Source organism: Anas platyrhynchos, chromosome Z (assembly GCF_047663525.1).
Source record: "Anas platyrhynchos isolate ZD024472 breed Pekin duck chromosome Z, IASCAAS_PekinDuck_T2T, whole genome shotgun sequence".
Taxonomy (NCBI): domain Eukaryota; kingdom Metazoa; phylum Chordata; class Aves; order Anseriformes; family Anatidae; genus Anas; species Anas platyrhynchos.
Window position 1 is genome coordinate 58,869,025 of NC_092621.1, and position 72,089 is coordinate 58,941,113.

Genomic DNA, 72,089 nt, shown 5'->3' on the forward strand with positions numbered 1-72,089 from the left:
TTATATATTTTTTTGATAATAAACACTGAACTTCTGATTTAGATGCTTTCACAAAATCACTGATTCATCTGTAGAAGTTGGTATTACCTTCATGAACGCACCATGTCTGAACATTTTTTAATGATTTTTTGATAGAGAAACAGAGATAAAAATTGTTAGGAAAATAATGTCAGGTCTGACATAACATTTCTAGTTAAACATCAAGAAAGAAAGGGGGATAAAAGAAGGAGTAAGGGGCTCAGTTGCAAAATAGTGAACAGACTATTCACTGACTATGGTCAGTTCTTGTCTTAATTACTTGGTTAGTTCATTCTTCAAGATTCCTGCAGTGTGCATGACTAGGAACTGGCCTCTTGCACCCGGTTTAAAGTGTCCCAGACTTTAAAGTGTCCCAGACTCAGTATCAAGAATTAAGCAATCTAAAAGAAGACCAACCAACCAACCAAAAAAACTCTGCAAAATGACAAAGCTGTCTGTTTTCACTTAAGGTGGCAACCTCTCTTGTTTGTTTCACATAAAACCACCTGATACTAGGGACCTGACCCATACCCATCAGCATTTAAATTCTTCTCCTTGTTTGAGTACAGGTGTACAGGAATGTTTTGTGCCTGTAAGATTTAGAAACTATAGGCTCCAAAGAAAAGCAGGCTAGGGAGAGAGACTTGCCATTTAAATTATTATTATTATTATTATTATTATTATTTTGTGTGTGTCCAATTTATGCCAGGAGGTAAGACAGTTTAGGTAAATTGCTGGGGTTGCGTAAGCTGCTTAAGTGATAAGCAGAGAACACAATGACTTCACTGATGATTACATACCAGACATTTCTTTGCAGTTCTTGGGGTTGCATTTCTAATTTAACTGATAATATCAGATTGTCCGTAAAGTAAGAATTTCAGCAGCCTGGGAGAAAGAGAGTCTCCCAGGAAGAGAGTATCTGGGAGTCAAAGATAAAGCTACCTACACACTGCAGTGAAACCTGTTTTTACAAAACTTTGTCTATGAAGCCAGTGTCATGTAAATCACCTTTCAGACTCCTTTATCCTCCTTTTTCCTTTAATTTTCATCTATTTTCTGTCCACACAACCACCCTGCCCTGCTGCTTCCAGTACAACATGCAGTTGCATGGCTCTATGATGCTAAGGTTTTGTCCAAGCCATTAACCTGCCCCCATGTAAAAAAAATAAAAATAATAAAAAAATCCATCCATATACAGTGTCCTGCTAGCCTCCTGCTTCAGGAAAACTTCCTACACTGCAGAGGATTAGCTTAACAACTTCCTCCAAAACATATTCAAAGTGCTACTTGAGAAAACTACTTAAAAAAAAAAATGCAAGTAACCATCAGATAGTTTTTGTAGGGCCTCTTCAATTCTCCATGCTTTTTTCCCTCATTCTCATTCCTGTTAATCTCTCTACTTCACCGATCATACACATCTCAGTGGGACAGTTTTTGTTCTGCCTTGTGATCATGATTTACCTTCTGTGGACCTGCCCTTGACTCTAAGGTTCTGTCCAAAGATGTTGTCCTGGTTTTGGTCAGGATAGAGTTAGTTTTCTTCATAGTAACTGGCATGTTTCTGTGTTTTGAATTTAGGATGAAAATAGCGTTGATAACACACTGGTGTTTTAATTGTTGCAGAGCAGCGCTTACACTAACTCAGGGACTCCTGCTTCTCACACTGCTCTTCCAGTGAGAAGACTGGGGATGCACAAGAAGCTGGGAGAGGGACACAGCAAGGACACTTAACCTAATCTGACCAAACTGCCTCCATATCATACAATGTGATGCTCAACAAAAAGACTGGGGGGAATTAGTCAGGAGGGGTGCCATCACTTTGGGACTAGCTAGGCATCAGTTCACTGGTGAGCAACTGTATTGTGCATCACTATTTTTTTTCCTCCTCTACCTATCTCTATCATTATTAAAAAGCTTTTCTTTCAACCCATGAGCTCTTAAACTTTCATATTTTTCAATTCTTCCCCCATCCCCCTGAGCAGAAGGAAAGCAAATGGCTATGTGGTGCTTATGTGCCTGCTGGGTTGAACCACAACAAATGAATGCTACACCCTCTGCCCTGTATCTTCTATTTTCTACTGGCTACTTAGCCTGAGACTACTCCTCTCCTGTGGAAGGCTATAGATGAAGCAATTCAGCCAAGAGCAGAATTCACATTTGAGGCTTCTGTACTCAGATGAGGATGTATTAGAGCTAACCCTTCTTAGAGAAATCATAAAATTGTTTTAAAGTGACAAAAAAAAAAAGCGTTTTAAAGTGTTTAAAAACCAAACCAAACCAAACCAAACCAAACCAAAACAAAACAAAAAAACCTGCTATCTTCTATAAAACATTTAAGATGTAAAGTACAAGCAAAGTACACTTGGACACGATTCAGACTGATAAGCTAGTTCATATATCATCATGGAAGCTGGGACTTCCACTGGAAGATCACCAAATTTGAGCAAATATTTACAGACAATCAAATCCATCTCACTGTGCAAACTTCAAATTATTGATAGTCCACATATTTTATTTTATATTTTATTTTATTTATTTTATTTTATTATTTTATTTTTATTTTATTTTATTTTATTTTATTTTATTTTATTTTATTTTATTTTATTTTATTTTATTTTATTTTATTATTTTATTTTATTTTATTTTATTTTATTTTATTTTATTTTATTTTATTTTATTTTATTTTATTTTATTAATTTATTTATTTTATTTATTTTATTTTAAATTTTTGCATAGCATGATCCCACATTAGTAGAGCAAGTTCACTTGCTGCAGAATCCAACCCCAAGTGATTAAAAGACAAACTGCTATTTCTTCAGCCACCTGGAAAATTTCAGAGCCCTCACAAAATTAAAACAGATCTACAGGCTTTCTCCTGGCTTTGGACTGTGATAGATTGCTTTGAGAAAGACAGGGAACATAATATAGGTTATGATATTTTCTGTATAGACAGATGAGAAACAAAGAGTGCTGCTTTAGGACATAAAACAAAAGGAAGGATTACTATTTTCCCTAGCTATAAAATTCCTGGGTTCAAATCCAGACTGTGAAGTTTTCTGCCGGTAGACATGTGAAACTGTTCAGTATTGTAATCTCTAAATAAAGATAGGACAATATATGTTGTATCTTACATATACAACATATTGTATCTTATACAGTGTAAGACGATATATGGCAACATATATGCAGATATGTATAAAACATGTTCTTTATATATTGATATATGTACTCGTGTATACATGCAGATACAAACACATGTATATTTCTCACTTACAGATGATATACTGCTTCATTATTTCAAAGAACATCATTCTTCTAGTCCTCTTGAAATCTGTCAGTACTTCAGAAATTTTTGCACTCTGATGATACCCGTGCAGCTCTTACAGGCATTGAGTCCGAATATATTGTCCACAGACACTGTGTCTACTTAAAGATTATAAATTCTGAAAGAATATTTTAACTTTCTTTCTGCCACTGGATCAGAATTTTTAAATTATTAAACATAAAGGAATTTAACTTTTCTTACATGGAAAACATGGAATTTCTAATATAAAGTTGTGTTCCACATTTTTGACTATTTTTGTGATTCTGTTGGTCAATTATTTTTCCTACTTTCATCTCTGCTCTCACACTTTCTGTGTTTTACTTAACAATATTTATTTCTGAAATAAATCTACATAGCTTGTCTATTCAGATTGTCATTGAAGTTTTTCTACTTGGCTTTCATAAAACTAGAAAGAATGTGAAAACAGAAGATTGAATCTGTGCCACAGATTAAGCTCTTTTTCAACATGTAGATGTCCTGAAGCAGTGCCTTACACAAGAGCTGGAAGATATTGAGATTTGATGGTTTTCTAATGGACTCAGAAGAAACCATCAAACCTTGGCCTGGAATCAGATTATTCCAAAGCCATTCCAGGCAGAACTGTATGGAAGTCTATGGTGCAGTAGCTATGCTCAGATTAGGCAATTAGTAACCTGAGCTAGCTTGTATAAACTTAGTTTGAGTTTGCACTACAATGAAGTCCTAGAGTCATAGGCTGGGCCAGTAAGAACATTATGAAGTTCAACAAGGCCAAGTGCAAGGTCCTGTATCTTGCCCGAGGGAATGCCAAGCACAAATACAGGCTGGGCAGAGAACTGACTGAGAGCAGCTCTGAGAAGGAGCTGGGGGTGCTGGTTGATAAGAAGGTCAACATGAGCCAACAGTGTGTGCATGTAGTCCAGAAGCCCAGAAGTATCCTGGGCTGCAACAAAAAAAGCATGGCCAGCAGGTTGAGGAAGGTGATTCTCCCCCTCTACTCTGCTTTCATGAGATTCCCACCTAGAGCACTGTTTTCAGCTTTGGGGGCCTCCAGCACAAGAAGAATATGGTCATATTCCCCTGCTTGAAGAAGCTTGGCTTAGAGGTTATTTAGGCAAGCTAGACACCCACAGCCCTATTGCCCTTGATGGAATGCACCCAAGGGTGCTTAGGGAGTTGGCAGATGTGATTACTGGGCTTATTTCCATCATCTATCAGTGGTCATGGGCATCCGGAGAGGTTCTGAATGACGAGAGATTATTAATGTGATGCCCATCTATAATAAGGATTGTAAGGAGGACCCGGGAAACTACAGGCCTGTCAGCCTGACCTTTGTGCCAGGAAAGGTGCTGGAATAGGTCATCTTGAATGCAATCACAGAGTATCTTTGGGACAACTGGGGGCAAGATCAGCATGGGTTCATGAAAGGCAAGTCCTGCCTGATCTAACTCATCTTGTTCTATGACTGAGTGTGGTGGATTTACCTTGTTAGGCAGCTGAACTCCACTGCAACTGCTCTCTCACTCCCCTTCCTCAGAAGAGGAGGGGAAGAAGAAAAGGGAAGAAACTACTCACTGTTTGAGATAAGGATAATTTAATTAAAGGAAGAATTATTATTAAGGTAAAATTATTATTAATTAAATATTTTAACTAAAGAGAAAAGGGAAATGGGAAAGGGAAAAAACAAAACAAAAGCAAAACAAAACAAAAACAAAACAAAACCAAGCAAAGGCCAGAAATGCAGAGGAAATTAATTACTCTCTACTTCCCACCGATGAGCAATGCTTGACCATGTCCTTCAAGCAGGGCCTCAACACACGTTGCCATTGTTCAGGAGAACAGACATTTTTACAATGAGAACCCATCCCTCCCCTCTTATTCCTTTTTCCACCTTTTATTGCCGAGTATGACATCATATGGCATGGAATATCCCTTTGGTTGGTTTAGGTCAGCTGCCCTGGTGATGTTCCTTCCTCATCTCTTGCCCACCCCCAGCATGCTGCTCTGGGGGGGTTAGAATTCCTTCTGATGTTGTCCCAGCAGTAGACACAACACTGATGTGATACCAATGCTGTTCTAGCTACAGGTGCAGAGCAAAGCACTGTATGGGCTGCTGCAGGGAAAGTTAACCCCATCCCAGCCAGACCTAGTACAGCAGGTGACCCCACTGGTGGATGAGGGAAAGGCTGTTGCTGTAGTCTATCTAGAATTCAGCAAAGGTTTTGACATGGTCTCCCACAATATTCTTCTGGATAAGCTGGAAGACCATGGCTTGGAAAGGTACACTCTTTTCTGGGTTAAAATCTGTCTGGAAGGCCAGGCTCAGAGAGTGGTGGAGACGCAGCGAAACGCAGCTGGTGACTGGTCACCAGTAGTATTCCCCCAGGGTCAGTACTGGGGCCTATCCTCTTTAATATCTTTATTGATGATTTTGATGAAGAAATTGAGTGCATCTTCAGTAAGTTTGCAGATGATGCCAAGTTGGGGGAAAACGTCAATCTGCCAGAGGGTAGGAAGGCCCTAAACAGGGACCTGGACAGGTTGGATCAATGGGCAGAGACCAATGGGATGAAGTTCAACAAAACAAAGTTCTGCGTCCTACAATTTGGTCACTACAACTCTATGCAATGCGACATATTGGGGCAAAGTGGCTGGAAAGCTGGGTATGCTGATTGATGCTCACCTGAACATGAGTCAGCAGCGTGGTCAAGAAGGCCAACGGCATCTTGGCTTGTACAAGGAATAGTGTAGCCAGCAGAACTATGAAGGTGATCATCCCCCTGCTTTCAGCTTTGGCGAGGCAACACATCGAGTACTGTGTTCAGTTTTGGGCCTCTCACTACAAGAAAGACGTGAAGGCCCTGGAGTGTTTCCAGAGATGAGCAAAAAAGCTGGTGGAAGGCCTGGAACACAAGTCTTATGAGGCAGCTAGTGTTTAGTCTGGAGAAGAGGAGGCTCAGGGGAGACCTTATTGCTCTCTACAACTACATCAAAGGAAGATGTGGGGAGCTGGGCGTCAGCCTCTTCGATCAGATAACCAATAGTAGAACTGGAGGGAATGTCCTCAAGTTGTTCCAGGGGAGGTTTAGGTTGGAAATTAGAAGATATTTCTTCTCAGAAAGAGTAGTCAGGCATTGGAACAGGCTGCCAAGGGAGGTGTTGGAGTCATCATCCCTGGGAGTGTTTAAGGAAAGTTTGGATGTGGTGCTTATGAGCATGGTTTAGTGGGTGATATTGGTAGTAGGGGGTGGTTGGGCCAGCTGATCTTGGAGGTCTTTACCAACCTTAATGATTCTGTGATTTTATGATTAGGGTGAGTCCAGTACAGGGTAATGAAGATGATCAGAGGGCTGGATCACCTCTCTTATTAAGACAGGCTGAGGAAGATGGGGTTGTTCACCCTGGAGAAGAGTATGCTGTAGGGAGACCTTATAGTGGCCTTCTAGTATCTAAAGGTGGCCTAAAGGAAAGCTAGAGAGGGACAAATTGACAGGGAGAGTAACGATAGAACAAGGAGTAATGTTTTGAACTAAAAGAGATTAGGAATTTGGAAGAAATTCCTTACTCTGAAAGTGGTGAGGCACTGCAACAGGGTGTTGTGGATGCTCCACTCCCTGGAAGTGTTCAAGGCCATGTTGGATGGGGCTTTGGGCAACATGGTCTAATGGAAGGTGTCCCAACACATGGTTGGTGAGTGGAATGAGATGATGTTGAAGGTCCCTTTTAATCCAAAGCATTCTATAATCCCATGTTTTTGGATACTTCTGTTTTGTGTATTTGATTAATACCTTAGCTTTAAGCTACCTTTGTTTTCTCCATTCACAGTTCTCCCATGAGAGTTTTTTGTCTCTTCAAATTTTGGCTGTTTTTATATCCATAGTGACATGCTAATCTACCCAGATCAGCATACTTATCATCTTGACATGTGTTTTACAAAGTTCCTTACTGTAGCTTATACATTGTTTTCTTCTGCCATTGTCATGCAGTGTTTGTTTTACATAAGGTGAACTCACTGGGTATACTGAATGTGTCTATATGTTTGTCCACCAAAGAATTTGTACACCATTCCTAATGAATTTTTAGATTAACAGTATTAAAATCAGTTAAAAGAAAGTATGACCACAAAATATATTTCTAATATCTCTTTGTGTTATATTTTATAAAAAAAATACTGTCATTGTAAATCTTACTAAGAGTAAAGTGGAAGCTGAATACAAGTCAAGTTCAAAAAATAAATATCACTGCAGGCTGGCTGACTTCGGGTTTTGTTCTTGTGGAAAACCTCATGTAAGTTTCTGAAGTAAAATTTATATGAAGAAACATCCAAATATTTTTTAGATTTTGTTGAACTCAAACTCCCTTCATTAATCTTTGCACCTTTATTTCCCTGAGAAGGGCTATAAATCATTATATTGTATTGCTGCTATTCAAGAAGGATGCTTTACTTTAAGGAATATAATTCATCATAAAATGATGTTGTTCATGCATAACTGTCTCCTGGACCAAAGTAATTCAGTCCCGTAAACAAAAAGAGAAACTCAAGTGAAAAACAACACTAGATTAATTATAGTGATTCTAAAGGACTACCAAATGCCACCTTTAACTCAAATTAGAGAAGTGTTACTTCTTAATACAGAAATTTCTTCTTATCATTGAAAAATATTCTTTAATTTATTTTGGTAAATAAATGTGTTTATCATTATCTTTTCTATTCAAAGCAAAAGATAGTCCCAAAACACGTCTGGGTAGCTAGGCTACTCTCTGATTCAAAAAATGCATTATCAACTGGAAATCTTTGTGATTTTTCTTTGCATTTTTTTTTATTTTTCACTTGACATTGCTAGAGAAATATCCCAAGGATTTGCATTATAGTCTACAGTCTGTATGTGATTTGAGAAATGTTTAATGACTTCAAGAGCATTTAAAAGTTTTTCTCTTTGATTGAATTTCTACATGCATGCAAAAGCTATGTGGTACAATGGAGACTGCAAAAGCTATCTTAAAAAGTCAAACAGTTATAGGCAAGAAGTACATTGTAGAAGCTTCTCTTTCTCCCAATAGTTAATGATATACAGCTGAACTGAAAAGAAGGGTAGGTAAATGTCATTCAAATAGTAGTTTATTAACAAGGTGCTTTCTGGACAATATTTTTCTCAGTCACTTAAGCATAAAGTAAAGCCTGAACTTCATATGAGTTTTTAAGTTTTTAGGCGTGGCTACTCAAGTGTCATGAATCACAGCTATACAGTCAGTAGGGACTGTCTATTTCAATCCTTTCTTTTTCAGACAAATACAACCTTGGAGTTTCTCTTACTGATTCAATGATGCTCTCTAATTGACAATTTAAGATTTGCAAATGCTATGTCTCTGTACCTAATCCCCAAGCCATATTTATGCCTACTGTAAGTCATAGGCAGGCCAAAGACAGTAAGGTCTTAGCTTCAACAGCCTGTGGGAGTTTTTTGGTATATATTACTCTCTTCATAAACAACCTGCTCAAAAAATTTCACTGGCAGTGACACTAAGAAATGTCTTTGTCTGCTGGTGGGCTAAGCAATGTTCTCTCTTTTGTGGAAGAAAAATGACACTGTAAATCAGTCAAATGTATTCAGAGCAAAAACTCACATTCACCACACTAGTACTGAAGAACGGGTCATGATTTCAGAGCTTGGTAATAACTTCATATGCTTTTGTTTGAGCTTAAATTTAGGAACACAAATAACCTAATTTTGGAAGCTAGTTTCTATTATTTTTCATATAAAAACAATTAGTGCAAGTAACTGGTATAATTTTTAGAACATCAATGTCTAAATGTAGCTGTTTCACAGAGCTAGACTATTTTTTTTTATTTTTTATTTTTTTTCCCCACTAGGAATTCATAAAGACTCTGCCACTTATGGTGAACCAGTAGCCAATAAAGATAGTGATTTTACTCCTCAAACCAGCAGGAGAATTTACCCCTGTCATAAGGACCGTGCAGTGCAACATGAAATAATAAACAGCAAGGTATTTTAGAGGTATATTACTGAGATCCCTGTGGCACATCTATCAAAAACGATATTATAGAATAATAAAGAATAAAAACAATCTCCTAATGTACTATGGTGAAGGTGTGTTTATTTATTTATTTATGACCATCTCTACTTTTGGATTGAAGTACAGCCTAGTGTATTTGATCTTTGAATAGTACATAAAAATATTCTATTTCAGACTAGGTCTGCTCGTTTTAACCACCATTTTCAACTACGGCAGGTTAAAAAGTGCTCTTTTGGTGAAGGAACCTCATGAAACATGACACCTGGCAGAAGTGCAGAACAATAGGTTCACTGACATGTTCAAAACAAGTTCTTACAGAAGTGCTTTAACATATTTGGGAAGGATTTATCGCACACAGGTATGGGAGAGTGAGGTTTAGATTGTGCATGTCGAAAGGTCAAGGGGAAGTTGTTTCTTTCCTCATGCTCTGAAACTGTAGTTGTGCTCTGCTACTGCATTTCTTGCTCTTGAACAAAGCACGAATAAGGAATTGCAAGACCTTATTTATAAAACTCAAGTTTCTATATTTAAATTCTATATTTAGATAACGGGATGCTTTTTCATGGAATCCACGGTGCCATAAGAAATCAGGCCATTTAAAGGTCTCTAAATATTCACTGTAGGTGCTCAAATTAACGTATATTCAGGTTTGAACATGTATCTGTGAGTATGAGCATTTTAAATAATTCTGCTGTTTGCAGAGAAATCTTTTCTGAGAGAATTCACTCTTTTAACTTCAAGAAGAAAAAAACAAACAACAATAAAACAGACAACAACAAAGCAGGTACCTGTGTGGAGATAGAAGATCATCCTGCAGATCAGTAGGGGGATGTAAATGATTTTCTTCTCCTCCATGCATGCTCACTTCCTTCTGAAAAGTGAGATGGTCACCACATCCTTCTCTTCTGTTCAAAAGGCATCATGTACTCCCTTGTCTCTATGCACTTTCTTTGCAAAGAATAAACTTATTCCTAGCACTAATTTTATTAATTTTATGACTGTTTTACAAACTTAAGTCACATAAATATCAATTTGTGGGCAACCACATAGCAGGTAAAAAAAAAAAAAAAAAAGAAAATATGTTCTGAGTATTTGCTGTGTCCTTTGTATAAGAAGCAGGGTAGGGGACTCATCAGATTAGTCATTATAACATAGGTGGAATATATATATACTAATCTTCTAGTCTACATTTTTGATGAATGTACATGTGCATCAAGAAAATGCATTCCCCTTCTAAAAACTGTGAAATTAATCCTCTTTGGACATAGCTGTCCTGCTGTCAGACTATGAAATGCTTTTGTTGCTAACTTAATCTAGAAACTAAGCTTTGAGACAGATAACATTAGGTCATATAAATCTCATCTGTGTTTTCTGTAGCTGATGTATCACAAAACTTCACTGTATGAAGTGACCCCAAAGCAACGTTGCATTATGCCTTTCCTGATGCTTCACTGTGCTAAGAGCTCCATTACTGCAGCTGAAAACTCAGTGCTAAAAGTTGTCTTAAGCTCTCTGAATGTGGAAAGTATGGTGAACTAAGAACTAACAATTCTAGCAGAAAATGTTATTTATCGTCCATTTTATACTGTCCACATAACAAATATTGTCATGGCTTTGGAGTATGTAAGGAATATATACTTGAAACAGCACACATTTAGCTACACATATCCCATTAATACCAGCGGGAGTCATGCTGCTAAATCTCAATATACTTTGTGGGAAAAGTACAGCTGATTATCTAATGCTGTACTCTCTCTTGCAGGGTGAGGATCTTTGGTGTTTACAATGTCACTCAAAAAATGGATACATACAACACCACTATATTCCCAGATCCCACCTGTCGTAAAACAGTTTCTGAGAGCAAATAGATATCAGCTATTAGGTGAACAAGAAACAAGTATATTTTTCTTTACTTTGAAAGCAAAACCAAGTCAAACACATTTTGCTTTTTCACTTTTCTTTAGGTACTCAATGCAAACTTCATAGAAAAATTATCTGACAAATATGTTGGACCTCTCTGAGGATGGGCAAGGACTATTGTTACAGTTCTCCAGACAAAAAAAAAAAAAAAAAAAAAAAAAAAAAGCAGAAAAGTGGAAAGACTTGCTGAGAGTTTCCTAGGAAATCATATCAGGAAAAAAAAGGCTTAGAAAACAGTACTTTTGAACAGACACTTTTTGGTCATTGCTCCAAGTGGGGTTGATCCTCATTTATAATTTAAAAAGACACGATCCAACCTTACAGAGACCTAACAGTGATTATGATATTTTTGTTTAGCAGATGCAGCTTTCTCCTTCTGTGAACTGCAGAACAAGATCTTCCATCTGTGATTAATCTGAGAATTAAATGTTAAGGAAAAACAGGTACTGAGGTACTGGATGCTTTTAAGACAGATCACAAGATGCAGTAACCCAAGACATAATCACTGAATGGTGTGAATATGTCAAATTTATTATAATAACAATTTAAAGCTATCAAACAAACAAGCAAATAGTTCTTAATGGTGTTTTTAAGGAAAGATATATATACATATATATATATATGTATACCTTACAATCTGTAGCCACACATAGAATATTAAACTGTAACTGGTGTTGTCAAATCTAGTTATCAGTTCTTCTTGCTTGTCCTTCAGTTGACCTTTTCTGTAATTCCATTACAGAAAATAAATTTCCATCAAGAAATTTCTAATATTCTTACAAATTCATCTGAAACTTACACATAACCTGCCTCCACACAACATCATTTTAGATGAGTAAATTGTAAAAGCTATGCTTACTGTGGATTAGTTAAAGAATACTAATGAAAAACATGAACCAGAAAATAATTGAAAACGAAAATCCATTAAAACTGATCTTATAAAAATATTGCAATAAAGCAAATGCTTTGAAAAGTAAAATATCTTTTAACACCTTTTGTCCACATCTTGCAGATTATTTCAAGAATTGGAATGTAGATTGTATGTAGAATGTAGTTTTACATGGATGTTTGTGTGCATATACTTCTTTATTCCTATAAATAGATAAATCAAAGATAGAGCTTGAAATGCATGTGATTTTGCTAGCAAATATCATCTTGCACGGAATAGTGACATACATTGCCACGTTTTCTTTAAATTTCACTCAACTGTTTGTGAAACATGTTGGTGATTTTGAGTTGTGAATAAAGGACTCATTTCCTGATGATTACAGTCTCTGTGGATAACTAATAAAGACATGGAAATGTGATACTGAAGTCTTTTGTGAAATCAAAACACAGAGGGGAGAATAATGCAAAGTAGTGGTAAGTATGGTGTATTCACCGAGAAATAAAAAAAACAGTGTCTCCAAACTTGTGTTTTCTATGTAAGCAGAATAGGAAAATACAAGGAAAATACTGGATGTTTTATGGACTCAGAGGAAAAATAGGACCTAAATATTGACAGTTTTATATGGGTTTTCTTATTACATTTAGAGATGGAGAGAAGTTTAAAGGAGGCATTTCTCCAGAAATATTCCAGTAGAGGAATTTCTCCAGAAATATTCCAGCAGACTCCAGCTGTAAGACTGTGATGATGTGTCTCATGAATCCTCTTCTGTATCTCAGGATCACTCAGGGTCTCAGGATCCTCTGTTGTCAGAGAATGTAAAAACTTTGGGAAGCTTAGGTGGATGAAATTTAGATCAACTTCAGGCTCTTAAAGTACAAATATTTACATCTGAAATAGTTTTCTGGATTCATTTTAATCTAAATGATGTAGATTATTTTGCTATCATGTATATGGATTGTGGCCAAAATATTTTCATATCCAAATATGGGTCAAACAAGTAATAACTGCAAAAAGTTTGGAAGGAAAACTGGAAGCAACCGGATGAGAACCTCTGCTTCTCAACCTCTCGGCTGAAATGTTGTATCAGGACTAAAACACACTTGTAAATTTTCCAAGTGTGTTCAAAGTCAAAACATGGATTAAATTATTTCATATTGATTAGGAAAAAAATAAAGAAGAGAAATATTTCATGTGTCAATAGCAGTAGTTTTATCACTGTGCACATCAGCCAATGCTTCTCCTTGTGTTTTACAGGGTCACTCACAGCACCATTACCACTAATGTCCTGAGTGTCTCCAGCCACAGTAGCTCCTCTGATTATCTCCCTTGGTAAGCTATTTTACTGTCCAATTGCTCTCACTTTTTCTGATTAATTTGGGACTGAACAGCATGAATTTTCAATTCCAATGACTTGTTTCCAAAGGCGAATAGCTTTGAGGTATCCATGCACTGACAAGAAGTAATACTAATAAAACACTGTATTTTATGAAGAAAACTGCCTTGCAGGAAAAACAAGATTTATTTATTTTTATTTATTTATTTACTTAATTATTTTTCACACTGATGTATTACAAAAAAAATAATATTTTAATTGAAGTTCAAAACATAGTATCAGAAAATTGGAAATTTAACATTGGTACAGCACAAAAACAAGGTTTCTCTTGACTGTGTTATACAGTGCTTGAGATTATTTTATACCTACATCACCTTAATGTCTTCTTACTGTTTTCTGGTCAAAAGTAAGACCAGGATCGAGATCCCCAATCCTGTTGCCATGCAAGTATCTGTGGTCCATGATGCACACAGTTTATGTAAACAGCTACAAAATCTGATAATAATATTATTATATTTATTTATTTATTTTTTGCCACACCAAATGTTAAGTCATACTGCCTACCCCAAAACAGACATTTTTTTTTTCTCTGTTTTTGAGGGGACTGAAATATTTTGAATTTTATTTCATTTTGTTAAATTATTGATTTTTGATGATAATTAAACCTTCCACAGTATGCCTAAAGTCTAGACAAATGAGTCCAAACAGGCCCAAATTTTCATCAAAACACCATTCAGATTTTGTTTGTTTGTTTGTTTTCTGACATGTAAAACTTTTGTCTATCAGTTCTCAGAATATTATTCACTTCTCTGATTCATTTAGAATAGTGATTCAATCACTTTCCAGATAGACTGTCAAAGAATTTCTTGTGCTAAGGTGCCTTCCGCAAAGGTCTGGGTTTCCACAGATGTTCAACCAGTGCTGGACTGCATAGTAACTTTCGATACTTTATGTCTTTCAGCTATCACTTATTATTTTGAGGAATGGTTTTCAACATAAAATAAATAAATAAATAAATAAATAAATAAATAAATAAATAAATCTTTATCTTATTTTTATATGAACCTTGGAGTTTGGCTATTTACTGTTCATATGATACTAATGCTACAAATAGATGACAGAAAAATATTTGAAAAATAAAATAATTGATGAAACATTCAATTCAAATCAAACATTCTCTTTTTTAAAAAAGAGACAAGACTGGAAAACCTTATCTTTTTGAGAATTACAGCAATATAATAATGAAAGGCTTTAAAAGGATTAAGACAGGTGTGTCTTGTAAATTGCAATTTACATGACTTTTGAACTTTTTATTTGTGTAAAACCCTTTAGAATATGCTAAAGTTCCTGTGTAATGTCACTGCTGTCTCATAAATGTGCAGCTCTGGAACAGTGAAAGGTGATGTATACCTCATCCATTTCATCTGGGTAATATTAAGTTTATGATCTTATTGATTAAGCAGCGTTGAGTTGAAAATTATATGTATGCTGGGGCTGTGCAAAGCAAAAGTTCTGTGTCTGGCAAAACAAGGACTTGAAGAAACTCTAAAGCATGGTCTGTGTTAAACATGGGGGAAGGGAAAGCAGGCTGGGGAATAGGGAGTGCTGTGCCCCTGTACATACAATGTTTCTTCACTAGCAACACCTGTTTTGGTGCATGCTCTGAGATGTTTCATGGAAGTTTCCTTCACCATAACCCTTGCTTACTTTCCCTTTGACTCCATATAACTTCTACAGCTTCTTGTGCATTTATACAAGCATCTTATTTCACAGAATCACAGAATCACAGAAATTCTAGGTTGGAAGAGACCTCAAGATCATCGAGTCCAACCTCTGACCTAACACTAACAGTCCTCCACTAAACCATATCCCTAAGCTCTACATCTAAACCTCTTTTAAAGACCTCCAGGGATAGTGACTCCACCACTTCCCTGGGCAGCCCGTTCCAATGCCTCACAACCCTTTCGGTGAAGAAGTTCTTCCAAACATCCAACCTAAAACTCCCCTGGTGCAACTTTAGCCCATTCCCCCTCATCCTGTCACCAGGCATGTGGGACAACAGACCAACCCTCACCTTGCTACTGTCTCCTTTAAGGTACTTATAAAGAGTGATAAGGTCGCCCCTGAGCCTTCCTTTCTCCAGGCTGAACAAGCCCAGCTCCCTCAGCCGCTCCTCGTAGGACTTGTTCCCCAGACCCCTCACCAGCTTCGTCACCCTTCTCTGGACCCGCTCAAGCACCTCGATGTCCTTCTTGTAGCGAGGGGTCCAAAACTGAACACAGTACTCGAGGTGTGGCCTCACCAGAGCTGAGTACAGGGGGACGATCACCTCCCTAGCCCTGCTGGCCACACCGCTTCTTATACAAGCCAGGATGCTGTTGGCCTTCTTGGCCACCTGAGCATACTGCTGGCTCACATTCAGCTGACTAAATTCATTTTTTTATTTTATTTTATTTTATTTTATTTTATTTTATTTTATTTTATTTTATTTTATTTTATTTTATTTTATTTTATTTTATATTTTATGTTATTTTATGTTATTTTATGTTATTTTATTTTATTTTATTTTATTTTATTTTATTTTATTTTATTTTATTTTTAACTGCAAATTGGAAAATATTATAAAAATAAAAAGTAACAAGTTTCTAATTCTAAAGATTCTGATTTTATTATTTCATTAATTAACTGTAGCAAAACATAGGACTCTGTTGCATGAGTGTATTGGGTTTATGCTGCAAGGTTTTGGTAGTGGAGGGCTGCAAGGGTGGCCTCTGTGAGAAAAGTTCAGCAGCTGCCCCATGTCAGATAAGAGCCAGTTTCATCTGACTCCAAAGGGACTTGCTCCTCCCCAGAACCGAGCCAATAAGCAAAGTTGTTTGTGCCTCTGTGAGAGCAGATTTAAGAAAGAAAAAACACATTGCTGCACAATAGGAGCTGGGAGAGTGAGGAGTGAGCAGCAGACCTTCTGCCCCCAGGTGAGTGCAGCAGGAGGGCAGGAGGTGCTGCAGGCAGGCAGCAGCAGCAGTTCCCCTGCAGCATGCACATGGAGAGGCCCCTGGTGGAACAGGCTGTCCCCCTGCAGCCCATGAGTCCCACATGGAGCAGATCTCCATGCTGCAGCCCCCCCATGGGTGGAGGAGCCCCCGGTGGAGCAGGTGGATGTGGCCTGGAGGAGGCTGCGGCCTATGGAGAGCCCCCGCAGGAGCAGGCCCCGGGCCGGAGCTGCAGCCCGTGGAGTGGAGCCCACACAGGAGCAAGGGGTCTAGGGGGAGCTGCCCCCATCCGTGAGGGACCTGTGCTGGAGCAGTTTGCTCCTGGGGGATGGATGGACCCCGTGGTATGGAGCCGTGTGGGAGCAGTGCTTGAAGAGCTGCTGCCTGTGGGCAGCCCCGACAAGCTCAGTTGGGGAAAGACAGCATCCCGTGGGAGGGACCCCACAGGGAGCAGGGTCAGGGAGTGACCGTGAAAGAGTGGCAGAGATGAAGGGACTGACCGCAGCCCCCATTCCCTGTTCCCCTGTGCCACTGGGGGGAGGAGGTGGAAGAGGTTGGGTGAGGAGAAGGTGTTCTTAATTTTCTTTGTTTCTCACCGCTCTAGCTTTTTAGTAGTAGGTAATACTAATCTCCAAATGCTGAATCTGTTTTACCCCTGACAATGATTGTTGAGTGATCTCACTGTCCTTACCTCAGCTGTTTAACCCTTTTCATAATATTTTCTCCTCCTTTCCCTTTGAGAAGGGGGAGTGAGAGAGCTCTTGTGGTGGAGTTTGGCTGCCCAGCTGGCTAAAAGCATCACAATGAGTAATTGAACAATCAATATACTGATGACTGCCATTATGGTCTACTATACAGCCTAAGCAAAAGACAGGCTATGAGATACAGCACAGAAGAATGACATACTCAAGGTTACACAATGTAATATATGGCAGTATTTATACAAAACTGGGATTACTAATGAGGAATTATGATTTCTAATTCACTGTTTTATTAATCCAATGATAACATTTTGTGGTACTGAGAGGAAATTAGTTTTTCTCATGATTTCACACACCTCTTTAGGAAGATCTACACACTGGCAAATGTTTGTTATTCACCATGAATTATGTTATTTAGTAACCTAAGTCAAAATGTGGCTGAAAATATCTCTTATCTCATTAATACACCCTAAAAGAATTGTACATCCTTTATATTTATGACACATCTCTGAGGGAAAAAAATATATATATAAAAAAATTCACTTTTATGTTTGAGCATTTTTGCTCTTGGTTTTATTGGTTAATTTTTAACAAAATTTGCCAAAGATAATCCAAAAACAACAACAACAACAAAAAACACGATACTAAATCTGTGAAAACTGAAACTTAGGTGGCAAGGAGCCTCAAATTTGTGGTTCCACTGAGCGAGAAACTGCAACATGAACTTAGTTTATTATTCAGTGCTAGTGAACAATCAGTGAGGACCTCAGAGCCCTACCCATAGGAAGTACTGTTTTCACTGTTTCAAGCATGGGCTTAATGCAACATGAAGATGGTAGAAAACAGTACACATAACATAACTTCTGTTAGTCAAAAACCTAACTGGTTATTTATTTTATTTTATTTTATTTTATTTTATTTTATTTTATTTTATTTTATTTTATTTTATTTTATTTTATTTTATTTTATTTTATTTTATTTTATTTTATTTTATTTTATTTATTTTATTTTATTTTTATATGTATATAATTTTTTTTTTTTTTTTTAATTTTAAGATATATAATTTTATTTTAAATGAATAATTGTCAACTTTCAGTCAGTGAAAGATAGCTTCATAGCTCATTACTACTGCTTGGCCCATTATCTAAAATTATTATCTTGAATGCTTTAAGTTAATATAACTGTAAAGCTTTGTAGTGGGAAATGTCCAGTGTAATGGAACATGTGGTTGTGAATAGTCTGATAATCTGAATACAGCTGAGAACAATTTCAGTGACATGCTGCAGTGCCTTCTGCTCAGTAATGAATAGGTAGACCCTTAATAGTCTATAGTTATGAGGAATAGGCAGCTAGCACTACAGTTTCTTTTCAGAAATCTTGTACAAGACACAGTGTGATAAAAATCAATTTCTTGTGAAAAATCATTTTGAAACAAGTGGGATCAGAACCTCAGCTTTAACTCAATTGAGGAAAATATGTCCTCTCCTGATGTGAAAGATGTACTAAATTAAGACTGCATAGAATATAAAATTTGTTCTATTATTGGCCCAATCTAGAAATTTTAATTTCCTTTTGGTTTCAATAGCAATGGAACTAATTCCACAGCTTTTCAGGATAATTGGCTCTTTCAAGGTGTTAAAATCTTTCTTTCTCTCTATTTTTCTCTGATGTATGCCAGATGTATTTGACATATTCAGACATTTTCAAACATATTTTTGAAAATATTAACTGACCTTCATCTAATGTCTATTCCTATAATGGCAAAAAGTGCTCCGAAGATTACTAGACACAGAATAAGGCAGCAATACCTTCATTATTGTTCTTTCTATTTGGGAGTTTCACCTTGCAATTTCATTGACTCTTAGAAGGTTTCAGTTGCAGAGGGAACAGTATAATTCATGGGTAATTTGCACTGTATGAGCTCACTCTTTTCAAGAAATTATATTTATAAAAACTGATGATGTTGCCAAAGAATGATTATTTCTACCTGTGAAAATACATACATATAAAAGAAAAGCCTGAACTCCACCTCATCTCGTATTCTCTCTTATTTCACACGACTTATTTCACTTATCTGGGTTATCTGAGATATAAATTTTTACATTTGTCTGGCATTCAAGTTTGATGTTCTTGGGCTGGTAAATAAGTTTATTCTTGAAGTTGAAAATCCATTAATATGCAGTCTTTATGAGTTTATTTTGCTTTCCACTTTTTGGAAAGCCTAGATGCCAATTGGCCACCCCTACTGGAAGGCAGAGTACTCACAGATTCATAGGCTGCAGGTGAAATCATGTGTTTCACACCTGTGAACAATATTTTTGCATGCCTTTTGTTTGCTTTTATAACTTGTGTTCTGACTTTAAACAATTCACCATTCAATTCACTGTTAGTTACGTCCACACTTACTCCCCAGAATTACTCTAAAAAGACATGCAGAAATCTTATTTACTCATGTTGCCTTTAATACAGTTTCTTCTCTGCCTAAACTACCGCCATGAATACAGAAGGAAAAACAAACAAAACAAAGTAATAATAACAACAACAACAAACCAACACTTTCAGAATCCACTACATATCCAGTGACCTTATTCAAAATAGTATCTGGTTCATATTGTCTCAGTCAACCTTGGCACTTGATGCTTTTTTCAATTTCCTGGTCGCTCTTTGGCACTCTTAAGGCAAGTCACTCATTGTCATGAGCTAAATTGGTGAGAAGTAGTAAAGTGCACCACTTTCAACAGATTCTTTAGGCTGGCTTTTTTAATGCAAGTATAATGGGCAAACAGTTCACTGCATCTCTAGCTGCTGGCATATGGCATCCAGGAGGACAAGTCAGCCCATCAGATTAACCATGTAATAGACCCAGAAGCAGCTTTAAAACTGTAAAACAAAATTGCTTATGAAATCTGCCAAAGTACCAGATGCTGCTGTTGGAATAAATATTTTCCAGTGCTTAGCATCTGGCCTCTGACGTTGCCAGCAAAACCTGAAAAAATTGCTAGCCACTATCTACCATTTTTCTTTACATTCATTTCTTCAACTTGAGACTGTTATTATTTGCATTGTTATCACTGTCGTTGAAGTTGCTGTTCTTTCTGTATATATTGTTTTCTATTCATAGTATTTCATAGTAAAATAGACTTTACATTGAAATTATTCTAATTTCATATATTTCAATCCATTTAATCTAGTATGTTATTTTTGATAATAACCAGAAATGTGACCAGTAGTGAGCAAAATCCATTTAAGATAGTTAAAGGAGTAAAGACAATGCCTGACATAGCTATGAATACAATTTAATTAGTTAACAGCGGGACTAACTAGCTCTGACATGAAAAGAAAAAAAAAAATCATGCTACTGTCAAATGTCATGCAAATTGGCTTGGTTTTTGAAACAACACATAAGCCTATATTGTGGCAATTTCATGCCATACAGACACCATAGGCATGTCTGTAATTCTGAAAGCACAAAAGTTTTATAGCTCTTGAAGATATTTTTTTGTTATTATTTTTAGTAAGGCATGTAAATACAGCATACTTTTTTTTTTTTTTTTTTTTTTTTTTTTACCCATTTTAATACTTAATTTTATGTGGGAATGTTAGAAATCTGATCCTTAAAAATATTTTGTGGCAATTAATTTAATAAACTTATATTTTGTGAAATATAGAATCTATTCAACTAATATAAATAACCTAGTATCCGAGTTTATGCTAAGACAAAGCCTCAGTCTTTGCATTTAGTTTTCCAACTAACGTTTCTTTTTTTTTTTCTACTAAAAACTAGTCTTTAAGGAATTTGGGGTTTAATTGTAATATTGGCATGGTTAACAGCAATATATGAAAAATAATATATCCAGATGAAATCCATTGCATTTGTAAAACAGATTGGGATTTGGAGTAATCTGATTTATCTTCTTTCTTACAACATTTTGAATTCAGAATATCTCCACTGACTTCAGCTGAATGAAGAATAGAAGCTAACCTATTTATTAGCTCTATATCTTGCCTTTAAAAACATGATGCATTAAGACATATCATGATTAATTGTTATCAAGCAAATGAATATCAAAATTCTCATATATTATAGTAACATTGTAAGGCATTATGGCAGATGTCATCCAACTGCTCTGCAGCTACATGATCGATGCTATCATTTTTGATTGATGTCTCTGACACTGTGGCATTCAAAACAGAGCAAAACCTCATATGCTTTTGAGAGATGATGAATATAAACTTGCAAAGTGAGAAATTATTATGTGGAGGAACTGAAAATATGCAGTGAAGGTTCCTGCAGCCATTAGGATGTCCTTCATAGAAGGAAAGGAGATAGAATTTTTGGATGTACAGATATGCAAAAAGTAGGTAACATTTCTGTTTAAGAATACATGAAAATGCATTGAATCTATGAAATGCAAATGAATCTATGAAAACGCAGCTTCTTTTTCATTCTTTGACAGCACCAACTAGTGAAAACTAATTTTCACAAGGGGAGTTCTTTCAAAACTTTTTATCCTCTCCTGATAGTCCAGGCGGGCAGTGACGACATTGAAGACAGAAGCCTGAAGGCTATCAAAAGAGACTTTAGGGGGCTGGGACGGTTAGTGGACGGAGCAGGAGTGCAGGTAGTATTTTCGTCCATCCCTACGTTGACAGGGAGGGGTACGGAGAGGACAAGGAAAGCCCACCTGTTAAACACGTGGCTCCGGGGCTGGTGCCTACGCAGAAATCTTGGGTTTTTCGACCATGGGGCAGTTTACTCAGCACCTGGTCTGATGGCTGTAGACGGGTCCCTATCCTCTAGGGGAAAAAGGATCCTGGGCCAGGAGCTGGCGGGGCTCATTGATAGGGCTTTAAACTAGGTAAGAAGGGGGATGGGGCTGAAGCAAGGACTGTTGGGGCTGTGCCAGGGGGAGCAATGGCAAGGCCGGGGGATAAGGTAAAGGCCCAGCTGAAGTGCATCTACACCAATGCACGCAGCATGGGTAACAAACAGGAGGAGCTGGAAGCCATCGTGCAGCGGGCAGGCTACGACTTGGTTGCCATCACGGAAACGTGGTGGGACCAGTCTCATGACTGGAGTGCTGCGATGCCTGGCTATAGGCTCTTCAGAAGGGACAGGCAGCACAGAAGGGGTGGCGGTGTGGCTCTCTATATTAGAGAGTCTTTCGATGTTGTAGAACTCGAGGCTAGGAATGACAAGATTGAGTCCCTTTGGGTTAGGATCGGCAGGGCCAACAAGGCTAGTGTCCTGGTCGGGGTCTGCTATAGACCGCCGAACCAGGATGAGGAGACGGATGAGGAGTTCTACAGGCAGCTGACAGAAGTTGCGAAATCGTCGGCGCTTGTACTCGTGGGGGACTTCAACTTCCCTGACATATCCTGGAAGCACAACACAGCCCAGAGGAAGCAGTCTAGGAGGTTTCTGGAGAGCGTGGAAGATAGCTTCCTGACGCAGCTGATTAGTGAACCTACCAGGGGTGGTGCCCTGCTAGACCTTCTCTTCGCAAACAGAGAAGGACTGGTGGAGGATGTGATTGTCGGGAGCTGTCTTGGGCAGAGTGACCACGAAATGGTGGAGTTCACTATTCTTGGCGGGGCCAGGAAGGGAACCAGTAAAACCACTGTATTGGACTTTCGGAGGGCTGACTTTGGGCTGCTCAGGACACTAGTTGGTGGAGTCCCATGGGAAGCGGTTCTGAAGGGCAGAGGAGTCCAGGAAGGCTGGGCGCTCTTTAAGAGGCAAATCCTAATGGCGCAGGAGCGGTCTATTCCCATGCGCTCAAAGATGAGCCAGCGGGGAAGAAGACCAGCCTGGCTCAACAGAGAATTGTGGCTTGAGCTTAGGAGAAAAAAGAGGGTTTATAATCTTTGGAAAATTGGGCAGGTCACTAAGGAGGACTATAAGGATGTAGCGAGGCTGTGCAGGGACAAGATTAGGAAGGCCAAAGCTCATCTGGAGCTCAATCTGGCTACTGCTGTTAAAGATAACAAAAAACGTTTTTATAAATACATCAACACCAAAAGGAGGACTAGGGAGAATCTCCATCCTTTACTGGATGCGGGGGGAAACTTAGTTACAAGAGATGAGGAAAAGGCGGAGGTGCTTAATGCCTTCTTTGCCTCAGTCTTTAGCGGCAAAACCGGTTGCTCTCTGGATACCCAGTACCCAGAACTGGTGGAAGGGGACGGGGAGCAGGATGTGGCCCTCACCATCCAAGAAGAACTGGTTGGTGACCTGCTACGGCACCTGGATGTCCACAAATCGATGGGGCCGGATGGGATCCACCCAAGGGTACTGAGAGAACTGGCAGAGGAGCTGGCCAAGCCCCTATCCATCATTTATCAGCAGTCCTGGCTATCGGGGGAGGTCCCAGCTGACTGGCGACTAGCAAATGTGACGCCCATCTACAAGAAGGGCCGGAGGGCAGACCCGGGGAACTACAGGCCGGTCAGTTTGACCTCAGTACCAGGGAAGCTCATGGAGCAGATCCTCTTGGGAGTCATCATGCGGCACTTGAAGGGCAAGCAGGCGATCAGGCCCAGTCAGCATGGGTTTATGGAAGGCAGATCCTGCTTGACGAACCTGATCTCCTTCTACGACAAAGTGACGCGCTGGGTGGACGAGGGAAAGGCTGTGGATGTGGTCTACCTTGATTTCAGCAAGGCTTTTGACACCGTCTCCCACAGTATTCTCCTCAAGAAACTGGCTGCTCTTGGCTTGGACTGGCGCACGCTTCGTTGGGTTAGAAACTGGCTGGATAGCCGGGCCCAAAGAGTTGTGGTAAATGGAGCCAAGTCCAGTTGGAGGCCAGTCACTAGTGGCGTCCCCCAGGGCGCGGTGCTGGGGCCGGTCCTCTTTAATATCTTCATCAATGATCTGGATGACGGCACTGAGTGCACCCTCAGTAAGTTTGCAGATGACACCAAGCTAAGTGCGTGTGTTGATCTGCTCGAGGGTAGGAAGGCTCTGCAGGAGGATCTGGATAGGCTGCACCGATGGGCTGAGGTCAACTGTATGAAGTTCAACAAGGCCAAGTGCCGGGTCCTGCACCTGGGGCGCAATAACCCCAAGCAGAACTACAGGCTGGGAGAGGAATGGTTGGAGAGCTGCCAGGCAGAGAAGGACCTGGGAGTGATGGTGGACAGTCGGCTGAATATGAGCCAGCAGTGTGCTCAGGTGGCCAAGAAGGCCAACGGCATCCTGGCTTGTATCAGAAACACTTTGACCAGCAGGGCTAGGGAGGTGATCGCCCCCCTGTACTCGGCTCTGGTGAGGCCGCACCTCGAGTACTGTGTTCAGTTTTGGGCCCCTCGCTACAAGAAGGACATCGAGGTGCTTGAGCGGGTCCAAAGAAGGGCGACGAAGCTGGTGAGGGGTCTGGAGAGCAAGTCCTATGAGGAGCGGCTGAAGGAGCTGGGCTTGTTCAGCCTAGAGAAGAGGAGGCTCAGGGGTGACCTTATTGCTCTGTATAAGTACATTAAGGGAGGCTGTAGCGAGGTGGGGGTTGGCCTGTTCTCCCATGTGCCTGGTGACAGGACGAGGGGGAATGGGCTAAAGTTACGCCAGGGGAGTTTTAGGTTGGATGTTAGGAAGAATTTCTTTACTGAAAGGGTTGTGAGGCACTGGAACGGGCTGCCCAGGGAGGTGGTGGAGTCACCATCCCTGGAAGTCTTCAAAAGACGTTTAGATGTATAGCTTAGGGATATGGTTTAGTGGGGACTGTTAGTGTTAGGTTAGAGGTTGGACTCGATGATCTTGAGGTCTCTTCCAACCTAGAAATTCTGTGATTCTGTGAAAACAAAACAAAACACATTTTTTCACTGTTCTGTATAGACATAGTGCTTATCTCAGGGCAAGTCTGAGAGCAGCTGGTCATAAGCCAACCTGTCATTACAACTAGTATTCAGTCTTTCAGAAAGTCAGAAAACAAACTCTGAAGGAGCATCGTGGTCACCCCAGCTCAATCCAATAATTGAGTGTGCTGGTGAGACCATTCTGGCCTTATAAATAATAACAAACACTTCAGGTATGGGCAGGATATGTAGTACTCTGTAAACTGTTCTTACTCTTTTGTGGTCATCAGGTGACTTGTCAATGTTTAAAACAAACAAGAAAACAAACATTTTTTGAATCACATAGGTAATACATGAGCTGTAGTTGCTGATGTTTTTAGCTGTGCTGTCTCCTCTTTTGCTTGAAGATTCAACAGAGGCAGAAGATAATTCCCCTACCTGCCCTGTAAGCAAAAAGGTGCTTCTCTCTAACAGTCAGATTTAGCTGTGACGTACAATCTCTTTCTTCAGTTGGGTGGAATAAAACAAAATAAAATCTTAGTACAAGAACAATACAAAGTACTCAACAAAATCAACAGTGATTATGGCTCCTGATTACACAGGTGCATTGGAGTAAGATCTGGGGTCAACTTTCACTAACCGTCCACTCAGCAGATGTTTGCTGAGTGCAACTCTTCTTCAGTGCAACTCTTCTTCAGTGTCTGATCTATGAAAGTAAGGAGCAACAAAAAAAAATTGTGACTAAAGAATAAATTTAATCAGAAACCACAGGAGGTGCAAAATGGCCATCTTTGGTGTGAATCAGTTAATATTACTGATTGTCCTGAGTAGTTTTTAATCTGTGTTTTTTGAAGAGGTCATGTGTTTTATGGATTATTGTCAGTAACACTGTAAGTAGGATTCATTATACAAATAGACTGTAAAAGTGTAAGGTAACTATTCTTTATTCTCTTACTGTGCTTCTGTCTTTGAAATTAATACTAGTATATTCAACACAACATAAGTTTAGAAGAAATAAAACTATAGAATTGACTTGAAGGAATAACCTTTTAAGGTGGACACAGTTAATTTCTGGGTTTGTCCAAACATCATCTTTTCCGCTGGGCTATTCATAGTAGCAGCTCTGTGGTGCATCTGTGGTGAAGATTATTCTCTGAAATGTGATCATATCTTCCTCAGGCTCTATAGTGAATTATTGTCTCATTTTGCTCTGCGGTGGTCAAATACTGAGAAACTGCAATGCAAAGCAACTGCAATGAAATTGCAATACATTATAATAATGTACTCATCCAAGAAATTTGCTCCTGGCACCTTAGGCAGTGCAAAATTTTGGTCTTTCCCCCTCATATTCAAAGAGGGAAATAACACATATTCAGATTAGTCACTAGGAAAACAAAATTCCAGGTAAATTACAAATTTTTTATTTCAAAGGATTGAAAAACCTTTCAAACCTGAATTAGACTTATTAGACTTGTCATTACCAATAATCATTAAGATTCAGTCTGTCTTAATCGCCTGATTTTAGCATACTCCAGAGTACGCTTACTTACCTAAGGTGTAGTTTAGTTTAGTTTAGTGTTTTTTTTTTTTTTAATATATATTATTTTTATTTATTTTTTATTTTTATTTTTTATGGTGGATAGGATAAACATCTTTTATCTTGATGACACTCCAGAATTTCAGATGTCCATCCACAGAACAACTCAGGAAGCATTCTGGAGTTCCTTGAAATTGTATATTTTTCTGCAGATAATTTATGAATAAATTAAATGTCTACTGCTTTTAATTCCTTAAAATCAACGTAAAAACCTTGCAAGATATTTTATGCCAGTTTTGACAGGTAGTGATAATGTTTTAGAAGACATGGGATATACTCTAGTGATAGCAGCAAATGGTGACAGATTTAAAGTGTGCTAGAGAAGGGAACTGAACAACTTGGATCATTTAAATTGAAATTTTTCATAACACACTTTTTTTTTAATAACTTACTTTAGAATGATGTCTTGAATTACTTTTATATTCTTATATGTTGTAAGGATGAGAAATTAATATGATGAAACCAGGAAAAATGAACTGTACTCACTCAGGGTTATTGAAGACTGAAGGAATGAGAAACTGACTTACAGAAATGAAAATGTTTCAATTTGTGAGTTTGTTAGATTTATCAGACATTGTTTTTATTGTTTTAATGTTTAGCTTCATAATTTCCACGAATTATGGATTCTTTCTCAGTCTTCATATTCATCCCTAAAATGTCAGATGCGCAGATCAAAAATTTGTATGTTTTGTTTTGTCTAGAAACATATCTAAAACAAGATATTTTTTTCCTCCACTGAAATAGTAAATTATATGTCTTTGTATCAAATTATAATACAAACAAATTCATGTTAATGCAAATAGGAAAATATAACACAGCAATGCTGTGCTTCACTTCAACAAAAAGAATAATTACACATTATCTATATTCATGAAGGCACAGAAAAGAAACTCACAAAGACTGACATACTTCCAGAGCTGAGGACTCTTCTTACTTAATACTTTCTATCTTTTGTTGTTGTAGTTTCTTTGTTTCATTGTTGTTGTAGTTGTTGTTTTCTGGGCAAAACTTCCAATGAAGAAGAGAATATGGTTGTCAGAACTGCATTAAGCACAGGATGAAATACGAGTGGAATCTCTCCCTAACAGACTGTTTTCTGAGAAGGGCTTAACCAATTCCATTCCATCAAGCAGTACAGTTTTAACATGAATACTGAATTACAGGGAAAATAAGAGGAACAGCAACTTCATAGTATCTTTCCTTTCTCCCAGATCTCCAAGGAAGACAAAAAAAAGAGAGTTCAAAACTGGGCAAAATGCCATTATTCTTCACTTTTTTTTTTTTTTTTTTTTCCCTAGTTGAGATTCTCTGTGGTCAAAAAAGAATGTGGAAAGCACTGGAAAATAAGCAAAAGATTAATTATCACTGAAAAGAACTGGCATGTAAGTAGAAGAAGGTGAAAGAGGTGAAGTCTGTCAGTTTCTGGCAGAAGTGGAGAACAGCTGAGAAGCAAGGTCACAGAAGAAGAAGGAAAAACAGCAGTAGGAGAAATTACAAAGTTATGAGAAAGAAGTGTTAAAAATTACCAAAACCAGAAATAATGCACTTAAAAAAAAAAAAAAATAGAGACCAATAAAATCAAGGGTGGAAAAAATGATGAAATGAAAAAAATGAAAACAAAACCAAGCAAATTAATTAAAACAGCCATGTCAGCATTGTTATCTAGTGCCAGAAGTGAAACACAAATGACTACATCCTAAATATGAAAGGCTGGTATGTCTGCTCCTCTGAGAAATGGAAATAATTTAGTTTAAAATATACTTGTATATCAATATATATCATGGAAATATAGAAGCACACACACACAGGTCTATTATTGCACAGAAAAGCAACACTTAGCAAAGTTCTGGGCTTTACATTGTAGTTTTTATCAGAGAAAAACAATGAAACCTTTAGGATGCTAAGTAATGAATTTTCTTCATGTGTTACAGACACTGGGATAGCTCCTGTGGTGGAAGCATATGTCTGGGCTTAAAACTGCTGTTCTGAAATTGCATCCCCTAACATTTTCTAATTAAGAGCTGCTTTTAATAAGTGCTCCACATTTTTCCATTTACATTTCTAAAAGGAAAATTGAGTATTTTTAAGACGAAAAGTTTAAGACCAACTGTACTGTTTGCAAAAAGCGTGTTTAATGACAGGAAAAAAAAAAAAAAAAAGACACTGCTGGCATTGCACTACCTATTCCCTGCATTTCTGCCAAAAACCTTGTTTTGGCTACACTGATCTAATTTCACACTGATTATAACTTTTGTGGCACAATTGACAAGATTTTTTCTTGATTTGCTGTGTTGTAAATAAGAAAAGAATCATACTCTAATTTTGGAAATATTTTCTCCCTGTCTTTTAAATCTTAAAATTCTCAAAGTACCTTTGAGAATTTTTGTTTTTCAATGTCAATTATTTGATGTTTACAATGCCAACATTTTCAGATTCTTAATTTGGTATACAGTATACGATGTTAATATATGTTCACACATTTCATATGGGAAGTAAATAAATAACTTTGCATCCCCTTTTTATTAGTATAATTAATGAGTGAATGGTGGGAATGTGTGACATTAAAGTAAAAAGATATGGACAACGGCTTCCATTCAATATGATTCAGCATACATGAGCAGTGGTAAGGAGAAGAATTGATGAAATCATTTTTGTGTTTGGAGTTATTAATCCTATTTCATTCTTGGATATTATATTTCATGTATTTTTGACTGTTTACTATGCAAAACAAACTACTGAATTATATATTTGTGTTTTATCTATATGCATTTTTTAGTCTTTACAATAATACATATTTATACATTTACATTAATAAACTTACGTTTACAAAATGTATATTATATATATTCAATTCTGTTATGTTTATAAATGTTTATTCAATGCTGTTATGTAATATCTCTCTACAGAATGCTATTCCAGTTTATTATTTAAGTGCTGGGGAGTCTGTTGTGGATGGCAAAACCAGATCAAGATAACAAGATAGGCCAAATCTTAGGGGTGTCTTATTTATGTTGTATTATTTTCAGGAGCAGACTTACTTATTTCAGTTAAATATTTGGAAGGAAGTGGACTGCTTATTTTGAATGGATAGGACTGGAATGAACAGTAAGCCTCTGAAGCCTCTGAACAGTAAACACTGATGTCTACTGACTAAGTGAATTTTTCTGGAGCAGCTTACTGAGTCATGCCAAAGATACATATAGTTATGTAATTTTATTTTCATGTTTATATTTTTATTACATAGGAGATGTTATGGAATCAAAATATTCTACCTGCTGTCCTTTTACCACTGATAGCACCATAGAACATGGAGTATATGCCAGACTAAAGTTGTTAGTTATACAGGCAGTTGGCTATAATTCTTAAACAGCTTTACAGGTCAAGACTAATAATTATATCTGACAAGGCATGCTTATTATTCTTATTTTTTTCTCAGTGAAATTAGTGACAAAATTCTAAAATATTTCCTTTCTTACCTTCCTGCTTATTTCCTCAATATGAATAGCATAGAACATCTTTGCATCCAGTTGATACCTCTTTTGTAAAATAGGTTCCCTTAAGATGCTTGTACGTTGAATAAACAATTTCTGACGGATGGGGTTAATAACATTTTTTTTTTTCTTCCTGAAATAGAAGGAACAGAGAAATGCTGAGAAAAGCTACAAGGATGGAGTGGCTTTGGTACACAGAAGTGCTAGATGTTTTGCATCTCTGTGCATATTTCTTGACATTTTGAGATGACTCTCTGTCCAATCTTTGCAACTCTGGTGAAGTCACAGAAATGTGGATGTTTCCCGAGTATTTACTTTTTCCTCTGTTTCTTCTCACTCATTAGAATCGTTGGTCTTAGGTATAGCTGCAAAATGATAACTGTGAATGAATAAATCCTAATGAGGATCTGCCTGTAAGTTTCAGTACAAAACCCAGGTGTGGGCAATAGGGATCTCTACTTCAGGAGAAAAGGTATGGTCTTAGGAAAATTTATTCAGATTTACTCTTGAACTTCACATCATCTTCCAGAGAAAAGGAATGGAAGAAGGCTTCTTTTTATAGTTCACATCCTCCTGATATATCATTCTGAGTTTGGATAACAGATAGTAACGACTTGCAAAGTGCCACTAGTATTCTGAGTAGAAACTTTATACCAGTAGAGTTCATCAATACAAAGAGTAGAGAAACCAGCTTCTCTTAAGATTTAGGCTATGGAGTTCACATAAAGTTTATTCCTTCAATTATAAACCAAAACTATTAATGTTTCTTTCTGACAAACTAATAAAAAAACAACAACAACAAAAAAACTAGCATGCAAGAAATCGATGAGAAAAAGAGGAAGCATAGCAGCACCATATGGTCTAAAAGCACATCTACATCATCTATTCTAAAGGAAAATAGTGAAACATTGAAGAACAAAACTAAAATAATAGGATCACAGTAAGCTCAAGAAAATAATTTAAATGTCTTTGCCCACCGACTGAGTTAGCGGTATATGAATCAACTCCAGTCTTAAAGCCACCTGATTATATAGGGTTGGCATCATGTTTGAATTAATATTAATGTGAAAGGAAGGTGTATCAGGATTGTTTCAGTCTGATGATAAAATTATAAGACTTATTTATGTATTTATTTATTTATTTTTAAAGCTTCTGTTTACCCCAGTAAATCTCTCAGCTATTCCTAGTGTAACTAAACAATTCTCCCATCTATGCAATATTTAAATATGATTAAGTAAATTCTGATATTTATTTTCTAGTTTATTCCAGTGTAACTTTAAATGTTACCAAAAAGATTTCCTTCCTCTCTCTCTCTGTTTCATCCTCTCCATCCTTCTATATGTGTCATATATATATATTCTGCAGAGATGCTGAAAAGCCCCAGAGAAAGTGAAATAAGGAGTTGCATTTTGACTCTTCAAATTCAAATAAAGATAGAGTCAGGTTATAGGTTAGCTGAAAAACAGGGCAACCTGTCTGAAAGGGCAGCCATGTACTTGCAGCCACACAAGATAATGAGCTTGGTGTCTCATTACAGTTACTCAGCAATCATTTTTTCTCCCAACAGCTGAAGCTACAACTGCATTGGTCACAGTCTACTCCCTATTACGTAAATAAAAATGCCTTAATCTGCGATGTGAGTTTACACTTGTAACTTTGCAAAGAGGAAAGGGAACCAAAGGTTGTACGAAAACACACACAAAAAGAAGTGCACACCCAGACATACCCATAATGAATGTAATGCATATACAGAGCCTTAAGAATCAAATTTAAGTTGACTAAGTTGACTACTACATACTAAAATACTGAATATATATATATATATATATATATATATATATATATATATATATATATATAATAAATAGCAACAAATTTAGAGAAGTCTGTTGGAATGATGTAACAGTTAGTTGTCTCCAATATTTTTTTGGATGATCTCAATGAGAGGTTGCACAACATCTCGATGAGAATCATAAATGATATTAAAGTAGAAGGCCTTACTAGTATCCGTTGGAAACCAAATGCTACAGAATGATTAGAAATATGTAGTGAAAGAGATTTATCTATGAAAAACAAACAAAAAAAAGTTTTTTAATATTTCTGAAGAAATCAATCTGCAAGTGCTTAAAAAAAAAAAAAGGAAAACAACCATTTTTAAAGGCACCTAACTGTCATATTGGAAAGCAAATATGTATTGGAAATAGACATGAACCTGTAAAGTGTTGCCCAGAGAAAAAGATAATCAAAGATTTGGGCCATGTAAGCAAAACCAAAACAACATTTTTTTTTTTTTTTTTTAATGGAAAGGAGAAATGCTTTCTCCAATTGTCAGGTATATCATCAGCTAAAACTTACAGAAGTTCCCTTTACAGATCCTGGTTAATTTCCTCAAGGATGCCTTTGTCAACGTCAATGGGGCTCTTACCTTTCTAAGTTAGAGTTAATCATTCCCAGATTCTCGTTTTATCCAAAACAGTCTTTATCTCACTCTTCATCACTACTATCTGATTATCCTGACTATCCCTTGTTTGGTACTCCCAATTGGAAACTATCCATCAATCCCTAAGAAAAATGACACTCAATTTCCTGAGCCTGTCATCAATTGAAATTTCTTCTGCATTTTTATTGCCTTAAAATCAGTATTCTCCTTCTTGCTTCCAGAGCTTGTTTTATTAATCTGTTAATGTTTTTTGATATGTGTACCACACTACAAAAGCTAAGGACAATATTATTGATCATGGTCACCAGTTCTACAGGCACTCCTAAGCACATGGCTATTCTTTCCAGACTTGGTCTCTTTCCCAACTTGTTAATTTCCACTTCACCTAGGAAACTGAAAAGGAGTTAATGTGTTAAGAGGGGAAGTTGGGAGTTATTTGTCAGCTTATATTACACTACTTTAGCATATAATTTTTACAGTAAATAGTCTTTAAGTCTGTAAATTCTTTCATATGACAATTATCTTTTTATATTTTTGAAGCAATAACTGTGTCATTTGGCTTTTTATCTCATTTCTCACTGTGCATAATATATACATATATACATATATATATATAAGAATGAAAAATAGTAACAATAATCGAATCTGAAAGGAAAATTGAAGAAATGCATTCTGCAGGATTGCAATAAGAGATGAAAGTTGGATGTGTACTCCAAGAGTACTTACTGCCAGTGTGGCTAACACTAGACGCTGTCTGCAGTTGGAATGGAACCTTGGCTGGTACTTTTAATATCTTCTCCTATAATAAAATGTCAGACTTCAAGGCTACCTCTATAGTGGGTGTGAGTAATAACTAATAAAGAAACATGATGACAGCCCACAGCTCCTGCAGGGGTTTAACTGCTGAAAAAGAAATATTTACATTAGTTTAGGGTGCTTCACTCTTGAGTAATGGGATGAGATTAAGAAAGGCAAAACTCAATCTGAATTTCACATAAAATCTTCCTGACAGTGAGATCTATTAGTCCGTGGAAAAACTTCCCTAAGGATATTTAAAATGAGACTAGACTATACGTCTGTTGGGACAATGCACTGGTAAATATACAGTAAGAAACAATTTCACCTTGTAAGAGTGAGGGACTAGACAGTCTGATAAATTTTTGCTACTGGTGTTGAATGAATCTGTGAGCTTGAAGAAAAAAAGGGAAAAGAGAAAAACAAACCGAAAAGAAAAACGTAAGTGTCAGACAGATTAGCAAGAAGAAAAGTCAATTGTTGCATAGTTTTGGTGATTTTATATCTCATTGTTCTATATGAAGACTGTTAATTTACAATTGGCTTGAAATTAAGTAGCTGAATAGCAAGCAGCGCACTTTCCCTCAAATCTGCAATCCCTTTATCCTTCACCCATGCATAAAATAACTGCCTATACCCAAGTATTTTTTCCTTTACACCCCTCTCTCCTCCATCAACACTTCCATAGTATAGGAACTGGAAAGGAATGAATTATTTTTGCAGATGATAAATGAAGGAATACAGGAATACATGGAAAGTCCTTCTAAGACCACAAATATGCAGACATTTTTACTGAGAATAATTTTCTGCTTTTACCTACTTTGAAGACTGAAGGAATATGACACTTGAATAGTAGAAGTGTGTACTGACTATATTTGGCATGTAAGAACCTATAAAAATGTAAATTGTCATCCAGCTGGCCATCTTACATTTCATGTTTTGATTTTTGGATCTATGGGAATTATTTGCTGTTCTCCAAGTCACAGAATGAGTGAAGTAAATGACTTTGTACAGAAGAATTATAGAAAAATGGATTTAAAAATGAGAACATGGTTTTGACATTCACAGCATTTTAGAGCAGTTTGATGCTATCTTCACTTCTTTAATTAGGTAGCCATTGCAAAGAATTTCTAATCATCATCATCATCATAAAAAAAAATAGAAATAAAGTAATTATAGTAATAATAAAAAAACAACTAAGTTTACCTTTAAAATGAAAATATCCTTGGTAAGTCATTCATTTAAAGTTTTCTATTTTACTGGTAAAGAACGCTGAAAAAGTGTACAGAATAAGCTCATTCAGACCTACAACTGCAAATGGATGCTATCATGTCACTTGCTGTATCATATTTACTGCTCAACTTGTTAAGCTGTGAAATCGTAAGGTGTTGCTGAAGTAATGGAATCAAATAAAGTGAAAGTAATATTGATGAAAATCCTGTTCATTTTTATGGATTCATAAACATTGGAGTATAAATGCATAAACTGCTTCTCAGAAATTGTGGAGATGTTGATGTCATAATTCTAAATGGAGATAAGCAAATATGAACCATCAGAAGAACCAAGTCAGTAGACCATATTTTTAGATTATGAAACCAGATTCCATTAATATTTCCTAAATGCTCATCCATCATTTTCTTCCTTCTCAATATTTAAAACAAATATTTATACTGCCTCTCAGGATCTCATACCCTTTCACTGATGTGAAAGGAAGTCTGGAGAAGAAAAAGTAACCTATGCATAAATAAAGAAGACTAAATAATTTTAGTCTTCTGTCAGTATTCCTCTGTATTGTAATAAAACAGCTGAGTACTTAAAACAGAGTAAGTTAGGGAACTGAAGCCTAAGTTCTTAGTCACCTTTCTTTATAAGTTTTATTTATTGTTTGTTTGTTTTATAGGATCATAAGATCACGAAATCATAGAATCACAGAAGCATAAATTCGTAGAATCATAGACTCACTGGATCACTGAATCATAGAATGGTTTGGGTTGGAATGACCCAAAAATCCTTAAAGATCAAAGATCATTTAATTACTATTCCTTGACCATGGGCAGGGACACATTCCACTAGACAAGGTAGCTCAAATCTCCATCCAGCCTGGTCTTGAATACTTTCATTGCTGGGGCACCCACAACTTCTCTGGGCAGCCTGTTCTAATGCCTCAACACCCACAGAGTGAAGAATTTATTCCAAATATCTAATCTAAATCTCCTCTCTTTTAGTTTAAAACCATTACTTCTTGCCCAATCACTTCACTACCTGACAAAGAGTCCCTCTCCAGCTTTTCTGTGAGCCCCTTTAGGTACTGGAAGACTGCAATGAGGTCTCCCTACAGCCTTCTCTTCTCCAGGCTGAACAGCCCCAACTCCCTCAACCATTCTTCATAACAGAGGTGCTCTAGCTCTTTGATCATCTTCGTGGCCCTCCTCTGGAGTTGTTCTAATATGTCCATATTCTTCTTGTGCTAGGGTCCCACAACTGAATGCAGTACTCTTTGTGGGATCTCATAAGAGCAGAGTAAAAGGGGAGAATCACCTCTCTCAACCTGCTGGCCATGCTTCTTTTGATGCAGCCCAGGATGGCTTCCTTCCTTCCTTCCTTCCTTCCTTCCTCCCTTCCTTCCTTCCTTCCTTCCTTGCTTCCTTCCTTCCTTCCTTCCCTCCCTCCCTCCCTCCCTCCCTCCCTTCTTTCCCTCCCTCCCTATCTCCCTCCCTTCCTCCCTTTTCATACATTATATATTCTCTCATTACACAACGTAATAGTGATTATTACATTAATAAATCTTCTTCCCTACTCTGCTTTGAATTCATGTTTCCTCAGGGCTTAAACATCTGGACATTTATTCTGCTTGATTTTGTACCTGTTAAAAATTTCTATTTCTTTATCAGAATAGTTCTCTTAGTCCTACTGGAGAGAACATTTCTTGCAAGGGCCAGAAATTTGATTGCTAGATCTCTTTGGTATGGTAGCAGTAAAATATCTTAAGGATTACTCAGCTTTTAAATGACACTATCAGATGATAGATACATGCACATCAATATCTTGGCAAAATTGCAGATTAGATTTAGATATTTTCAAAAAGCATTAAGACTACAATCTCAAACATAAACTGTAGCTCAAGTTTGATATAAATCTGTTAGCAATGTTAGTTTTCTCACTCTTCTAATTTCCCCAAAATAACACTATGTCTCTTCTCTGCTTGCATCCTTAGCTTGTTTTTGCCACTTGATCTTTCTTTTTGCCTTTAGAATATTTGTTTTTCAGATGTCAGTCAGAATACATATTTTTGCCTTACATAGTAAAATTATTATATTCAAATGCTGAAGTACTACACAGTACTACAGAATGAAAACAGCATTATTGATTTTATTTTATCTTATTTTATTTATTTTATTTTATTTTATTTTATTTTATTTATTTTATTTTATTTTATTTTATTTTATTTTATTTTTATTTTTTAATATTTTATTTTATTTTATTAATTTTAGCTGATGTCTCTAAACATACATTCAATCATACTTCATATTGAGAAAGGATGAAATAGTAAACCCAGGGTTCCAGGGTTCCACCTGTTCTTTGTTACTTTGTAACTGGCAAGCATTTCCTGCTTTTGCCCTCTTCTCAGGGTTGGAATCTGAATTAGAAAAGAGGTTAACAAGAGGAAAAAGGAAGAGAAAGAGGACGAATATTACACCTGCCTAGCTTTCAAGTGTGCAGAGTCTAAGAAAATTGTTTCCTGAATACATGTTATTGAGTGAAGATACGAGCATCGTAACATTTGATTTTAAGTCAGAATACTGCATTTTATGCCTACAGATTTCTATGGACTTTTTTTTTTTTTCTTTCTTTTTTTTTTTTTTCTGCCTTTAGAATTAAATTCATGACTAAACACATTCACACCTCTCAGAACTCAAGGAGTGCCATATACTGCACAAACTGTCTTTCCCTTTTCCTCTTTAAAACAAAAACAGAATTACCTGTTGATGACAATTCAGAGGAAGGTAGCTGCAGTAGCAGTTTGGAGATGACAGCACCTTCATGGGGGTGGGGAATTTCATAGAAAATCAGATGAATACATATGTATAAAATAGTAGACATGAGATCATGTGAGCTGATATTACAATATGTATAGGGTTTGATAAGTTCAGTATTGAATCTTCAAAACTCATATGAAAGAATAATAAATATGATCATTTCCTACTCCAATCTAAAAACATGGTTAATTGTGGGAAGCTGGAGGAAACTGTTTAGGTTATAGCAATTTTACAGCTGGAATAGAGAAGAGACAATCAAATAGATAACTGATGAAAAACCTATCTTAAACCTATGCTTAGAATAGATTACATGCAACTTTGTAAGTGGATGTGATTTTTAACTTTTCTTCTTTTACATGATACAAATATTGTCTTTTCCTTTTGTCTAACAGTCCTAGGTATGAATATGTAGAGTATTCTGCATTCTGTATTTTGCAGGACAAAATTATGTTATTTTTCCCAAAGATAAAAACAAACTGTTTATGAAAGTTGCTGGGTAGACAGCAAAAGCAACTAAAGACGTTGTCTGTGGAACAGAGGGAAATTGCTGTACAGTGAAAAAGTACTCCAGCAACCAGTATCAACCAAGACTAGGAGGAATTAACTTTGGGAACAATAAGGGCCAAGCAGATTACTTTCATTCAGTGTTTTCACTCAGTGATATTTTTAATGAGTCTGACACTTAATATAGGCTGTCTGTTATATTATAATTGTGGAGTGGATGTTCCTCCATTGAGACTGAGAGTGACATCACTAGCTCAGTTCATGGACATCTCCATCACACAACTTCACGTGATAACCAATTTAATTTACTGCTAACAATGTAAAAGTCCTGGTATCTTAGAGACATCCACTCTTGCTTTCTATATGTTTCTCTGTTTCTTAAGACTTCATAAAAAATTATCTTTTTAATATAAATTATTTTGTAACATAGGCAAGATCATTCGTGGCATGTTTACTTTGAGCACATATAGAACCTAATATTCAGTTCATTCTTCAGCCTGCAGCACACTTAATCATTTTGCCTAGGGAAGTGGTTGAGTCACCATCCTTGGAGGTCTTTAAAAGACGTAGAGCTTAGTGATATGGTTTAGTAGAGGACTGGGTAGTGTTAGGTCAGAGGTTGGGCTAGGTGGTCTTGGAGGTCTCTTCCAACCTTCTGTTTTCTGTGTTTTATACGTATGAAGGTCACCTCATGAGTCTCAAGCTGTTTTCTAGAGGCATTGGTATTTGATATTTAACACTCATCTAAGGTTACCTCTTCAGAGGTAAACTTACAGTGACACATGGATAGACACCATACCATTTCTTTTCACCTCTTTTGCAAATAGGGAAGGTAAAAGTAGGGCTGTATATTGAAGACCTTTTTCTTGTTTGAATTAATAAGAACATTATGCTTTGTGGGGTATGAAAAGATCATAACGAGATTCTTCAGAGTTATGTTCTGAGAAATTAAATACCTATTGTAAGAACATAAGCATTTCCTTAACAGGCAACAGGTCTAAAAAGATGTTATTGAAAATTGTGAAGGTAAATACCAAATGATCTGGGGAGGTGTACAGAGTGATGGCATTTGTCTACCCAAGAAACCATTACATGTTCGGTAACTGCTTTTCTGGGAGAGGCTTTCCTGGAAGTGGCTGAACACCTGCCTGCCTATAGAAGCAGCAAATAGATTGTTCTGCTTTAATTTGCCATTTGCCGAGGCGATCGGCTCTGGGGCAGATGCGTTCTGCAGCGGAGCGGGGGATCGAGCCAGGCAGGGCTAATTTTTCCGGCATCGAGCCTACTTGAGGGAGCCGCCAGGACCCGACAGTCGTCATGAGGGAGGCTGACGAGGTGTAGGCGGAGCCAGCAGCGCCCCCTCCCTGGCCGTTCAAAAGCTGCCCCTAGGGAGCACGAGCGACCAGGATGGGCAAACAGGGCGTGGCGCGTCAGAAGGGCGGGGTGCAGCAGTTAGTGCGGCAGTTCGCGCAGGCAGAGCGAGCAGGAAGGGCAGAGCGCTTCCCCCGCCAATACTAACACCTCCTTAACAACAGCCGTTAGCTAGGTGATAATGGTCTCCACCAGGCACGGTGCGCTCTCCAGGAAGTTGGTACACACCCAGACCGACAACCCATTAAAGAATGCAGCAGTTCAGGTCACCAGATGCAGGGAGTGTCTGAGCCTGTTCCTGCCATCTGCGGGAGGCAGAGAAACTGCGTGCGTGAGGTGTGAGCAGGTGGATGACCTAGTCCTCATGGTGGCGGAGCTCAAGGAGGAGGTGGAGAGGTTGTGGGATATCAGGGAGTGTGAGCGGGAGATAGACTTTTGGAGCTACTCCCTGCAGGGACTCAAGGAGAGATATCGAGGTGAGACACCCCAAATGGGGGTGGACCCCCTGCCCTGTCACCATCAGGCAGAGGGAGGGGATCTGGGAGTTGAGAGCTGAGGAATGGAAACAGGTCCCTGCTCCACATCGCAGGCGATGCCCTCCCCTTCCGGCCCCACCTTCCCAGGTGCCCTTATGCAACAAGTTTGATGCCCTGGAGCTCAAGAGACCAGTGGGTGAGGAAAAGGTAGAAAGTGTTCCCAGGAGGATGCCTAGGGCGAGGAGGATGACTCCACACCTCAGGACTGCCTCCACCAAGAAAGACAGGAGGGTTATTGTTGTGTGAGACTCTCTTCTTAGGGGAACAGAGGGCCCTATTTGTCGGCCTGACCCTACCCGTAGGGAAGTCTGCTGCCTCCCTGGGGCCAGGGTCAGGGACATTGCCAGGAAGCTTCCCAACCTGGTTCACCCCTCTGACTATTATCCTCTTTTGATAGTCCAGGCAGGTAGTGACAACATTGAAGAGAGAAGCCTGAAGGCTATCAAACAAGATAGGGGACTGGGACGATTAGTGGATGGAGCGGGAGTGCAGGTGGTGTTTTCGTCCATCCCTACAGTGGCAGGGAGGGGACAGAGAGGACACGGAATACCCACCTGTTAAACACGTGGCTCCGGGGCTGGTGCCAACGCAGAAATCTTGTTTTTTTTTGACCATGGGGCACTTTCCTCGGCACCCGGCCTGATGGCCGCAGACGGGTCCTTATCTTTTAGGGGAAAAAGGATCCTGGGCCAGGAGCTGGCGGGGCTCATTGAGAGGGCTTTAAACTAGGTAAGAAAGAGGATGGGGCTGAAGCAAGGATTGTTAGGGCTGTGCCAGGGGGAACAATATCAAGGCCAGGGGATAAGGCAATGGCCCAGATGAAGTGCATCTACACCAATGCACACAGCATGGGTAACAAACAGAAGGAGCTGGAAGCCATCGTGCAGCGGGCAGGCTACGACTTGGTTGTCATCACGGAGACGTGATGGGACCAGTCTCATGACTGGAGTGCTGCAATGACTGGCTATAAGCTCTTCAGAAGGGACAGGCAGCACAGAAGGGGTGGTGGTGTGGTTCTCTATATTAGAGAGTCTTTCAACGTTGTAGAACTCGAGGCTGGGAATGACAAGGTCGAGTCCCTTTGGGTTAGGATCGGCAGGGACAACAAGGCTAGCATCCTAGTCAGGGTCTGTTATAGACCACCAAACCAGGATGAGGAGACGGATGAGGAGTTCTACAGGCAGCTGACAGAAGTTGCGAAATCTTCAGCGCTTGTTCACGTGGGGGACTTCAACTTCCCTGATATATCCTGGAAGCACAACACAGCCCAGAGAAAGCAGTCTAGGAGGTTTCTGGAGAGCGTGGAAGATAGCTTCCTGACGCAGCTGGTTAGTGAACCTACCAGGGGTGGTGCCCCGCTAGACCTTCTCTTCACAAACAGAGAAGGACTGGTTAGGATGTGATTGTCGGGAGCTGTCTTGGGCAGAGTGACCACGAAATGGTGGAGTTCTCTATTCTTGGCGAGGCCAGGAAGGGGACCAGTAAAACCGCTGTATTAGACTTCCGGAGGGCTGACTTTGTGCTGCTGAGGACACTGGTTGGTAGAATCCCTTGGGAGGTGGTTCTAAAGGGCAGAGGGGTCCAGGAAGGCTGGGCGCTCTTCAAGAGGGAAATCTTAATGGCGCAGGAACGGTCTGTCCCCACATGCCCAAAGACGAGCTGGTGGGGAAGAAGGCCAGCCTGGCTCAACAGAGAATTGTGGCTTGAGCTTAGGAGAGAAAAGAGGGTTTATAATCTTTGGAAAAGTGGGCAGGTTACTAGGAAGGACTATAAGGATGTTGGGAGGCTGTGCAGGGACAAAATTAGAAAGGCCAAAGCTCATGTGGAGCTCAATCTGGCTACTGCCATTAAAGATAACAAAAATGTTTTTATAAATACATCAACACCAAAAGGAGGACTAAGGAGAATCTCCATCCTTTACTGGATGCGGGGGGAAACTTAGTTGCAAGAGATGAGGAAAAGGCGGAGGTGCTTAATGCCTTCTTCGCCTCAGTCTTTAGTGGCAATACCGGTTGTTCTCTGGATACCCAGTACCCTGAGCTGGTGGAAGGGGATGGGGAGCCAGATGTGGCCCTCACTATCCAAGAAGAACTGGTTGGTGACCTGCTACGGCACTTGGATGTGCACAAGTCGATGGGGCCGGATGGGATCCACCCGAGGGTACTGAGAGAACTGGCAGAGGAGCTGGCCAAGCCGCTTACCATCATTTAACAACAGTCCTGGCTATAGGGGGAGGTCCCAGTTGACTGGCGGCTAGCAAACATGACACCCATCTACAAGAAGGGCTGGAGGGCAGACCTGGGGAACTACAGGCCGGTCAGTTTGACCTCAGTGCCAGGGAAGCTCATGGAGCAGATTCTCTTGAGAGTCATCACGCGGCACTTGCAGAGCAAGCAAGCGATCAGGCCCAGTCAGCATGGGTTTATGAAAGGCAGGTCCTGCTTGATGAACCTGATCTCCTTCTGTGAAAAAGTGATGCGCTGGGTGGATGGAGGAAAGGCTGTGGATGTGGTCTACCTTGACTTCAGCAAGGCTTTTGACACTATCTCCCACAGCATTCTCCTCAAGAAACTGGCTGCTCTTGGCTTGGACAGGCACATGCTTCATTGGGTTAGAAACTGGCTGGATAGTCGGGCCCAAAGAGTCGTGGTGAAAGGAGTCAAGTCCAGGTGGAGGCCAGTCACTACTGGCGTTCCCCAGGGCTTGGTGTTGGGGCCAGTCCTCTTCATCAATGATCTGGATGAGGGCATTGAGTGCACCCTCAGTAAGTTCACAAATGACACCAAGTTAGGTGTGTGTGTCGATCTGCTCAAGGGTAGGAAGTCTCTGCAGGAGGATTTGGATAGCCTGCACCAATGGGCTGAGGTCAACTGCATGAAGTTCAACAAGGCCAAGTGCCGGGTCCTCCATCTGGGATGCAATAACCCTAAGCAGAGCTACAGTCTGGGAGATGAGTGGTTGGAGAGCTGCCTGGCAGAGAAGGACCTGGGAGTGATGGTTGATAGTTGGCTGAATATGAGCCAGCAGTGTGCTCAGGTGGCCAAGAAGGCCAACAGCATCGTGTCTTGCATAAGAAGCAGTGTGACCAGCAGGGCTAGGGAGGTGATGGTCCCCCTGTACTTGGCTCTGGTGAGGCTGCACCTTGAGAACTGTGTTCAGTTTTGGGCTCCTCGCTACAAGAAGGACATCGAGGTGCTCGAGAGGGTCCAGAGAAGGGCGACGAAGCTGTTGAGGGGCCTGGAGAACAAGTCCTACAAGGAGTGGCTGAGGGAGCTGGGCTTGTTCAACCTGGAGAAGAGGAGGCTCAGGGGCGACCTTATTGCTCTCTACAGATACCTTAAAAGAGTCTGTAGTGAGGTGGGGATTGGCCTGTTCTCCCACGTGCCTGGTGACAGGACAAGGGCGAATGGGCTTAAGTTTTGCCAGTGGAGTTTTAGGTTGGATGTTAGGAAGAACTTCTTTACCGAAAGGGTTGTTAGACATTGGAACGGGCTGCCCAGGGAAGTGGTGGATTCACCATCCCTGGAGGTCTTTAAAAGATGTTTAGATGTATAGCTTAGGGATATGGTTTAGTGGGGACTGTTAGTGTTAGGTCAGAGGTTGGACTCGATGATCTTGAGGTCTCTTCCAACCTAGAAATTCTGTGATTCTGTGATTCTGTGTACGTGGCTTTATCTTTACCTAATGAATTGTCTTTGTCCCAAGCCATGGGTTCTTTCACTTTTGTCTCTCTGATTCTCTCCCCCTTCCCACCTTGGGAGAGTAAGCAAGCAAGTGTGTGGTGCTGAGCTGCCTGTCAGGGATAAACCGTAGGATTTCTACAAACAACTAAATAAATAATAATAAATAAATAAATAAAATAATAAATAAAAATAAATAACTGAGTAGAAATCATTTCCTTATTTTAATTATTTTTATGAATCTGATCTTGACTTCAAAGTACAGAATTGATGAAAAGTCTGTTTAGCAGGTCATAAAATATTGCCATTTTTACAGTAAGATGAGAATATTATATATACAATTCACTTTTCTCTTCTTGCTTCTTTTTTTTTTTTTTTTTTGGAAATAGTTTTAAAAATTTGTAAAAGCACATGCTTATTTTAATGCACATGTACTTTAAATGTATAAAAACATAGCACATTGCCACTCAGACTCTATGGAAATGAGTTTTACAAAATATATTTTTAAATAATAAAGTGAATAAAAAAAAAACATAAATCCTTACTTTTGCATGTTTTAAGCCTAATCTGCATACTAGTACTTTGCCACAATAATTACTGAGACTGATGAATTCTTTATTGCATCTTTACATAGCAGTGACAGAATGAGTCAGTAAAATCACAGAGCTGCTCAGAAATGTCAGAGTATTAGAAAGCATTTAGCAACAAATGGTTATTAAACTGCCAACATCATAAGAATACCTCAGAGGAGATTGTATTTCACTTCAGTTTCTAATGAGTATCACCATAACTGTCATTTTAATTAAAAAGCAATCTTGCCCAGTGTACATCACAAAAAATGTTTACTGTACCATTTGATCCTTTGACAAGTTAATAATTTCAAATTCATTTACCCACAAAAAGAATGGGAACATTATCTTCAGGTAATTAAGAGGTTAAAGACCTTGTACATATCAAACAATGTGAATATATTTCAAGATCAGGAGAGGGTAAAACTATTAATAACAAAAGTATGTTTTTCGGTGATGCCTGCTTTCTTACCACTACATGACTGGGACTGTAAGGGTAAGCTCGTTAGGAAGTAGTACACTCCAGCAGAGACACTTGTAAAATAAGAGCAAATAGATTCTAAAATGAAAAGGGTTCATTTAAAATTTTTATTTCACGTTTTTTCTCAAAGATATTATTTATTATTAAAAAAGTGAAGCATATCTCAGGTCTGATCCTTTGTCTGCTAAGAAAAAGCACTGTAAAAAAAAATAAAATATCTTAAAGTGGAAAGATTAGTACTGATGTTCCAAAATTCGATAGAAGGTACCTTTATCTCTGTTGCAGAATGTGAGGATCTATTTATTATGAAAAAGAAGATAAGATGAAATATTATCTTTATTCTTCACTGACGCTAACCAAAATTAATAGAAACAGGCTGTAATTAGTAAAACAAAAATGTATTCAGGCAACATTTATTGTACTTCATAAAGTCATACAGATGTAATTGAACTCCAAGTGCAAAAATATATATTTACAGACTTTTTTTCTTTCTTTTTTTTTTTTTTTGAAGTTTCAGCTCAGAAATAATTTACATCTTTTTTTTTTTTTTTTTTTTTTTTTTTTTTTTTTTTTAACCACATTGTTGCAATTATTTTAGTAGTGATTTTTAGCTTGATAGGTATAACATGTAATATAAAGGTTCTATGGTTTAAAAGCTTGAGGAGGAAATTACGCTCTCACTAAACTAATTAGAAAATCTCCTTCCAATACCTTACCAAAGTGATTGCAGGCCAATGGAAAGATATCGAAACCAGATGCAACTGTAACTTAGACCTACTTACTTGTATTGATAGACACGTTGAACTGATATTCACTCATTATAAAATAGTGCAAAATTGACTAAGTATGTAAGTGAAAATTGTCATAAAAATAAGGTTTGAATGAAATGGATATTGTAAAAGAGTAGTGAAATTGACACCAGCCTCATTAAATCTGCATAGCTATTTGCACACAAACATTTACACTTAACTGGCATGCTTAAAGATACTCTACGGATCACAGTGCATATGTCTAAAACTCTATCTGTGGCTGTTACAACAGGTCTGAACTACGAAAGCACAAGTATGTCAGAGATTAGAATCTGTATTATAATAACCAAGCATACTTGAAACAGAGTAAAAAGGCATAAACCAGAAAGACACAGATAAAAACTAGCATAATTTTTTAGTTTGACCTACATAAGGTGTATTTTTCCCCTTATGGTTCAAGTCTTTTTAGATGTTTTAAAATGACATTTCTTGAGAAATTATTTGAACACCACATTGAGTTTTATCTTTCATCAGTTTTCAATGCCAGTCTAGTCAAGGTTCTTTTGTTCCTTATCTTAAGAATCTGTTCTGTCATTTGTATGCTGACCCTTTTTGCAATGCAGAAACAACATCCTTGGGAACAGAGGCTTAATTTTCTTTCACAAAGTTAGTGAAGGACCAGGAACACAAGTCCTGTGAGAAGCAGCTGAGGGAGCTGGGGTTATTTAATCTGGAGAAGAGGAGGCTCAGAGGAGAGCATATTGTTCTCTACAACTACATGAAAGGAAGGTGTGGAGAGCTGAGGGCCAACCTCTTCTCACACATAACTAGTGATAGGACTAGAGGGAATGTTGCAGCAGGTGAAGTTTAGGTTAGAAATTAGGGAACATTTCTTCTCAGAAAGAGTAGACAGGCATTGGAAAGGGTGGTCTACGGAGGTGGTGGAGTCACCATCTCTAGGGGTGTTTAAGGAAAGGTTGAATGTGGTGCTTGGGAACATGGTTTAGTGGTTGACATTGATAGTTGGACCAGTTGATCTTGGATGTCTTTTCAAACATGAATGATTCTATGATTCTATAAATGTATGAAAGTTGGTCTTCTAAAAAATAAAATTAAAAATAGACTTTGACAATTTAAAGCTTACAATTATGTTTTAACTGAGTTTTGAATTTATTTCTATGGTCAAAGATCTGGCAGACCAAAGTATAAGCTTTGGTATAGACCATTTTAATGAAAAATTAACTACAACAAGTTAACCAAATGCAAATAAATCTGAAGTAAACAAATGTCAGAGAAGTTATATTTGTTTATTGATTTGCCTTTAAAAATAAAGCTACCAAGGGAGCTAACTCCTCAAAAACCACATTGGAAGGAAAAGAATGTCAAAAATAGCAACAGAAGGAAGAATATCTATAAGGTTTCAAGTGGCTAGTTGACAAGTAGGACACACAGGAAGCTGAGTTTTAGTAACAACTTCTAAATTCTGCTTATTTTACACAAATTATATGTTAAATGACAAAGTCTTAACTATTGTAGGTTTTTGACTTACATGGAATCTCATCACTGTCTAGAAGTCCAAACTTTTATTTTTAAATTACAAAATATTTTGAAACAAACTTTCATCTTCAAAAGTTCAGCACTTTTAGTTTAGCATTCATGATTTCTTAATCTTAAATATTGTCCATATTAATAATTTCAAAAGTATCTGTCTGATAATTCTATTTAAGTGAAAAATTATCATTTATTCTGTATGGTGTAAACACGTCTCCCAAATTATAACTGTTTTCAGCTCAGATAATATGTGAGCCTAATGTGACTTCTCTGTCCTCAGTAACCCCCACAGGATTTCCTTGAACTCACCTTTCCTGGAATCCTTGCTCACAAGGATTTATTTGTCAAGAATTATTTGAATCCCTGCTTCTTGCCATGAAAATATGTTTTTTTTTTTTTTTTTTTTTTTTTTGTGTGTGTGTGTGTGTGTGTGTGTTTAGTCTGGCTCTGCTCCTGGTTCCACTAGCTTCATTTGACTATGTACTGTAAAAGTCAATACAAGGTGTAATATTCTGTGAGAATGACATGTGAAACGTAAAAAAAAAAAAAAAAATTGTTTCTAGAGAATGATTCATTTAAATGACTAATGGGTGGGGAAACAGAGTCATCACATCCCGTGAAGACATACTCCACTGGTAACATATCATAACACTAATACAGATTTTGTCAGCAGACATATTTTTGCCCTCTAAATCTTTACTGAAATAAAACATCTTTGAGGGCACTCAGTTATAATTAAGGTTTTATTGAATAAAGGCTTTTATTTTGCTTTAACTGAATACAGCCAAAACCCTTCAGGAGTTTTTACCATTTACTTCAATGTATCCTCAGCATAGTTTCATATGCTATATAATAATGACTGGGCTTTTTTTTTTTTTTTTTTTTTTTTTTTTTCATCTGTAGCTGAACTTTGGTTAACAAAGGCTCTGTGATATTATTCATGATACTATAGTACCTACACTATAAATGAGAAAGGAGCAGAGCAACTACAGTAATATTGGTGGCTGGAGGGTATAGAGTAAAAGGTGTGTGAGTGTGGAACATTTGTGACTGTGATCTACTCACCAGGTTTTGCCTTAGAAGGATATTAAGAGGTTTAGTATCAGACTACAGTAGGTCTCATTGATAAGTATTTTGTACATAACATATAATTTAAATAAAGACACTTGGGGTTCTTATCAGTGTGTTGTTTGCATAAGAAATGAGTGTTTGAAATAATATTTATATTTGAATTGGCTCCAGTAAACTCTAATCTCTCGCTTTTCTTAAGGAATAAACAGGACAAATAGAACACATACCCACAGGTGAAAAGAATACATCATTTATGTGACAATCTTCCTGTGGTAGCATGATTTCTTTTATTACACAGATGTGAGCACTTGATCATACTGACTTTACTTGATTCTAGTGAAGTGGCCCTGTAGTAGTTCCTAATGTTTTTCTGCTTTATGTTTATGCATTGCCAACATAATTTTCAAGAGTCATGTGAGATATTGTCGTGGTTCCACTCGAGTGGGCAGCCGAGCTCCACCACAGCCGCTCTCTCACTCCCCCTCCTCAAAGAGGAATGGGGAGAAAATATGTGAAAGGGGCTCAAGGATTGAGATAAGGATGAGAAAATCACTCAATAATTAGTGTAACGGGCAAATCAGACTCAGCATAAGAAGACAGATAGTAAGATTTATTGCTCATTACTAACAAGCTAGAGAAGTGAGAAACAAAGGAAAGAAACCAAAAGCACCTCCCCCCCATCCACCCTCTTCCACCTCCTCCCCCCGAGCGGCGCAGGGGAACGGGGGAATGGGGGTTATGGTCAGTCTACAGCACTTCTTCTCTGCCGCTCCTTCTCGGTCACTCTCGTCTCCTGTGCTGTGGGGTCCCACCCACGGGATGCAGTCCTTGACGAACTGATCCGGCGTGGGCTTCCCACAGGCAGCAGCTCTTCCAGAACTGCTCCAGATATGGGTCCGTACCACGGGGTCCATCCCTCAGGAGAAAACTGCTCCAACCTGGCTCCCCTACGGGCAGCAGCTCCTGCCAGATCACCTGCTCCTGCGTGGTCTCCTCTCCACGGGCTACAGGTCCGGCCCGGAATCTGCTCCGGCAGGGGTCTTCCACAGGCGGCAGCCTCCATCAGTTCAGGGCCACCTGCTCCACCGTGGTCTCCTCCACGGGCTGCAGCGTGGAACCCTGCTCCACCGTGGTACTCCATGGGCTGCAGGGGGACATCCTGCTTCACCATGGTCCTCACCACAGGCCACAGGGGACTTCTGCTCCGGCGCCTGGAACACCTCTCCCCCTCCTTCTACACTGACCTTGGCACCTTCAAGGCTGTTTCTCACTCCCTTCACTCTCCCGGCTGCTGTGTGGCGCAGCAGTTTTTTCCCTGTCTTAAATATGCTCTCACAGAGGCGCAAAACAACATCGCTTATTGGCTCAGATCTGGAAAACAACGGGGCCCTTCCCAAACATGGGGCGGCTTCTAGATCTTTCTCGCAGAAACCACCCCTATGGCCCCCTGCTACCAAAACCTTGCCATGTAAACCCACTACAGATATACTAATTGCTAAATAAGTTTTGAACTGGTGTCAGTATTAGAAATTGAAAAATAACAGCAGAGATCCATATATCAAATGTTTAATGACTTGTGTAAAATCTCCATCTTTATGTTCCAATGTTTATATTTTATTTCCTTCATTCACTGAGCTGTCTGGGTGAAGTATTGCCCAACAAACAGGAACCCATACTGTTCAACATCCTTGTCAGTGACGTGGACAGTGAGACTGAGTTTATCCTAAGCAAGTTTACAGATGACACCAATCTGAGTGATGAGGTCAGGATGCTGGAGGGAAGGGATGCCATCCAGAGGGACCTAGGCAGGCTTGAAAGGTGGACCAGTGAGAACATCATGAAGTTCAACAAGGCCAAGTGCAAGGACTTACACCTAAGATGGGGCAATCCCAGGTATGAATACAGGCTAGGCAATAAGTGGATATAGAGCATGACTGGAGATGGACTTGGGGGTTCTAGTGGATAAAAAGCTTGATATGAGCCAGCAATGTGTACTTACAGCACAGAAAGCGAACCATTTTCTGGGCTGCATTAAAAGCGGTGTGGCCAATAGCTCAAGGGAAGTGATTCTCCTTCTCTATTCTGTTCTTTTGAGACTTCACCCGGAGTACTTAGTTCAGCCCATTGTAAGACTGACATGGTTCTGTTATCATGAGAGGAGGGCCATGAGGATGACCAGAAGGTTGGAACACTTCTCCTATGAAGGAAGGTTGAGAAAGTCTAATTTACAATTGCCATTCGGGTCAGGCTCAAAGCCTTATAGTAAATGGGGTTACATCAGGCTGGCAGACAGTCACTACTAGTGAGGTTCTCCAGGACTCTTTTAGGGCTATTTCTCTTTAATGTTTTCATAAACAACAAAGATGAAGAACTTTAACACATACGAAGTAAGTTTGGGAGAAGAGGTTGACTTCCTCAAGGGTAGAGAGACCTTGCAAAGATCTTGATAAATTAGCAAGCTGGGCGGTAACCAACAATATGAAGTTTTGCACTTGGAAAGGGGCAACCGTGGATATACATACAGACAAGGGGATGAGAGACTATAGAGAAGCTCTACAGAAAGGGATACAGGTTGTTCTAGTTGATGCCAAGATGATTAAGATTCAACAATGTGCCCTGGCAGCTAAGAGAGCCAACTGTGCCCTCAGATGTATCAAGTACAGCTTTGCTAGCTGGTTGAGGGAAGTGATTGTCCTACACTGCGCTGGTGCAGACTCACCAGTTTTGGGTGCCACAATATGAAAAAGACGTAAAAGCATTATAGAGTGTCCAAAGGAGAGCTATGAAGATGGTGAAGTTTCTAGAGGGCAAGATGTATGAGGAGCAGCTGAGGTCACTGGGTTCATTCAGCCTTGAGTGGAGCAGACTGAGAGAAGACCTCATGGTGGCCTGCCGCATCCTCATGAGGCGAGTGGAGGGGCTCTGCTCTCTGGTGACAGTGGCAAGAACCAAGGGAACCACATGGAACTGTGACATAGAAGGGTCAGGTTGGGTGTTTGGAAAGGGTTCTTTTTCACTGAGAGGGTGGTTGGGCACTGGAACATGCTCCCCAGGGAAGTAGTCATGGAACCAAGCTTGTTGGAGTTAAAAAAACATTTGGACAATGCTCTCAGACATCTGGTCTGATTTTTGGGTGGTCCTGTGTGGAGCCTGTAGTTGGACTCAATGATCCTTGTGTGTCCTTTCCAACGCAGGATATTTTGTGGTTCAATCATTCTATTCTGACATTTACTAATGTCTACCTAGACTTCATGAAAATTGTTGACACTGTTTTCCAAAGCATTCTCCTGGAGAATCTGTCTGCTCATGGTTTGGATGGGCATACACTTTGCTGCATAAGGAACTGCCTGAGTGGCTGGGCCCAAAGAGCTGTGGTGAATGGATTTACATTCAGTTGGTGGCCAGTTACAAATGGTCTCAGGGCTCAGTATTAGGGCCAATTCTATTCAAAATCTTTATCAGTGATCATAGAATCATAGAATGGCTCAGGTTGGGAGGGACCTTAAAGATCATTTAACTGCACCTCCTCTGCGGTGGCTAGGGATGCCTCCCACTAGACCAGGTTGCCCAAAACCCCATCCAGCCTGTCCTTGAATACTTCTAGGGATGGGACATCCACAGCTTCTCTGGGCAACCTGCTCCAGTGCCTCACCACTCTCAGAGTAAATAATTTCTTTCTAAAACTTAATCTAAATTTACCTCTCTTAGTTCAAATGCATTACTTATTGTCCTATCACTACATACCCTGATAAAGAGGGAGCTTTCCTTCAGCTTTTCTGTATGAGCACTTTAGGTACTGGAAACCACTATAAGGATGCTGGAAGGTTCACAGACTCCTCTTCTCCAGGCTAAATAATCCCATTTTCATAGAACCATAGATTCATAAAATCATTTAGGTTGGAAAAGACTTCCAAGATCTTCAAGTCCTTCCAAGGTCTTCAATTTAGCCCTGCCAGTCTGCCACTAAACCACATTCCTAAGCACCACAATTTTTTACACATTTTTTACTTCCAGGGATGGTGACAGCCACTTTCCTGGGCAGCCTGTTCCAATGCATCACAACCCTTTCAGTAAAGGAAGTTTTTCCAATATCAAACTTAAATCTCCTCTGTCACAACTTGAGGACATTTCCTCTTGTTGGATCACTTGTTGCTTGGAAGAAGATACTAATCCTCACCTTTAAGGCTATTTCCACTTCAAACCACTCTATTATTCTATGAAAAGTCTCCTGAGTTCATGTAGACCAAGTCCTTCATTACAGTGTGATAAGAAAAGCATAGGAGGAAAATCCAAGTAAACCCTGATAAAATGCTTACCACTGTCTCCCTTGGGACAGTGCCTGTCACCATGATAACAGAGAAGAAAGAGCTAAGATTTGTTGGCTTTAAAGGTAGGAATATAGTAGGAACATGGAAATTCTGATGATTGTCAATCCCTGAAAGACTTATTGAATATTATGTGTTATGAAGAAATAAATATACTTAATCTGGCTTAAAAAATTAAGTATTTTCTGTCTGTTCTATGGCTAGATTCAGGTTGGATTTTTGGTAGTACTTCTGCTGCCCATTAATGTTGGGATTTTACATCTATGCTTTATGTGATAAATACATCTATGCTTTATGTGATAAATCTGTATTTATGTCTAACTTTACAAGAGAAAAAAATCTCTATACTTTGCCCAAAATTTTACAGGATGTTATCCACAAATTGCTTAGAATAACAAAATTCCAAATATTTACAATATTACAAAACTTGACATTCAAGGATCTTTTTCAACTAGAAGATAGACTTTAGTTCAAGCATGCAAAGTTAATGACTTAGTAATTGTCAGCCTCAGAAAACAAACATAAGTATAATAATTTAAAAAATAATTATAATGGGATGCCACAGAGGAGGCACACAGTAAGAGAAACAGGGTTGCAAGGAAGGTGTTTTTTTCACCATATGACCGAATTTGGACAGACATGACAGTCTGTGACATAGATTTCAGAATAGAGAAACAGTAAATGAATAATTTAAATTTAAAGGCAAGTAAATTTAAAGTCAAGAAACAAAAGAAAATTAGTGTTGAGAATAATAAGAGGAAGCAGTTAACTGTCAAGGCTGCCTAAACACAAAAACCTCTTTAGGATCTTTAGAAGAGTAAAACACATTTCTGAATGCTATTTTTAATTTTCTGCCACAGATAGGGAGGGTTACAAGTCATGATCAAGTATATTTCATTTTTAAGGCTCTGTTGCAAAGCTGTTGCTACTATATTTTATAGAGTTTCCTATTTTTTTTTTTTAAAGACCAGACAGTCCAATTTAGATAATAATAATGTTCCCTTTGAAATTGTAACAATCATATATAACCTTGCTTGAGGTATAACAATATCTATTGTTTGTTTGTTTATTTTCCTCTACAACACAAGTTGTTTTTAAATTTATTTTATATCATTCTAATGGTAACATTGGCAATGGTTACTGGCAGAGTTGTAAATACAGAATAATATATGGTGTGAAATACTAGCAAGTTTTGTTGTTGTTGTTGTTGTTTTCTTCCGCAAAATTCTTATTTGTTTCTTGAAAAGTTTTCCAGGTAGAAACCAACCGTTGCATCCAAGACTGTCCTAATTAAGTATAACTTGTTCTGCTATAATTCAATATATATTTCAATATATATTATATATTATATTATATATATATACATATATATATTTCAATATATAATTCAATATTCAATTCAATATACTTTTAAAATATTCTGTTTCCAGTCACATTGATCTGGATTAAAATCAAAAGCATATTCTTCTCTCTGTAATTTCTCCGAGTTCTCAGTTCTATTTTCTGACAACAAAAGTGTTGTTGTTTTGCTCTCAATAGCATTTTTTTTCCATTTATCTCTTTTCTGGTCAATATCTTCTGGTCAAACAATTCACACTATAACCAAGAACTTCTCAAAGTTTCTAAAGAAGAAATTAAAAAGTCCACAAACTTTATAAAATATAAATACTTTCCCAAATTTACAATGTACTGCTTATTTTTCCAGTCTTAAAAACAATCTGCATTTTTTCATTAATGGCTTTATAAATTAACTTAGAATATATGTCAGGCTTTTGAGAAAGATATCAAAGACTCATTTGGATCATTATTTGCTTATTTCATAAATGCTTAATCAAATTTCCTGGAATCTCAGAACCCAACCCTATTTTGCTGAAGTCAGGTGTCAAGTGATGTGTCTTCACATTCAAATCACTCAGATATGAAATCCTGTGAAAACAATGAAAATTTGTCTTTGCAACAGTGTTAAGCTTCTCAGAAACATCACTTTCCAGCTGTAGACAGCTGGAAAAACACAGCTTATAAAAGTATAAAATTCAGACACTATCATACTTACCACTATTTTACTTATCACATACTTACCACTACTGTGGTGGTGCAGCCAAGCCCCACCAGGCCAGTCTGTGATCTCAGGCTTACCATTGTTGCAAGTGCAGTGAGTTGGGAGACAATTAGGCCCTCACTAGCTGCATCTGGAACTCCTGATATCTGGATATCAGAACTGTGCAATCTGAAAGATACAGGAATAGTATGGCTGGTGGGCAACACAAGACCTAACCTCAACTGAGGGCCAGGAGAGAAAATTACTATCTGAAGCCGTCTTATGGTACTAGAAATAGCAGTCTTAAGTGGAGATGTCTTTTGAGCTCTCCAGGACCACAGTGACCTAGGATCTCTCTCTCAGGTGGGACACCCCTCAGGGCAGACTCTTTAAGGTTTTAATGGTCATCCGTTGAATATGCTAATGCAGAGAAAGGTGTGTAATTCACCAAAAGCTGAAATGTTCTTGTGTGTGCAACTGAGTTTAGAAATCCGTAACACCTTGCTTAAGTCTTGCCATTTACAAATATTTAATAAAGTTGTTGTTTTGATTGTAGCAAACACGAATGAATTGTTGTGTTAAATACGCTAATGTTTAATTGGTGACTAAGTGCTGCTAAGGAAAGAATCATACTGTCTAATTTGTGATTTATCATAAATATATTAATAAATCTTAAATTGTTGCTAAATCAAACCTGTGTAAAAATTTCATCCATGACAAGTACCCAACTACTTAATTTAATATGAAATTATCTGAAGCTGCACCACATCATTAATCTTTTGAGGCAAACATAGAATTTTTATTTTATTTTATTTTATTTTATTTTATTTTATTTTATTTTATTTTATTTTATTTTATTTTATTTTATTTTATTTTATTTTATTTTATTTTATTTTATTTTATTTTTTTCCAGCCAATTCTCATATATGTTCTGTTTGCGAGTAGACATATGACTAGAGTCTGGTAGAATGCAAAAGAGGAGAAAGGGCAGAATATATATCTAAATGAATAAATAAAAATTGAAAAACTGACAGGTAACCCTGCTTATTGGCATTCCTGCATGATGCCTGGAATTTTGGCACACTGCTAGTACACATGTGGAAAGTGTTTCAACAGCTGTTGAGAGTTAGATATCCTGACCCCAAAGCTGTTCTCGATTATTTGCTGGCAGTTTCAGTATGTGAAGCTATTTTTGTCTTCCAAGCACAATGATAAGCCTGATATTGTTTTTTCTGGCACAAGCTTTCAACAGCTAATAGAACTATGGTCTAGCAGGATAGAGCATAACAAGTTATGGCTGAATAAACACATAAAGAAAACAAATCTTTATACAAAACAGCTAGACACCAAACTGAACTCTTGAACATGGGAGGTTCCAATGCCTGGCACTTTAGGGCTGAGTACCTCTCTTACTGCAGTGCCTCATAGCTCAGCAAACACTTTTATAGAACATATGCAAACCTCTTCTTTGCTGTAGCTGCTGCTGTTTGTGGCACTGTTATAGTATCATTAATAGCCTCTCTGCCTTCAGGGAACTGAAGAATGGTGCCCAGTGCTGCCTTCCTCCTTTGAAATGTCTCTGTTGAAATGGACCAATGGTGCAGATCTCTCTAAGCTGACAAGTAAACCTCTCAAGTAAACCTTGGCTAGAATGCCGTTGAAAAGGCATATAGAATTTGTACATAGAAATTTGGCTTACCAGATTTTGCACTGTGGCCATAAATCCCATATGAATGTATCACTTCATCATAAAACTGATAAAAAAAAAACACGGCTATTTAACTTTGGAAAATACATTTACAAAAATTGTGAAAATATTTCCAGATTATATTTAACATTACTGTTAAGCTAATGTGAAGGGTTTCCCCCTTCAAGAAACTATGTAAATAGCATGTTTCTTTTCTTCTGTGTGCAGCTCTAAGGACTGCTATTACCCTCTAATTCTGATAGCATATTTCTGAAATAGCAGAGTCTATACCTTTAGGCATGTTAATTCTAATTTGGAGGGTGAATAAATTCTTTATTGATTTGATCCAAGTTTCCAAGCATGTGATGTTTCCTTTGTCGTGCAGATCACCTTGTATTTCTCATTGTTTTTCAGGTTTTTCCTAGTTCTCAAGGAGGTTCAACCCCATGTTTCATGTCTGATTTACCTAGAAGAGCTTAGTTCAGAAAACTATTCTGTTTTGCTGTACAGTGAAGGAGTTTCAACATTCAGTATATATTTTATGATTAGTTTGTTGTTGTTGTTGATTTTGTTTGTTTGTTTGTTTGTTTTGTCCAGACTCAGTTTTGTTTATAGAGCTGTAAGGCTAAATTTCAGGCTCTTATTCTTTGTCTCATCTTCTTGAGGTATTATAAACATGAAATATTATTCACTCTGTACACATACAAGCACTACACACACCTAATGAAGCCAATGTCATAACAAAGATGTTTAAAGCTGAGTGAACAAACAATCTAATTGGTTAGTTGTCTTTAAATTGTTAGTTTAAGCACTACATACTGGGTATTACAATATGGAAATTATGGGTATTATATAATTAAATAAATCAATTACATGATTACATATTTGATTACATAATTAAATTAAATATGGGTATTACAATATGGAAAAAGTGTCAAAATATATTTGGTTACAAAATAATTAGATGTGGTTAGTCATTAATTTGTTGCTAATATTAAAAACTCCAGGTTGAGAAGGGTTATGTCTGACTCCACATCAGTGAAACAGGTCTGAGGAAAACAGACAAAGAAATGGGAAACTGAAGACTGAGTGATAAGGAAAGGTGATGAGAAACACTTAGAGCTAGGACAAAGTAAGCTACTCGAGGAAAAGTTTAGTTAGATTAGTAAGAAGGCAATGAGAGTATTTAGACAAACAGAAAATAATGGTTTGAAAATGGAAATACAATAAGATAGTTATAAATAAAACATTTTTTTTTTACAATGGAAATGAAAAAATGCTAGCAAATTCTAAATATATTATGTGTGAATCTGCAGATTACAGTGCTCCAATATTTCAGATAGTATGTCAGTTTCTCAATCAACCTGATTTCCAGATATAGGGAGGTTACTTTGATAATGCTGAAAAACAAGATAATAACTAGTATTTTAGTGTGGTTTGACATCTAAGTACCCAAGAGGATGTATACCAGAAGAGAGAGTTAGTGACTTGCAATGTCTGAAGCACAAGAATGAAGAAATCAGCACAAAGCATGTCTGTACTCTGATCATCTCCTAGAAGTATAATTTAGCATATCAATATGTCTTAAAAATACCTGAAATTAATCCCAGTGGAATTTATGTTGTGAGAATATAATTTCATCAATTTCTTAATTTGCTAAGAAAGTTTTATGGGTCTTAAAGGATGATAAGTATTCGGTAGAGATTTTTAAACTACCTCTCCTGTTTTCTTTCTGTCATATTGATGATTTAGTTTTGATTGGCAAAAAAAGTCAGTTTTTTTTACAGAATTCAGGAAGGTAAACCCTTATCGTATGTCTGCTTGCCTGATAAGAAACATGTGGCCTGTATAAAGGAAGAGATTTTAGAGACTAAGAGGACAAAAATAACACTTGGTAGTTTAGCCTCCTGTCTAGAATAAAAAAAAAAGTTGTATTCTGTCCAAGAAACAGTCGATCTAGCTATCAAAAAAACACAAGGTTAAAATATCTCAACTTTTCTAATAACATTTCATACAGGTAAAGTCAGTGGTGAACTGTAGTGGGAAAGCCAAAAGAGTGCAACAAAACCCACTTAATACTTTCATGTAAGTCTATTTAGAAGTGGTAATAAAAAAAGAACCATGAGAAGTGATTTGATTTACCATCGTCTTGGGTAAGCTGCAAGAAAAATGCTCTCTTTCAGCTTAAATCCATGCAATTGCCCTAAATTCAGATCATGTAATTACATTGATTTGACTTACATGAGATTTGGTAAAATGTGTTTGCTGCTCTCAGTGACAGAACAGCCTTTTCTTGTAATTACACACATATATATATATGTATTACTGGGGTTGAGAGGGGTGGGAAATGTAGAGAGAAAAAGAGAGAAAAGAATGTAACTCACTAAAACAAAACAACTAATGGCAAGTTTGATTTCAAAACTGAAACAAAATGATACTGGACAACCTTACTAAAGCCAATGGAACAATTCTAGATTTATCATCTGGATTCATCTATATCTAGGTATGGATCATCTGTATCTAGATTTATTGTTAACACCTTGGCCTATGGCTGGAGGATTAGAGGAACAGCCCAGTTCTTCTAATAACACAGAAAGGAAAATATGTGTATGCTAGCTACCTAAAAAGAGACTGAACATAAAATAAATTAATAAAACTGAAAACTATTGTAATTATGCTTAGGATTTAAATGTAAGTACATAATGAACAACAACAACAACAAAAACAACAACAAACTATTGAAGAAATAATCAGGAAATACAAAACAGGGGAACAAAAATCTAAAATGTAAATCTATATTAATACTTTTGAGATACTTTGTATTTTAATAAAAACTATCATAAACTATTATATAAACTGTATTTTATTTGAGCAAGGCAGTCACATTCATATTTATTTTACTGTAACCTTCCTGCCTGAGAGGTATTCATACTCAGTCACAAATCAAGAAAGTAGTTGTTCAGCAAAGTAGGGAATATTATTTATAAATTCTTGTATATTTGAGGTGAACACCTGTCATGACAGTGATAGAGACCATGGCCCATGGCAGACAGGGAAATTTCTGCAAGCCCTGATTGAATTGCGTTTCCTTGTGAAGATCACAGAATCACAGAATCACAGAATTTCTAGGTTGGAAGAGACCTCAAGATCATCGAGTTCAACCTCTGACCTAACGCTAAAAAATCTTCTACTAAACCATATCGCTAAGTTCAACATCTAAACATCTTTTAAAGACTTCCAGGGATGGTGAATCCACCACCTCCCTGGGCAACCCGTTCCAATGTCTAACAACCCATTCGGTAAAGAAGTTCTTCCTAACATCCAACATAAAACTCCCCTGGCGCAACTTTAGCCCATTCCCCCTCGTCCTGTCACCAGGCACGTGGGAGAATAGACCAACCCCCACCTCGCTACAGCCTCCTTTAAGGTACCTGTAGAGAGCGATAAGGTTGCCCCTGAGCCTCCTCTTCTCCAGGTTGAACAAGCCCAGCTCCCTCAGCCACTCCTTGTAGGACTTGTTCTCCAGGCCCCTCATCAGCTTCGTCGCCCTTCTCTGGACTCGCTCGAGCACCTCGATGTCCTTCTTGTAGCGAGGAGCCCAAAACTGAACACAGTACTCGAGGTGCGGCCTCACCAGAGCCAAGTACAGGGGGACCATCACCTCCCTAGCCCTGCTGGTCACACTGCTTCTTATGCAAGACACGATGCTGTTGGCCTTCTTGGCCACCTGAGCACACTGCTGGCTCATATTCAGCCAACTATCAACCATCACTCCCAGGTCCTTCTCTGCCAGGCAGCTCTCCAACCACTCATCTCCCAGACTGTAGCTATGCTTGGGGTTGTTGCACCCCAGGAGGAGGACCTGGCACTTGGCCTTGTTGAACTTCATGCAGTTGACCTCAGCCCATCGGTCCAGCCTATCCAGATCCTCCTGCAGAGTCTTCCTACCCTCGAGCAGATCGACACACACACCTAACTTGGTGTCATTTGTGAACTTACTGAGGGTGCACTCAATGCCCTCATCCAGATCATCAATGAAGATATTAAAGGGGACTGGCCCCAGCACCGAGCCCTGGGGAATGCCACTAGTAACCGGCCTCCACCTGGATTTGACTCCATTCACCACGACTCTTTGGGCCTGGCTATCCAGCCAGTTTCTAACCAGTCCAAGCCAAGAGCAGCCAGTTTCTTGAGGAGAATGCTGTGGGAGATAGTGTCAAAAGCCTTGCTGAAGTCAAGGTAGACCACATCCACAGCCTTTCCTCCATCCACCCAGCGCATCACTTTTTCACAGAAGGAGATCAGGTTCATCAAGCAGGACCTGCCTTTCATAAACCCATGCTGACTGGGCCTGATCGCTTGCTTGCCCTGCAAGTGCCGTGTGATGACTCTCAAGAGAATCTGCTCCATGAGCTTCCCTGGCACTGAGGTCAAACTGACAGGCTTATAGTTCCCCAAATAGATAGAAAGATAGAAAACTATTTTTGCTGTAACTTTAAGCAACCATCCAATTGATTTAAAAGTCTGGGAGATGATACAGAAAAGCACCTTTGCCAAAGAAATGACTTGATGAGGGGGCAGTGTGACACTGTGGCTTAGAAAGGAAAAGATGTAATGTCTGGTAGCTTGCACCTTTTCAGCAAGCAAAATTAGAACAAGCAGTTCATCAGAAACTATCTTATCAGTCATAATATAGGAAGCAAGTAGCAGTAGTAGTAGTGTTGTTGTTGTTTTGGACGAGATCCTAACAGGGAATGGCAGTTACTGAGATATGCTCTTAACAAACTTACTGCTCCTGTCTCTTTCATTGTGATGTCCCACTGCTTACTCCTGATCTTCTTTCTAAAGAAGCCTGGAGGAAAAAAAGTGCAGTTAATAGTTGTTCATCTAAACTGGTCAGCAATTTCCATGACAGCTTGCAGTGCGTTTATATTCCCATGAGTACTCCTCACCTGACACGTTGTCTCTGTTAGAATTGGTCATAGTACATATGCTACAGCCCTTGAATAAAGACTTAGTGGGACAACTATGGAGAATGTGTATTTTCTCACAGCTTTCCTGGAGGCAACAACATCCTTTTTTGTTTGTTTGTTTGGTTGGTTGGTTTTGTTTTTGTTTTCTTTCTGAATCTGTTATGGCATTTAGCTCAGTACATATATCCCACAGAAGCATCAGGATCAGAAAAATCAATGGTTACCACTTCCTAATTAGAAACATTAGGCATCTCACCACTTTGGATTTCAGAGCATTGTCTGAATTATTGCTTGCACAAATACAAATTACAAAATACAAAGAGTGCTTCCCCACTCTTGCTGCCATAAATCACATGAGGGTTCCTTTCTGGCCTCTTGTATGCAGAAAGTCAGAGACCTAGAACAGTAGTGTTATCAACTAAAGTAACAGCTTTGAAATTGCTCACCCTGAAGAAAACCTGTGGAAAATTATAATGAACACATTAACTGTATTTTTTATTTCATCCTTTAGAGATTTAATTCTTTACATATGTGCCAGTTTTGACATCCAAAGAAATCCAGAACACTGAAGTTGATATTTGATTGAACGAGTACTTTCTAATTATGTCTGATAATCATGGATTAATTATATATGCTTTTTTTTTTTTTTTTTTTTTTTTTTTTTTTTTTTTCAAACTGACATATCACTGCTCTCTAACAGCTTTTCATGAAGCTCAAGAAATCTCCCTCCCCCCCCCATTGTTTTAAAGACCTAGCAGTATCTCCAGTTTCTCTTATAAGTCTTCTCCTTCTTTATGACAAATAGCCTAACAGACAAATAGCCCTATCCCATTAAAACTCCTTGAAGCTTTGGAATGTATTTGGTACTCTACCAAGAAAATTTCCTTTTACTTCATAGAGAACAGAGAAGTAAAAGTGAATAAAGAACTCATAAATATGTGCACAAGCATTTTGAAGTGGTAATTAGAAAAGTAAAGCAAACCAAACAACAAACTCCAGAGAAATCAACAAGAAAAAAAAAAACAAACAAAAAAATATATTGATATTTAAAATTTCATTTCTGGTCTGTCTTTCCTTTAATAGTTCATTATAACTTTTAAAATCTTCAACTCTTAAGACAAGTCAACTTAGAGGAAACTGACTTCAGGAGTTAAAAACTAGTGATAAAAACAAAAATGAAAGTTATTAGAAAAGTGGGAAATTAAATAAATGTCATTATAATTGTCCTACAAGTTTATTTACACAGTCTTAGGCAGAAGGATTAGCAAAGTACATGATAGTGAAGAGATTTCATAATGCAAAGAAACTGTGCTTAGTCCAGAAAATATATTTAACTCCATGGCTTCTTCATCTAGCTTATTTTCTTCTTTTTTCTCCAACTGTTCTTCACCTCTGCTCAGAAGTACAGACAAGTAACCTGTCTTGGTTTGACATTGGATCAGTCCATGAATTAAGAACTTCAATTTTAACTATGTGGCCTGCAGTAATTTTCTCTGAAGGATGCTTCTGAAACTTATTCAGCTTCCTTCTGCTCTGGGGTTAAGTCTCAAATTTGTTTTGACATGTATTTCTGTGATAGTGAGGACACATTTCATCACAACACCTGACCTCCATCAGTCACGATTATATGCCTAAAGTAGTAAGTTTTCATTTCTGATGTTTTCTGCTCCTGTGGTAATTGTCACAGGAACGGACTCAAGCTGTGCTGTTCCCAGTTCTCATTACAGATGTTGTCATGAGAAGATGAGACATCAGAATATTTAGTTCCTTATTTACTGCTCAACCTATTTTTAAGTGATCCAGTGATCTGAACTTATACACAATGACAGTCTAAGGAGATGTGCTTGAGCACATCATCTGTTTCTGAGAATAAGGCACCTTACCTTTCTAGTTCCTAACTCCAAATAAACAACATTGTAATTAACGTTACACAGATTTAGTAAACTGTTTCATATGTAAACGTTAAGTAAATATTTGTATATATATATAGATTCTGAGTTAGCTAGGAACAGTAATCAGGTTGAAAATAGAAGGAATAAAACTCATACAGATAAGTTAAAAGATTTTGTTTCTAGAAAATATTACTTACAGGTATTTTGGGTTTTGAATTCCTTGTGGATAAAAATGGTAAATTAAAAGAAAACAAAATCTAAATTCAATTCTGCATTTCTTTTTTGATGAAAACTCATATAACAGAAAAATTGCAAAATAAATATATATTTAAAACTTTGCAGAGAAAAAAAAAAAAGGAAAAAAAGAAAGAAAGAAAGGAAAGCTAATTTGGAGAATCACTTTGTATGAGATAGAGGGATCTTTTGTGTTTTGATCACTGTAGTGTGTGAAGCTGTGTCTAAGCTGCATGACCACGATGAAACCCATCATCTTTTCTTACTAATTGTTCAGATCATGGGGCTGGTAACAGTATCTCTTTTCTGTGTTTCATGTAAACATTTCCCTCTCTTGGAAATCAAGGAACTAAGAGGAGGGAATTGTACACACTAGGGCTGTAACTCTGGCTTACCTCCTGATCTGAGAAAAGGAAAACATTTTCCATTATTTAAGAACTTTTTTATATTCTCCAGTTATAAGATCCTTAATTTACTTGATTTTAATTGGGATTTTGTCTTTCCCTTAGTTGCTTCAAACTTCAGTGGCTCCTACCAAGTTTCCTCTCTTGAACTGTGTCTTGGAAATGAAATAATCTTCTCAAAAAAAAAAAAAATTAAATTAAAAACAAATAAATATTTATAATAGGAGTAATATTCAGAGATATTAATGACAGCAATATTCAAAGTCTTGAGGAAACAATAAAACCTAATTTTTATACAACATAATTTATTCAAGGCTCAACTATTTCTCTTTAATAAATGGGAAATACCTGATCCTGATTTTTTTTTTTTTTTAATTATTATTATTATTATTATTTTCTGTAGTATTACTTAACTGTTTTTGCTATTTGAGTTTTCAGCCTTGGCAAAACAGCTGGGTAACTTTATCCAAAGCCTGAAATTAGCTTTGTCACAGCTATTAGCTTGGGTATTGTCCCACTTTAACAGGTGCTTTATCTGGATTTATTGAATGGATTCACTTGTTAATTTTCTAGCAAGCAAGCCACAAGGCTAAGTAAACCATACAAGAATAAATGATCAAATACAACAATATAACTTTACAGTAACACAATAGCTAGTGCATATACCGAGTTAATGAACTTTTGTTTACTTTCATCGTGTTTCTCAATCCATCCTGATAAGACTCGTGATATTTAGTTGACATCCTCAGCATTTTCATTAGCAAGAAAGATGTCTCACTATGTTCAGATTATCTGTCATTAGGCATCATGAGATTTCAACCTGCCTAACATTATCTGTTCTACACCAGATAGTGGTATTTCTTCTTATTTGCAGAAAATCTGAGTTTCAAAATCCAGTTAACACAATTAAAACATGCCAGTTTCTTGTAGCCAGCATTACATTTCAGACCTATGCAGTTAGCGTCACATCCAGTTGCCTTGATATGCTTAGCCCAAAGTGGTCTTGCAGCAGGGCAGACAGCACCCAGGTTTCATTACCTCTGCAAAAAATGATTCAAAGCCAGTGTGTTCAGATTCAAACCAAATTCACTACCATTTTATCACCTTGGTCCACATTTTAGGGATCTGCAATTAAAAGCAATATGAAGCAGCCATAGAAAAAGTTCTATTATCTTGTCGTGGTTTAACCTGGTCAACAGCTCAGCACCACACAGCCATTCGCTCACCCTCCCCCCTACCTCTCTGGGATGGGGGAGAGAAATGGGAAAGTGAAGCCTGTGAGTTGAGATAAAGACAGTTTATTAAGACAAGAAAAATAATAATAACAATAATGATGGTAACAGTACTACTACTACTAATGTATACAAAACAAGTGATGCACAATGCAATTGCTCGCCACCCACTGACTGATGCCCCACCCATACCCAAGCAGCCAGCCCTCCCCCCGGCTAGTCACCCCTATATATTGTTTAGCATGATGTCAGATGGTATGGAATACCCCCTTTGGCCACCTTTGGTCAGTTTGGGTCAGCTGTCCTGGATCTGTCCCCTCCCAGCTCTTGCTGCACCCCTAGCCTGCCCGCTGGCAGGACAGAGCAAGGAGCTAAAAAGTCCCTGGCTTGGGGTAAGCACTGCTCTGAAACAATCAAATCATCATCATGTTATCAGCACTCTTCTCATCCTAAGCCAAAACCCTACCAGCTACCTAAAGGAAATTAACTCTGTCCTAACTGAAACCAGGACGTATCTAGACTAATGGAGATGCTTTACACACACATAAGCATTTGTAAATAATATTTGAGAACATTACATTTGTAATTTTATTTTTTTCAATGATATTATTTAATTATTTGACAAGAAATCCTTTAGCCTAGAAGCATCATAATTTCAAAATCAACTGTCTTCAGATTCTTTGTGATAATTTAATCATTACACACCTAATTCTACCATAGATCTACTATCTCGTTCTCAATGGGCTAGGTTTGGCATTCGTAAACAGTGAAATATGTTGTTTCTACAGAAGTATTTAGTGGTAGTATTTAGAATATAACATTCATAGAAGTAGGAAATTAGACAGAACAATCTTAACGACACTTTTTTAGCCTTAGCATTTAATAGATCTACATTAACTGTGAAGTCCTGCAACACACTTCAAACTGATGCAAGGAAATCAGTGATATTTTTCAGAACTCTTCATCATAGAGGTGTCAAAAGTGTTTGTACAGGTATAACACAGGACACCCCCCAAAACAAAACAAAACAAAACCATATTAACCAGCTTGGCATTTAATTCAAGCTTATTTTGCACTCATTATCTCTGGATCTCATATAGAATATTTAATTATCTGCATGCAAAACATTAGCTGTCCAAACAAATAAAAAAGTCATTTGTTAAATCACAATAGAGAAAAAATATAGATACTTCATTTAGCATTCCTTTATGTCAGCTATACTTATCATATTTTTATATTAATATATTACCTTAATGCACACGACAGGAGTTTTGCAATTTACAGCAAATTGTATTCATGACAGGACCATATTTACATCCAGCACACATTACTGGTTACTATAAAAGGATGTGCAAAATGCTAGGATGTTCTTTAGACTGTAAAGGCTCTTTATCCACATTGATGTTATAAGACCTTTGGAGCTGACTAAAAATATATCGTTTCTCAGCATGATTTAGTACCTTTGGATGGGTCTTCTCATGCCCCACATGGCAGGTATGAAAACATAAATTATCGTCTGAAAATACCAAATATGTTGTCTGTATTCCTCCTTAGTTGTGGAGTCCCATTTAATCACCTCACTAGTTACTGTGCCTTCATCAACTACATTATCTAAGTTCCAAAAGTTTACTTTAGGCCTTCCACCTTCATTCTCAAAATAACATTATTTTTCTTTAGGATTCTTTATGTTATAACTGAGAGAAAAAATTTTCTCATATGATATCTACTAGAGCGTGACTCTTAAGTTTTTCAGAATCATTCAGGCCTTTGGGATTTTCAAATAACAAGCTTATCTCAAACTGTCACACACACCTTGTGCAAACTTCCCTGGGCATAATCAATGACATTTATTAAAACCGTTACCAATCATTTCCAATTATATGCCTCAGGAGTCTGAATAGAAGATTGGAATTCTTCATTCTCATTTGTTTCTCATTTGTGAGAAGTTTGAAATGCCTGATTTTGTATTGAAAACAGGGCAGTGACCAGAGAAACCATCTGAGAGTACTTTAACAAAATCTAATTCTCTTATGTTGTTTTACTAATACTCAGTCAATTAGGAAGTGGTGGATCTTTTTCATAATGTAATTCAACAGAATCATTTACAAGCAACTATAGTCCCAAATTTTGTTCTTAAAACTAAGTCAAAAGAATCTAATTAATATCAGCTCCCTAAAATAATTAATTCAGCTTTAAAAATAAGTGGCTGAAATTGATCAAACCCCCTCAGCTCTTGGAATTCAATGTTAATTTGGTAAAGGACATTTAGCATGAATTGGCTAGAGAGACGTCATGTCAGAGTTTTCTTGCATTCTGAGTGTGCTTCTGTGAGATGATATTCAAAGGAGAAGTACAAATGCTACACTGCAGAGAAAATGAAGTGTCTTTTCCCCAACAATTCCTAATGAATTTATTATCATATTTTCAGAAATAATGGTAAATTATACCTAAGATTTACTACGTGAAGAACTCATGAGAACATTGCAAATTTTGGAGCTTATTAGACTCTTACGTAACAGATAAACTGCACAACAAACTACATCTCAAAACCTTTAAACAGGAAGCCCTACAGCGATGAGACCACATGCTAGTCTATGTTCCTGTAATAGCAACCACTGTTACCAGGTCATGTTCATTGTGATCAAATCTGTGACTATACACTACAGCCTTACACTATTAAGGCTTTACACTATAGGAGAGTGTAAGAGCATGTATATTGACCTGTACAGACATCCTAAGGACCTCACAACCACATTTTTGAGGTGTATTTGTTCCCTATATGCTTTAATGAAATACCTGTAGTAGGGTGCTCTCCTCTGAAAGACAGCTGGAAAGGTCACATAAGTAGCAAAGAGAAAGTGAGGATTTTATGCACATATGCTACCTTCCTTACAGCACAGCATTACAGAATGTTATTATAGCATGATATTATCTGATCCTTTGTAAACAGGAATCACTTGTCCAGAAGCAGTCTCACATTATATTAGGTTTCATTTACATGTATGTATAGTTTTAAAAAATGATTGCATGTTAGAAGCAGTGGCAAACTGTTATATATTAAAAGAGTATGACAAGTTACATCTTGCTATAGTGAATAATCATTTAAAAGATGTTTTGACAGTGTTCTCACTATCAGCTTCAATACATAGTACTAAAGATACTGATATAACTTATTTATATATCTTTCATAAATCAAACATAAAGTTAAAAACTAATCCCTGAAACCTTTAAACCATGTCTTTGGCAACATAGTTATCCTTACACAAACAAAACTATGGAAAAAATAAGAGCAAGATATTTATCTCTCCTGTAATTTGATTTTTTTCTTTCTAATTTTAAGTCAAAAAATTGTTAGGGAAAAAATAAAATAAAAAAAAGGACTTAAAAAAAAGTCTTTCAAAAACAAACAAACAAAAGCAAAAAACAAAAATACAACCCAGAAAAAAACACCTCCTTAAATAAGAATAAAACAAACAAGCAAACAAACAAAACTGCCAATAAACAAAAAAATCGTAAGGCTTCCAGAAACACGAAGATTTCATTCTGTAATGTCATGGAAGATTCTCAAAAGATTGTTGGTTTGTATGAAATATCCAAAATTCAAATCCTTATCTGAGACTTATCGACATCACATCTATTGGGAAATGTGACAACAAGGGAAACAACACCTCACATTTCTCCAAAATATCTACACTGTCAAGAAGACTGTAAGTTTTAAACACAACAGTACTTGCAAAGCAGTATTTTTAGCCTTGAAATTAGAGGGGAAAAAAAAAAAAAAAAAGAGAGAGAAGATTAGGCTTTTAGGAAGTTAGGGATAAAGTTCATTACCATCAACTTTAAAATACATTAGAACAAGAATATGGTTGTGCAAGACAAATATAGACTAATGGACAAAAAAGGACATTTAAAATGCTTTCATGTTTTAAAAGGAAAAATCATAGGTAAAGAATAGAACATATCTACTAAAATAGACTCTTCTGTAGTAAAAAAATGGCAAAGCTCAAAACCTCTATGTACTATTTCTGCGTTAAATGAACAGTTTTCAAATACAAGTTCCTGTGGTGTTTAAAAAATATTAATAATTATTATTCTTGTTAAAATAATTATTACTATTATTATTATATTGCAATAATAAAAATAACAATTACAATAACAATAATTATTTATTTATTTGTTTGTTTCCTGGAGGTACCTCCAGGAAAAAGAAAAGAAAAGAAAAGAAAAGAAAAGAAAAGAAAAGAAAAGAAAAGAAAAGAAAAGAAAAGAAAAGAAAAGAAAAGAAAAGAAAAGAAAAGAAAAGAAAAGAAAAGAAAAGAAAAGAAAAGAAAAGAAAAGAAAAGAAAAGAAAAGAAAAGAAAAGAAAAGAAAAGAAAAGAAAAGAAAAGAAAAGAAAAAAGAAAAGAAAAGAAAAGAAAAGAAAAGAAAAGAAAAGAAAAGAAAAGAAAAGAAAAGAAAAGAAAAGAAAAGAAAAGAAAAGAAAAGAAAAGAAAAGAAAAGAAAAGAAAAGAAAAGAAAAGAAAAGAAAAGAAAAAAGAAAAGAAAAGAAACCAATGGTCAGGAAAAATTAGGGTGGTTATAAATCATAGACTGTCATAATCTGCACATGTAAATTTTTTTTATTTTTTTTTTTTTCCGGAGCCATAGAAGTTATTGTGAAGCTATGACATCCAGCTGCATATGGACACTCGCCATGCAGTGTGACAGGCAAATATGCTTTGTAGAGAACTGTCTTTACAAACATGGCTCAGGAAGAAGGTTAGCATAAAAGAATCAAGCCAAAACAAGTGAAATCAGAAACAACTTTCATTCAAATTATGTGTAGATGACATTTTGTCCAGATTGTTTTATGAACCCTTAAGAAATTAATACACTGACTATAATTCTGGATGATTAACAAATATTTCTAAAGGGTAGACTGCTACCAGTGAATTTAAGCAAGGTTACCTCCAACACTTGCATGTACACAAGGATGTGCTTACAAGGCACGATTATGGAGAAATCCCCCAAACCCTTTCCAGGAAGTCAGCATGTTTGGTGCCTCTGTAAAGTCCCTGTACAGTTGTGGAGAATTTACTTGGGTGGGCAGCCAAGTTCCACCCTGGCTGCTCTCTCACTCCCTACTCCTTGAAGAGGAAGGGGGAGAAAAAATTACACAAAGAGCTCAAGGTTTGAGATAAGGATGGGAAGATCTCTCAACAATTATCATGACAGGGAAAACAAATTCAGAGTAGGGAGATAGTAAGACAGTAAGATTTATTGCCTGTTACGAACAAGCTAGAGAAACAAGAATCCAAGAAAAGAAACCAAAAATGCCTTCTTCTTTCCCACCCCCACCCCCACCCTCTTCCACCTCCTCCCCCTGAGCAGCACAGGGGAATTGGGGAATGGAGGTTATGGTCAGTCTATAGCACTTTGTCTCTGCCGCTCCTTCACAGTCACTCTCTGCTTCTGCTCCACATGGGGTGTCTCCCACGAGATTCAGTCCTTCCTGAACTGATCCTGTGGCGGCTTCCAAAAAGCAGCACCTCTTCAAGAACTGCCCCAAATATGGGTCCATACCACAGCGTCCATCTACCAGAAGACCCCAACCTGGGTCTCCCATGGGCAGCAGCTCCTGACAGGTCACCTGCTCTAGTGTGGGCTCCTCTCCATAGGCTACAGGTCAAGCCTGGAATCTTCTTCAGCAGGGGTCCTCCACAGGCTGCAGTCTCCGTCACTGCAGGTCCACCTGCTCCACTGTGGTCTCCTCCACGGGCTGCAGAGTGGAACCCTGTTTCACTGTGGCACTTCATGGGCTGTAGGGGAACAACCTGCTTCACCATGGTCCTCACCACAGGCCACAGGGAACTTCTGCTCCAGCGCCTGGAGCACCTCTCCCTTTCCTTCTTCACTGACCTTGTTGCCTGCAAGGTTGTTTCTCACTCCTCTCATTTTCCCAGCTTCTGTGTAGCAGTGTTGGTTTTGTTGTTGTTGTTGTTTTTAATTATTATTTATTTTTGTTTTGGTTTGTTTTTTTTTTTTTTGTTTCCTTTCTTAAGTATGCTCTCACAGGGGCACAAACAACATTGCTTATTGGCTTGGTTCTGATCAGCAGTGGGGCCCTTACCTTACATGGGGCAGCTTCTAGATTCTTCTCACAGAAGCCACCTCAATGGCCTCCTGCTACCAAAACCTTGCAACACAAACTCATTAGAATAGTAACATATGCAGCATGGAAAACAAACATGTCAAATTTGAGAAGTATGTGTTGTTGCAGGGCTATGATCTTGTTGGGGTTACAGAGACATGGTGGGATAGCTTCTATTACTGCAGTGCTGCAATGGACAAAAACAGTCTATTTAGGAAGGACAGGCTGGGAAGACAGTGATAGGGAGTTGCCTTTTATATGAGAGAGAAGATGGAATAGTTGAAGTTCTGCCTGGGGATGAAGAAGGAGCCAACAGATGGTTTATGGGTTAAGATTAACGAGAGAACAGAGAACACTGCCTTTTTAGTGGGTGTCTACTTCAGGCCACCCAATCAGGAACAACAAGATGAGGCCTCTGAAGATAGATACTAGCAGCAGTCCACAGGTCCTGGTCCTCATGGAGGACTTCAGACAACCTGATACCTTCTGGAGGGGTAACATGTCAGAACATAACTCAGGAGGTGCCTGGAGTGCATTGATGATAACTTCCTCCTTCAATTGATAGAAAATCCAATGAGGACAGGTGCTCTGCTAGACCTTATACTCAGTCACAATGAAGGGTTTATTGGGAACGTGAAGGTCAAAGGCAGCCTTGCCTCCGACATGAGAGGGTAGAATTCAGAATCCTGAGGGCAGGGAGAAAGGTGAAAATAAAGCTCAAAATCCTATGCAGACTATGACCTCTTCAAAAGCCTGCTTAGAAAAATCCTGTAAGATAAGGCCCTGGAAGGAAAAGGGAACCACAAAAACTGTTTAGTTATAGAACTATAGAATTGTAGATTCATTAAGGTTGGAAAAGACCTCCATGATCATCTGGTCCAACCTGGCCCTACCACCAATATCACCTACAAAACCATGTCTCCAGGCATTACATCCAACCTTTCCTTAAACACTCCCTGAGACAGTGACTCCACCACTTCCCTGGGCAACCCCTTCCAATGCCTGGCTACTTTTTCTGAGAAGAAATTTCTCCTTATTTCCAACCTGAACCTCCCCTGGTGCAACTTGGGTCCATTTTCTCTAGTCTTATCACTAGTTAGCTGTGAGAAGAGGCCGGCCCTCAGCTCCCCACAACTGCCTTTCAGGAAGTTGTAAAGAGCAGCAAGTCCTCCCCTAAGCTTGCTCTTCTCCAGAGTAAAGAGCCCCAGTTCCTTTAGCTGCTCTTCATAGGACTTGTGTTCCAGACCAGCTTCACCAGCTTTGTAGCCCTTCTCTGGACACTTTCCAGGGCCTTGAAGTCTTTGTTGTAGGGAG